Genomic DNA, 64135 nt, shown 5'->3' with positions numbered 1-64135 from the left:
GGCACGTGAAATCCTGTACATCACACAGTCCTTCCTCACTGCATGATGTACCAGCAGCCAGCTTGGACATCCTCGCTCCAAGCCAGGGAGGGTATGATGAGCGGCGGGCAGGAGGGGGTACGCTGGAGAGCCCTTCCTCTGCTGCCATCCCTGCACTACCCTCTCACTCGCACTGGCCTCTCTGCATCGTCCCATGCCGGCTCTGTCCGTGCCAGGCTCGGCACCCTCCCAGGCGGTGCGGCAAGAACATGGTGTTCCTGGTGTTCTCGGCTTGCTGTGTCCCACAGCGTGACAGTTGCCTGGAAACCGCCTCCAGCTGACACCATCAGCCGCCCCGGATTCAGCCAGCCCTGCGCTCTCTTCCCAGTGCCTTGCTCTAACAAGATGGCCGATGGGAGCCCGGATGAATGGGGAGGAGGAGGAAGAGAGCTTTCCAGCCCTGCTGGCGAGCTTGAAGTCCTGCGGAAGGAGCTGGGCAGAGGGGAGCAGACGGAAGGGAGCAGATGGCTCCCCCGGGGAAGGGAACACAGCGTCTTGCTCTGGGAGGTTTGCTGAATCCAGTCCCGACATACGGTTTGGAAAGAAGACGCATAGGAGGGGCTGTAGCTGGAACACAGGATCGTTAGGTCATTGCTTAGCAAAAAAACCCCACCAACAAAAAACGTGCTAACTGCTCGCATCAAAGGAGCTGGGCTCAGCTCCCGGAGCAGGGTCAGATTTCCTTATTCCAGAGCCAGCCCTGGGAGACCGAGGGAAGAGGGAGAGAGACCCCCCTCCTTCCAGTACCCCAAACTGGGCCGGGGGGATAAAAACCTCCCTCCCAAGTCCTAGAGCCAGACAGGGACATTATGGGCTGAAGCCACCCTACAGACCGGGAGTCCCATCCCCAGGCTAGGGGAACTTGCAATCCTACCCCCTGCCCCGATTTAGCATCCCATTGGAAAGTGGAGGCAGGGGATTAGGTGGGGCACTCGCCACCCTTAACACTTCAATGCCAGCATTAAATATTAACCAAAAGATTTTTCAGCGAGTCAGACATGAGCCTGCAGTAACAGGGAAGAGCTGGGGAACTTCAAAGCCTGCCCCAATTGCCTGACAGCATGTCGACATACCTTGTTGCCATGACATCATCACAGAGAAGTGATTGAGTTTGCATCTTTCTTCCCATCTCCCCCCTGCAGCTTTTCCTCCATCTTCCCAGTGCCTTCCCCCTTCACAGCAGGTTCGAGTCACCCTTGGGACGGAGGAGGAGCAGTACATCCGAGGACATTTCCACTGCTGGCACAGAGTCAGGACTCCCCAGCAGCTGATAATGATGTTGCCCATCTCCCCTCAGCAGGGAGGGATGAAGTCATGAAGCACAGCCCTCTGAGCTGCTATCGCAGCTTTCCAGGACGGGCGGATAGGAAGGGTAATTTCAGCTGGCACCGACGCATCACCCTGCATTTTTCATCTCCTTTTCTACATCTGACTCAGCCTGATGCTTTGATGGGTAATGGCAGCAATATGCAGGGGGCAAGAAATGAGAGGGAGAAGAGAACACAATAGCAAGCCACCCGTTACCAACTTCCCCATCTTTCTGCTGAAAATCCATAAGGTAAAATCCTTCAGCAAGTGACTGCAGTTTTATAGTCAAAACCAGATAGCCCCTAGAGACTCCAAAGCATCAGCCGCAGAGGGGTCTCTTGTGGGAAAACACAGGTCAAGGGACTGTCTCCAATCCATGAACCATACTCCCCTGAAAATTACAGGCATGTTCAAAAGCATGCCAGTCGCATAGCAAAAGGAGGGTGGAAGTCTGTCTTCTAACACACACAGGCCAGCCCAGCATGGATCGACTTGCAAGAGGCAGGAAAATTGATCTGTCTTATTGAACACTTGCCTCAGAGCAGGGGCCTTGACATGCACAGCTGGATTTTGGGAAGCTGAGGTTTGTGCTTTCATGTACAGCACCAATGATGGGCATGCAAACCAGCTAAGATGGGTTGGCTTCTTCGTGGTAACTTCTTGTGGGAAAGTTGTTACCCTTGGAAACAAAAATAGCCTGCCGCTCTCCTGTGAGCCACCTTGCACTTACCTTGGGGGAGCTACAGTGTGGGAGCTGACTTGCTGCAAATTCACACCTAGCTCACCTCAATCTGTTTGCACACTCATGCTTTGAGAAGGCTGGGGAGCGGTCAGCGTTTGCCTATTGCCAATGCAGGTCATGGAGACATTAGCTTTGGTCAGCTGGCGGCCAAAGAGATAACAAACTGGCAGCAAGGCCAAAAGATTGTGTGCTGAGGTAAACAGCTCCCTGTGATCATCTGCAGGTCAGCACGACCCTGCAGAGATGCCCATGACCAGCGTGTCCGTGCATATGCACACAGCAGTTAATTATTCATTAGTGTGAAAGAGGCATGATTAAAGTGACTGTGGTATGGCTGAAGGTATCCTCACGTTCCAGCACGGGGCATTTCAAAGACACGGGCTTTACCTTTTCTTCTCAACCTACAGGAGATAGAAAGTTGTGGAAAAGAAAATAATCCTTTCCACCTGCCAGCTACAGAAAGTGCCAGTCAACAGTGCTATCTTCATGTAAAGGCAGCCAGCTGGAGTGAGACAGAGTAACCACACCAAGAGACAGCTCACAAGATTTGGACCTTTCTGCACTGCACAGCAATCCTGCCACCGTGGTCCACCGCACAGGGCAGGTATCATGGTACCAACTACCTTATGGTACCAGTTATGTGTCCCCCCTTACCTTGGAATTCCCTTCCACCTGATCAGTAAGGAATTATGTGAGAGGACATGGGGCCCAGCCAGCACAGATGGTCCAAATTTGAAATAATTTCTAGTTGTCTTCATATTACCCTAATTCCTGGCTTAAAGAAGAGCTCCTGACATGATGAAAAGGAGAAAGGACACCTCTAGCATCACATAGGTTCAGAGAAGTAACAAAACAAATTGCAAGACCATCCACCAGTTTGATCCACCGCATGGGCTAATGCGGTAAGGTTCTTTGGAATTGAACTATGGACTAGAATGTGACCTCTTATAAAACAGTGTGCCAGTGGTACTGCTGCCAGTGTTCTGGAAGTCTGAAAATCAAGGAAGCCCCAAATACGAGACCCTGGAGGTCAGAGCAGAGGCACACTGGCTGGGTAGAGGACAGAGGTACACTCCCTTGCTGCTACTGCTTAGACAGCTGTGTGGACTGAAGACTTTGGCCAGCAGCACTGTGGGCCTAGCAACTTTCCTCAGCATTGTAGCTTGCACTGGTGAAAGGAATTGAACAGGGAAGATGAGAGCGCATCTCTGGTACCTATGTGTCACCCAGGAAACATGCGGGATGGAGACTTGTCACTGTCCTCTGCCTGAGCTACACCATTGCTTACTTCCATGTTTCCTGAACTACTTTTCCTTCTCATCCTCCATTTTGTGATTTTCTTTTTAGAACACACAGAGAAAAGGACATTTTACTAAATTTATTGTAAAAACAGTTCCCCAGATTTATATAAATAAGCCGTATATGTAACATAAAATTACGTTCATTCCATCCTCCAACATTGACAGCTTTAAAAAAATGAAACAGGATAAAAGAACGCAAGTCCAAAAAGACGTTAGGTTTCTGATGACCAAGTAGTATCTCACACGGAGCTTCCTTCCTCTACCAGCCTCCAAACAAGATGCTGAAAGTACACAGCACTTGCAACACCCCCAAGAACTGACAGGGAAGCATTCGAGCCTTATGAATAGCTCTCACCCACTCCCCAGGCATCGTCAGCCACCCGTGTTTTCATGCTATCTCAGTGTGCGGTGGGTGAGAAAGGAGGGGGCAGTTTGCATAGCAACCTCCTACACCCAGGCAGCTCAGCTGTTGTACCCTCCCAAAAGAAGTGGGGAAGGGCAAGCCAACTCTGCTTACCTATGGCTAACACCTCCACGGGCAGCCCGAAGGGGGACCCTTGGCACTACCAGTTCTGTATGGGCATCTTAGAAAGGAGGAAGAAGGTATTCTTTGGCATCCAGAGAAGAGAGACAGGTGCTGGTCAGAGCCATATCACACAGTAGCAGGGAAGGCAGAGAAGAGAGGACACGACGTGAAACAAGTGGGAGAAAAAAAACCATAGGGCTAGATAGCACCTCTTCTCTTTTGCTTGCCCCTCGTAGCGCTGCTGTACGGCTCTGCAGCATGTCGTGAGATTACCTATTCCCCACCTCCTTCCTGCTTTGGCTCAAACAGCAAGGAAAGAGCCACAGACAGATGAGAAATCCCATGATCAAGGACAGGACAGCTTAGCAAGTTTATACACACACACGCACCAACTATATGTATCCCACGAAACTGTTACGTCAGTAGCAAAAAAAAAAAATCTTGATGTTTAACCATTAAAAATAAATCCCCACCTCCAGATTGTAAAAAACCTGTCAAGAGAAGGAAGAATTCTCTTGTAGGCAGCGAGTGTGGGACCTGGGCAGATGTCAGGAGCACTTCCAGACACACACAGCCAGGCTGCCACCAAAGAACATGTACAGCAGATTCTTCACCTCATGAGTGATCTCAAAGCCAAAGCCTTCCCCAATCACCACATGCCAGGAGGACCCAAATTTCTTGTCCATCATCTCTTTGATCATCTTGGCAGCACTCTAGAGAATGTTAAGGAGGAGAGTGTAGGGTGAGACAGAGCAAGCAGTGAGTTTTTATGCAAACATCCCCCTAGTTGTCTTCTCCCTTTAATAGACTACTCAAGCCATCGGCAACAGGTATAGCAGCTGCACTGCAGTAACTGGGAGCTCCCCAGAGCTACGCCTAAGGGTAAAACAGGTCTCTTTTCAGCAGCCTCCGACACAGCAGCTAAGAGAAATTAAAGAACTGCATCTAGCAGTTCCTCCTCTCATTCACACAGTCTGAAGCAACAGTTCTGGTTTAGATGCTGATGGAGTTATGCTGGGTGCAGTGAGCATGAGAGGAGATTCAGGTCACTAAGCTGTGGTTATTTTTACAGGAGTCCATTTTTTTTTCTCCAGCTAATTACCAAAACACTGAAACTAGGCTGACTTTTAAAAGGCTCGCTTCTCCCAGATCACACCCTGCTTGATCTAAAAAAGGAGAGAAGAAGATTTTGCAGTGACATGCGGTGTCTCAGGCAGGATGGGACAGAAGGAATCTCTGGCTTCGTAGCTTTGCCTTGCTCCAACACAAAACTGCTCCAGCAACAAGCAGTCTGTGTTCTGTCCATGAAGCAAAGTGTGTTCTCCTCTTTGGCTCTCAAAGTTAAGGGCAACCTTTCCAAAACCCATAACTTCTGCATCACCCCCCATTTATACGGTCTCAGTAATTTCATTCAAGAGACTGAAAGCTGAGAGACTTAACAGACTGTACCTAAAGGTTCAGACTTTCATGTGCTCATGCCCAAAACAAGAGTCTCTTCCCCACTCTGGTGGGGACAGCGTTGCTCAACACTGAAGAGCAGACGGGAAGGGCCAGTATCCACACAGTTCTGAACCAAGCCCTCTGAACCAACCCAGGGCATTTTATGAACAGAGTGGAAGCATGTCACAGGCAAGGCAGGATCAGGAAGGAGGTAAGGTTTGGGAGGCAGCATCACTACTAATGTCTGCTTCCTGCAGGAAAGCAAACGGCTATTATGGATCTTGCTGACAAAGGGAACTGAATCTGAGATCTAGCCAAGCTCTTTGCTGCCTTCTGCCCTCGCACAGTGCAGAAAGACAGTAATAGGATGTCAGGATCTGACTCCACTCTGCCCTACACCATTAGCCCTGCTCCTGCAGGTTCCCCAAGCTGCAGCAACTGAAGGCTGGCCATTTTGGGATTTGGCTAGTACCTCGTTGTTGGTGGCGTATTTCTCACATGCCGTGACACACAGCTCCATGGCCTCTACACGCATCTCCTCCGGCATGTCTGTGTGCTGGAAAAAGAAAAAAAACAAGAGGAACTAAGCAGAAAAATAAAAGCTAGACACAAGACAACAGTAAGTAGCCCTTACTTCACCCAGGCTGTAGCAGGGGCCTAGACTGCTGGGCATGGGCAGAAGGCAGCTAGTCCCTGTGGCTGTTTATGCTTGCTTCAAGGTGGGGAGCATCACCAGCATCATGGGCTTGTCAGTACACTGAGCATTTCCACTGTTTCAGAGAATGGTAAGTATGAAAATGGCTTATTGCATTACAACTGACCCCTTTGTTCCTTTGTCCCAGCCAATGCAGAATTCTTCTCTACCTAGCATTAAGAATAGCAATAAGTAAGCACAGCTTAAAGGAGGAGATAAATACATTTGTCAGTTTTTCTGTTATAAGATGAAGGGAAAGCATGTCAATACTGCTCCAACCACAGTCCTTAATTATTGCTATAAGAATAACAAAGAAGTCTAAATTTCACAGTCTCTTCTTCCTCTTCTGCTACCTGGCTCGCTAGCAAGATCTTTTACTCCAGCTCCTCTAGGGAAAAAAGCAAGCTGCATCCAGAACAAAGGAGAGGGCTCCAAAGGCAGCAGGTTCAAGCTAATAAGTTTCCCTGACAGAAGTCAAGGACAGTAGTGACAACTGGGATCCCTCCGCAGGACCATCAGTACACACATTCTCACAGCAGCTTGTCAGGGGGATAAATTCTAGTTTGGAAGGTTGGTAAGAATGAAGGTAGAATTTAACATCTATAACACCAGTAAACACGTAACACATCCCTCTTCTTACCCTAATCAGTGGAAAGCTGTGAAGTCTTTTATAATCAGCTTCCTCCTTTTTCCCCTCCCCGGTGTCTGCCATGGTTCTTCCACAGTGACCCCGGCAAGGGGCGGAGGGGCTGTCTGGAGCTCAGCAAGGTGCTGTGGCGCAGACAGCTGAGAGGAACACGGCTCTGAGGACACGGGCAGAGCAGCTTCAGCAGGAGGGAAAAATTGTCAGCCCAGAGGACACTGCTTGAACAAAAACAAACACAGGAAAGAGAAAGAAAACTTTAATTTAAAATGGAAGGCTGTTAAAACTATTATGAGAATATTGTCCCTACCGTCTCAGTTACTTACTGTTTCTCAGTACTGTCTTCACACGCCGCGCACTTGGAGAGTTATCTTACAGACCATTAATGCAAACTAATTTTAAAAATGTATCATTTTCTATAAACGAGGCTTCAAGAGCACAGCACTTCCCTCAAGCTCAATTGGTGCTTCTGGGAAAGAGCCGAGGCAGGGTACAGCTTTCGACAAGGGAGGGGAGAACAATACATCAGTCGTTACGTCTATTGATTAATTCCAAAAGGATTTTCCCAGGATGCTATTATCTGCAAGCGTTTCAAACTGTGCATGACAAGCGAAGGGTAATAGTATTTTAGGAACAGGATCGGCATACACGCCTGGACGGAAATGTTTAACAGGAACATCCTGGTCTGGTTGTGCACTTGCTCCTCACATCCCCGAACATTTGTCAGCTGGGAAGGACCATACGGGAAAATGCTGGACTATGCCTCTGGGCCTAATTACCAACCAGCAGCTACTTGGGTAACACAGAGGCACAGCACTGTCTGACTGGCAGATTCAGAACATTTCACCATGGTCTTCCCCCTGGTTCTTTCATCCAGAAAAAAGCACCTTCGTCTCCTACCAAGAGGAAGCAAGGGTGATGCCTTATTAAAGGGAAAACAAAACAAACATGGTGTCAGGCAGCACCACACAGATCAAGCATTTATGCCAGGCATGTAGAGTTGGTGGCAATAGTGCCAACTCTGATAGACTACAGACTCTCACACGAGGCGCCACGGGACCTGTAGACATCCCCAGCATAACCTGCACAGGACAGAACTGACACCTGGCTGGTACCAGCCTCCCACAGCGGGGCAAACCCCGGGAGCCACTTCAATAACCAGCTTCTCCGCGAGAGATGCCCGGGGCCACAGACCAAGACAGGCCGCCGAGGGCTGCCCTACGGGCCGGCGGCCGTTTCCCTGGGGATAAGCCACCGACAGGCAGTTGCGCCGGTTAAAAGACAAGGCAGGGAGGCAGTCTGGGGGCAGCCCGCCAGCCGTGAGTCCGGACAGGCACACCACAGCCCCAGCAGCGGGAGGTGGAGCAGCCGGGATTGGAGCCACCGGGCATCAGGGCGGAAGGGGGCACGGCATGGTGACGCCCGCTCCGCGGCACCACCAAGGGGTGCGGGGCGGGGGGAGCGGGGCGGCGGAACACGGTCCGGGCAGGCCGCACACCCGAAGCAGCGCCCTCACCCCGGCCCACCGCCCTCAGCCCCACGGGAGGGGAGGGAGCGAGGGAGGGGGAAGAAGGCTCGGCGAGAGGGCCCAGACGCAACAGAGGAAAGGGATGGGGGGGGCTCCGGGCGCGGCCTCACCTGCACCGCCACGGCCCGCACCACCGCCCCAGCATCGGTTGTTAAGGAAGAGGCGTGCTTGTCGTAGCAACAGCCGCAGGAAGTCCCGCCTACCTCGCCCTCCATTGGCTGTGAGCGTGCGGCTCGGCGCGTCTGATTGGCAGCGTGCCTTGCCAGCTACCGCGCGGGGGCTTCGCGCGGGGGCGGTGGGCTGTCCGCGGGGCGCCTGTCCTGCGCCGCCCTCAAGTGCAGCCCGTTGCCCTCGCTGCGGGTGGCAGCGCCCGCGGCCCGATGCCCTTGACAGGAGGGGGGAGCGTCTGGCGCTAGGGAGGGTCCGCCAGCACCGAGGGAGGCCTCGCTAAACACCCCCGTCGTGGCTCGGGGAAAGGCCCGCGGCCCCGGCCCTGCGTGGCCGCAGGAGCCACAGCTGTGCCCCGCGAGTGCCGTGCCCGGCCCGGCCCTGTGCGCGTCCCTTCCGTGGGACGTCTCCGGGGCTGGGTCAGGAGCTGCTGGGAGGCAAGGCCGTCTGCCGGCAGCGAGGAGGAGCCGTGTTTCCCCTGGCCTGGGGTTGGAAAAGGGGCTTCCCGGAGACTGCGGCCTTCCCGCCCTTTCCATCTGGAGTGGGTTTAGGCTGGGCAGGCTGCAGCAATGGGCTCTGAGCCACGCCTACAGCCGAACCTGGAGACTTAGTATTTTTCTGACTTAAAACCCTTTTGGGACCTAGTTCAACCTTTTTATTTAAACAGCAAGGATAAATATTGGAGTGGTTTGGGGCAATTCAGGGTTTTTTAATGTGTTTTCATTGTATGAGAGAGGCAACCACTCATGTTTGCGTATTGATGCAGCTGGAAAGAAGGAGAAAATGACCCCCGGAGGGTGAGCATGGGTGATGAGTTTGCAAGCAGCTCCTACAACACTAACCCCCATCCCCACTGAGCGCATTGCCCCCCTCCTGCCCTCCATGGCCTTTATATTTGTACTGTCTGTTTGTTTTGAGGTTTTCCTTGACTCTCAGCTCTCTAGGAAACCTGTGTTGTCTCTGCATCTCACTAGCCAAAAACTGATTGCTTCTAAAACAGGGCTTAAACAGTTTCCTGGGGGTCTAGGATTGTATTTGCCTGAAATTAATACGGATGGAGAAGCTGCAAACTCAAGGATAATACTGAGGGGAAAGACTTCTCCTGTGCAAAGCCCCGGCTGATAGGTGTGATGCCTGGGTTTCCATCAGGGTCCGTCCTTGTCTTAGAGGGTGGCTCGTGGGCCAGATCTTCCATGCAGTCTGGCTGATGTATATTTGAAACGTCATCATTCCTGGCTCTCTGCTGAAAGATGAATTGCTTTCTAGCTGTCTGAGAAGTAAAAGAGTGGGGGAGGAGCAAGCTGGGCACTCTCCTGCCCCTGCCAGCTTGTGAAGAAGTCCTCTTCCCTTACCATAATCTCCTATAGCTGTAGGGAGGACATCTTGTTGCCTCTTTCGCTGGTGTAACAGCGAATCAGACCTCCTCGTTGTCATTTGCCTGACAAAGCAGTGGTGAAGGCAGCAAAGCCGTCTTTGGGCTTGGAAAGACAACGCTGCAGTGATCGTTCGTCTTTCCCTTTGCCTTCACTGCAGCTGGTGACAGAAATGAAGCGCTGTCTCCTGTCCCCCTCGTTCTCCTACTGCTCCTACCTCCTGCACCGATTGCTTCTCCTTTCGGCAAGCGTCAGCCTCTTGCAACGAGGCAGGCGCAGAGCTAAAATTGTCAAGAGACAGATAAAAGCTGGGAGATAATTTTTTTTTTTTTGCAAGGGAGATAATTAGGAATAGAACCTCTGCAAGGAAGAAGATCTTTGAATCATCATTACTTTATCTCCAGGCAGCTACTCTAATCTCTCCAGGGACACAGCGCTTTCAAGCATCATATTCTTGCTGTGGTTTTTTTAATGCTTTAATCCCTATGTAGTTCACCCACTTTTGCTACTAAGCAGCAAGTCGGTGCGAGCTGGTGTGTTTGTGTGCATATGCCTCTGTTCGGGGGGCGGGGGGGAGCGCGCATGCGTATGTGATTCTGGGTTCAATTAAATGTGGCTTGGTTTTGATCAATGTGTCCCCAGGGAGTGTTTCCCTTGGGAAATGCTGGGACTGGTTGTAAGGATTATTCATCAGCAGCTCCTAGGTGAAAAGCCAAGGAAAAATGGCCAAACCCAAAACTGCAGAGGTCCCAAAGTTAGGAATGCCATGTTTTTTGTGATTGTGGTGGGTGATACAGTGGGGCTGCAAGGTAGAGGTGCCTCCTGAGGAAGGAGAGCATCCCGCTGGCCTGTCTCCATCTGCTATGGCTTAGCAAAATTTCTGGACCCTTAAGCTCAGGATTTCCATGGGCTGCCTCTCTACAACACCGCAAGCCAGTCAAAGCCTTGTTGGGCCACGCCAGGTAACGCGTAGTGGTTCCTTAGCTGCTAGCACAAAACGCAGGTGTAGAGCTGGCTTCACGTCACCTGGTCTTTAGTTTCCATATTGAGTGACTAGGTGCCCGTCTGTAGGTGAAGGTAAGCCCAGAGCAAGGGTCTGATTTATACCTCTGAATCTGTAAGAAAATGCAATAGTTGCTCTGCTCTGGCTAGTCCTTTCTTATTCACCACTGATCACAGGTGGAAACTCTTTCAGCCCTTTGTTTTTGGCAGCCATGGTAAAATGCATTAAAACAAAGAAGTGCCGTTTGCCACAGGACATTAGATTGTGTTGTACTCCTTAGCTGAGAAACAAATGTAACCACCAACTGCAAAATATATGTATATATAGTATATATACTGCCCCATGCTTTCTTTTAGCCATCTCCATCATTGACGGTAGACCGGACAGCAGGCTGACTCTTCATCAGGTGGAGGGCACCCACAGACTCTCTCTTTTCTTGGCTGCTTCTGGCCAGGTTTTGGGACATCCCCATCGTCCCTGTGGGCACAGGCGCTGCCGTGCCCTGTCTCTTCTCTGCAATAAAGCAGGGGGCTAGAGATTGTTGTCCTACCTGTCAGCCGCAGCTCAGGGACTGGGTGCTGCTCCACACCACCTTGGGCAGTACCGAAGGACCTGGGCTGGGGACTCGGGGCACGCCAAGGTCCGCCCTGTGGCTGCCCCGGGGTGGGTAAGATGGTCGCAGCTCTCCAGAGGCAGGAGGAGGCCTACAGGGGATGCTGAAGCCAAATTTCGCTGGGATCAGACCTGCTGCATTGCATTGAGCTCAGGAGAGGTGACGCTGGTGTGCAGGAATGGGTGGCAGCTGAAAGCAGCCCAGCCCTCTGCTCTGGAGGAAAGAGCAACCTGCTTTGGGACAGCCATATCCCTTGGTCTGCTGGGCAAGGCAGTGCCCCACGCGTACCCTTAGCTGCTGCCTCTAGTAACGGCTGCTGCCTCTAGTAACGTCTGCTGCTGCAGCACTAGCAGCCGTTCCTGTGCCAGATGCTCTGGAAGCACAGTGCGTTCCCTGTGCGAGCGCCGCATGAGTCTTAATGAGCCTTCCTGGCTCTGGGAGGGAGTGGAGGAGGCTCCCAGCAGGTCAGAGAGGCACAGAGAGGCAATTAAGGCAGCCCCCCCATTGCTAGGGCATGTGGGTAGTGGAGGCTTCAGAAGTGTTGCCTCCTGGGGTTGGAGTCTGGGCTGGCTTGACCTGGTTTGAGAGGACCAGGAGGCTGACACGCTGCAGGGATCCACGACCTGCAAGGCCAAAGCTGATGCTGCAGGTGTCAGGGAGCACAGGAGCTCCCCAAAGCCCACCCCGAGGTGGGGGTCCCAGGGCTGTCTCTGTCCCCAGGGAGGCAGAGCCTGCACCGCTGGCAGTGCCCTCCGGAAAGCCGGGCAGGGGCTGGAGGGGTTCAGGAATTGCAGCGTTTTCTTCTCAAACATGCTAATTAATAGTCATCAGGCCTGAAAGTTTCCTGTTGCCATGTTTGACCTAGTCTTCTTGTTCACAGAATCACAGAATCACAGAATCACAGAATCACTAAGGTTGGAAAAGACCTGTAAGATCATCAAGTCCAACCTTAAAAAAAAAAAAAAAAAAAACCAAAAAAACCCAACCAACAACAAACCACCACATACCAAAAACCAACCCACCCAACACCGCACAGCACCATGCCCATCAAGCTACATCCCACAATGCCACATCCACACGCTCCTTGAATACCTCCAGGGAGGGTGACTCTACCACCTCCCTGGGCAGCCTATTCCAATGTTTCACTACCCTCTCAGTAAAGAACTTTTTCCTAATATTTAGCCTGAACCTCCCCTGGCGCAACTTGAGGCCATTTCCTCTTGTCCTGTTCACTGCAGGACAAAGTCCTTTATGGCAGGGGGTGTTCGAGTCCGGCTAAGCCCTCGGCCCGTGGGAAGCCTTTTGGCAGCGAGTCCTGCAGATTAGGAAGGGAAATGGCAGTCCCTTTCCTCCTCTGGAAGCGTGTTAACAGCCCCTTGGTGGGGGGATCAAGGAGAGTGCGCAGTTGGTATCCATCACACGTCTCCCTCACCATCTCCTCTTCCACCAGCCCCTGCTGAACCACCATAGCCCAACGGTGCCTCTGCCTCTGCTATGCCCACATCTTGGGTTGCCTTCAGCTCTTTCCCTCTTTCCCCACACCTATCTTAGTTATCCAGACACAACACAGCATCCCAGCTGAGCGCACCTACCCCAACTGCAAAACCTTCTCCATGCTGTTGTTAAAAATTTCCTTCTTTAAGCTCCCCCTAAGGGTGACTTTGTTGTTCCTTGCCTCCTTTGCGCGTGACGTGTTGTTTTCCAACCGGCTGCCCTTAGAGAGATGCGGGTCTTCTGAGTGCTCTTAGTTAATTTAGAAGCAAGCAATATGTGTAAGTCATTGTAATTGCTCCTTCCAGCCAGCAACGCCATTGATTTGTTGTCTCCTCCACCTTTTAAACCCTGTCACAGGTTTGCAGCTCTTGCAAGGCTCAGCTTACCAAAAATAAATGGTCCCTTCTTGCTCTCCTCCTCCCCAGATGGGTGAGAAGCAGCTGCCATTTCCCGCAGAGAGTCAGGACAGGATGGAAATCAAATATTTATTACTATTCTTGATTTTCCATTTCCCAACCAGTTTCTAATCTCTCCGTAATGCCTTAGGTTCCTGAAGAGCTTCATATGGAGGCATTTGCTGTAAGCTTTTAAAATGTCTGGATGAATTGTATCAAGTCTTCCCGTGTCCCGCTGGTCTGCCCAACTGGCTGTGACCCTCTGGGGGGAGAGGAGGTTGCCCTGCAGAAGCTGTGCTGCTGGGCTCCCCTCTTTCTCCCATCCCAGAAGTGACAGATCCACACATCCTGGGGACATGGCTGGGGTTGGGATTGCACCAGCATCATCTGGTGGGGAGGCGGAGGGCAATCCCTCCCTAAGCATCTCCTGGTGTCCCTTTGTTTCTGCTTTTCTGAGGTGGAGGGTCACACAGATTTCAGCGTGGGCTGGGTTTCCGAGCTCCGGAGGAACAAGTTTTATGCCAATACCCTACACCAGCAGCCAGGCTGTTTCCATCCTTGTTCATCCTCCTGCAGGTCTTCTGCATTGGCCGGCAACCCCAAAAGCCCCCCTCACAGGGCTCCTGTAGTTTTAATAGGAAGGTCTTTTGGACAAGTCCCCCCCTTATTTCACCTCCTTCTAAATTTATGACCCCATCAATGGTTTTGGACATTTCCTCCTCCAAAGGTGCTGTCCTTCCTAATTATGCTGCTGTTATTTGGGCACACAAGCAGAGGTCACCTGTTGAACCCCCTCCTGTTAGCGATGCGGGGATGAGCCTCCACCGCAGCAAAGCCCTTGAGCATATCACAGAATCACAGAATCACTAAGGTTGGAAAAGACCTGTAAGATCATCAAGTCCAACCATCAACCCAACACCACCATGCCCATTAAACCATGTCCCACAATGGCTCATCCACACATTCCTTGAACACCTCCAGGGATGGTGACTCCACCACTTCCCTGGGCAGCTTATTCCAGTGTCTCACCACTCTCTCAGTAAAGAAATTTTTCCTCATATCCAGCCTAAACCTTCCCTGCTGCAACTTGAGGCCATTTCCTCTTGTCCTGTCACTTGTCACTTGGGAGAAGAGACCAACACACACCTCTCTGCAACGCCCTTTTAGGTAGTTGTAGAGAGCAATAAGGTCTCCCCTCAGCCTCCTCTTCTCCAGGCTAAACAACCCCAGCTCCCTCAGCCGCTCCTCATAAGACTTGTGCTCCAGACTCCTCACCAGCTTTGTCGCCCTTCTCTGGACACGCTCCAGCACCTCAATGTCCTTCTTGTAGTGAGGGGCCAAAAACTGAACACAGTACTCGAGGTGCGGCCTCACCAGAGCCGAGTACAGGGGCACGATCACCTCCCTACTCCTGCTGGCCACACTATTTCTGATACAGGCCAGGATGCCATTGGCCTTCTTGGCCACCTGGGCACACTGCTGGCTCATATTCAGCCGGCTGTCAATCAACACCCCCAGGTCCTTTTCCACCAGGCAGCTTTCCAGCCACTCGTCCCCAAGCCTGTAGCGTTGCATGGGGTTGTTGTGACCAAAGTGCAGGACCCGGCACTTGGCCTTGTTGAACCCCATACAATTGGCCTTGGCCCATCGATCCAGCCTGTCCAGATCCCTCTGCAGAGCCTTCCTACCCTCGAGCAGATCAACACTCCCGCCCAACTTGGTGTCATCTGCAAAAGTGCTGAGGGAGCACACTATCCCCTCATCCAGATCATCGATAAATATATTAAACAAGACCGGTCCCAAAACTGAGCCCTGGGGGACTCCGCCAACTGGATTTGACTCCATTCACCCCAACTCTCTGGGCTCAGCCATCCAGCCAGTTTTTTACCCAGTGAAGAGTGCACCTGTCTAAGCCACAATTCACCAGCTTCTCCAGGAGAATACTGGAGAACATGTTCCAGCTGAAGTACGTACTCAGAATTGGTTTTTTTCTTCAAAAACCCCCTCAACTTTAAGGAGATGTTCTGAAGGCGAGAGCCCCAGAGATTGTTTTATGGCACTAAATACCCTCTGGAAGGAGCAGCAGGGGCTGCGAGGATGGTTCTGGCTCAGTGAGGAGGCGCCACCAACACGCCAGCGATAGCAGGGCCCTGGGGAAAACTGGGTCCTCTGGCTTCATGCTCTGGTTTCCCCAGATCTGGGTGAGGTTGTGCTTTTCCTAGGAGGGACAAGACCCACTGAGGGGCAACAGCATCATGCAGACCTGGCCATGGCTCTAGAATAAGTGGCTCCAAGAGCCGTGCCAAAGGTGAACCAGCTCGTGCCTAGCTAGGTCAGGAACTCATGAGTAGTACTTAATTAGATTTATACCCCACGTGAGCTCCTTGCCATCATGGTCTGACCTGGAGGCCAGGTTGATTTCCCCACTGGTTTCTGCTTCCCTGTGGTGGGGATGGGGGTTCCTCCTCCACAGAGCGGTGCTTCCCCCCAGCCACCAACAGCAGCCCGTGCCCCATGCTGCTCCACGATGGGATAGATGAGAGGTGCCCAGACTGTGACACACACACACCCTCGACTCCCCCGGCAATGATAACCAGACCCTCACGATGATATTTCTGTAATGCCAGCTACGCAGATGTGGGCTGGCCATCTTCCTCCAGGGATGCCACCATGAGCATCTTGAGGAAGGACACCTTGGCTTGGGCCAGCCGGTCCCCTCTGTCCCCACAGCGACCTCGCGCCCCGCAGGAGGCTCAAACAGAAAAACATCACGTTTATTGTTCACAATCAGCTTACAAAAGAAACGTCCCAACACGGGCACACGTCAGGGGCCCCTTTCACAAACGAGCGTTAGAGAAAGCACGCGAGTGAGCAAGGAAGAGAGGTCAGCTTGGCGGGGTGCACGAAGGTCACAGTGTTTCCCACTTGGCACAAGGGATGCACCCTGTCCCCGCTGTGTCCCCCACCAGTGGGCTGAGCCACGCCACCACTGGCGGGGACCCTGCGGGGGGCAGGGGGGGCAATGCTGGGTGGCGGGGCTGTCCCCTCTGCCCGCTTCACCTCCCCCAGGCTGGGGGGCAGCCATCGCCAAAAGCGCCAAGTGGGACTTGGGCGGAGGGAGAGAGCACTGGAAGCTGAACACCGCATTAAGCAACCGTGAGAGCCCCGAAATAACCCTCCCAAAACCCCCTCCCCCCGACACACACACACACTCACATACTGAGACATCGGTGACCACATAGTGTGGAAACAGCGTATTCTCAGGCACTCCACGGGGAAAATACCTGCCCGCCCCATCACCCCCCCAGTTCCAAGGTGGTGGCCCTGGCCCCAGCCAGGAGCAGCTCAAAGCAGGGGTCCCAGGCAGAGGCGAGGGCAGCAACCGAATCCAGTGCCCAAAAGGCCAGGGGATGGGCAGCAGGGCTCCTCCGGCCACCACCATCCTTGGACTCCTTGGTTTTGCTCCCTTCGATGGCAGTGTTGTGCTCCCTCCCCCTTGGCCAGGTCCGGGGGAGATGCTTTGCCCCTTTCCCCTGTTCCCTCAGTGGCCAACCAATGCCCCAGCTGGGGGGGTCCCACTCTGCTTCCCTCTGCCTCGAAAGCCTGACTCCCCTCGGGCAGCCCTCCCAAGCAGGCAGAAGAGGCAGGGGAAGGGGTGCAGGAGGGGAGCGCCGCCCTGCCAACCCTCCACCATCCTCCCTCTGCCTCCCCAGGGCTGCGCTTGAAAAAACAGGGCAGCAGGAGAAGAGGGGATGGGGCTGGTGGGGAAGATGCTTATGGCCATTTGGAGTATGGGCTCACAAAACTGGATAGTGGGGCACTAGAAATAACTAAGGAAAGGGGATGTGCTTGGGGGATGCCTGCACACTGGCATCCCACCAAGGCTGGACTGCACTCGGGGCAGATGGAGGTCTCCTTCCCACTCCCTGTCGGGCCCAACAAGGTGGGGACCCTTGCCATACCGGAGATGCCTGCGGGTACGGCAAGGTCCTCCCAAAACAGAAGCAGGGCAAGGCGAGACCCAGGGGCAGGTGTGCTGGGAGGGGGGACAAGCCACGCCACCAGCACGGGGCCAACAGCGAGGCTGGTGGGACACCCCCCCCCCCTCCTGGGACACCGGTGCGGCAGGCTTGAGCATTGCCCTGGTGTGGCAGTGAGGCTCGGCGGTCAGGGAAGGGAGAATGGGGCTCCCCGCTGTCTCCTTCAGGGCTGCCGCCACGCTTCTTGGCGCTGGGGAGGGGGCGAGGGACCACTCACGCCTTTCTCCCTTCCTCACAAGCAGCAAAGCCTCCCTTGCTGGCGCCCCCGAAGACTTCCACCGCCTGGTCGTCCCACTGGATCACATTGCCTTGGAGGTGAGAGGTGCAGTTGGCCAAGCCCAGGATTTCCGCTGGTGCCAGCATGTGGTCCCACACGCCGAACTGCGCCAGCTCCCCCACAAAGGCCTGTGTGGCGTCAAAGCGGCCGCCCAGTGTGTCCTGGGAAAGAGCGGGAGAAGTGATGGGACAGGGATGGGGACAGGAGAAGGAACATGCATCCAGTGGGCAAACAGGTCAAGGGAGAGAGGGAGAAGTTTGGGGAGAAGCAGAGCGAGATGCCCGATGGCGAGGAGGGGAGGGGATGGACGCATGGGGGAGATGCAAAGAAGACAAGCAAATGGGGAGCAAATGGGGGACAGAGGGATGGAGAGAGGAAAGAGCAGAAGACGATGAGTTCACGTGGCCTGCCCAGAGGACAGATGAGCAGGCAGGAGAGCCCCTCGCCCAAGCTGCCAACGTGCCATGCTGAGCGCTCCTGCCCGCGCCACCCCCTGCCCTCACCCCATTTTGGGGCTGCCTCCCCAGCTGGCTTCTTGCTGGAGTGATGCAAACTGGCAGCCCCCGGCATCGGGCCGGCACGTACCTGCTCCTGGCCCAGGATGATGACACCCTGGGGCTTGATGGCATGCCAGGAGGCCAGGTTCTCGCCGGCGCCCCGCTGCTCACCGTCCTGGTACGCTGACCACTTGCCGTCCCGGGTGGTCCACGCCACGCAGACGTGGTGCCAGGCCTTGTCCTTCAGGCTCAGGGGCAGCTGGGCAACCTTCGCAAGAAGAGCAAGAGCCCGGTGCTCAGTGGGACTGCCAGAGGACCCTGGTATCCCCCCAGCCCCTTGCAGAGCAAGTGGTGCACCCCCACGGCGGCAGCAGCCCAAATTCTACAGACATCTGGATGCGCTGCTTCTCCCTCTCAGGCCCGCCCTGGTGAGGCATCCTCCCCATCCTCCTGCCTCTGCCCCCACCCCAGAACCCCCAGGAGCATCATTTCCCAGGAGGGCTGAAGCAAAGGAGATGAGAGCAGGGGCTTCCCTGCCATTCCCCCTCTGGCTGGACTGACCTTGTCATTGATGAGCAGTTCCAGAGGGTTGGTCCCCCACTCCAGCAGCACGATTTCGTTGGCTTGGTTTGGAACAGAGTAGGAGAAAGGGGTGCCGAGCCCTGCCAGGGCCTTGGACTTCAGCCACATGCAGATGGTGAAGGCGTAGAGCTCCGGCAGGCTCTTCTTCATGCGGGCATACATGTAGTTGTTCTGCACCGGGATGGTCACCTTGAAGGCATCAGGAGGGCTGTAGCCCGGCGGTCCTACATGTCAAGAATGGGGAGGGGAGAGGAGGGTCAGCACCCATTGTTGGGATGAGGGTGGCCTGTCCTGGGACTCTCCTGGAGATAAACCTTCGGGTAGGGACTCCCCTGCACCACCTCCATCCGTGTCGGGCAGGACTCACCATGCTCCAGCTCTGTCACCCGGTTCTGGAGGGAGTTCAGCTCCTTCTCGATGTCGTGCTGCTGCTGGCTGCGGTCGGTGCTGGCGGCGTGGCGCTCCTTCTGCAGGGTCAGGATCTTGGAGAGGAGCTGCTCCTCCAGCTGCTCCATCTTGGTGTGGAGGGCGTCACGGGCGAGCGCTGGGGCAGTGGGCGCCGAGCCGTTGGTGCGGGCTGGCAGCTCCTGCTGCACTCGGCGGCAGCCACGATGGCAGGGAAAGGAGGGAGAAAAGAGAAAAATCAGCACAGCGTCACCGTGAGAGGTTAAATAAGGACATGCCCAGCCCACACCACTGTAGAGAGTGCTGGGACCACAACCCCACATCTGCAGCGGGGTCTTCTCCAAGAGCCTCCAGCTGACTTTGTAGCTCCCCTCTCAGAGCCCCCATTGAGTTCATTACTGCAAAACAAAGCTTGGCTGCTCTTAATGACCTTCTGACACTTCAGGGACAGTGCAAGGACGGGATGCACGGGTGCTCGGGTCATCCCTTGGCTCTGCTCCCGTGGGCAGCCTCCCACAAGGAGGGCACAACACGGTAAGGAGCTTGGAGCTCCCCTTCCCCACCATGCATGAGGCTGCTTTGCCACAGCCAGCATGTTAACATCACATAATGGGGCTGTAATCCTCTTAGCCCAGCCAGCCGGCACGCGGGGGTGCATGCACGTGTGCCAGGTCAGGCAGGTAGCTCTCCGTAAGCATAAGCCAGCCTCTCCCGGGCTATCTGGATGCCACAGAAAAGTGAGGCCAGTGGTAGGTCCCCTGGTCCTCAAGATATGACCCATCACTTGAGGATATTCAGCACATCTTGTCCCATCAGGGTTAAAACCCAAACGAAAACTCTTCCCTTGGCTGATCCAAAACCCGGAGCGTGGCGAAGATGCTCCCAGCCGCTACTGCACCGTGCAAAGACTCCAGATCCCACCTCGCTGTGAGACCCCATCCCAGCTAGAAGAAAACCAGGCTGGAAGGGAGAAGGTGGCCCTTTGCCATGCTCCTGGTGTTTCTGCATAAACAGCAGCCCTCTCCCTTACCCATGTCCTTGGGGTATTAAGCCCTCTGCCATGGGCTTAGAAATATGGTGAGCATCTTCTCTGCGCTGCCAGACCTTCCTGAAGGTGCCGGAGCAGCCACAGTCTGGCAGAGGCCAAAGCAGGGGCCACCATGGCCGCTCCAGCACCAAGAGGGGTCTGCATGGCTGCTTCAGCCCTGGACATTTGCACAGCTTGTACTGGTGGGACACGGGGTGATGCCATCCCTGCTGATCTGGACAGGCCCCCCCCCCCCGCCTTGGAGCTGGCATGGAGGAGGTCACCACGCTCATCTGTGGTTGTGGCTTCTGCCAGCCCTGACCAAATGCCAGCTCTCGCTGCTGGCTTGCTCCAGTGGTACGGGGAGGTTGTCGTAGAAAGCAAAACCTCTCTGGGAAGGGAAAAGTGCCTGACAAAGGGCATCCTACCTTTAGTCTCCATAAAACAGGGAGGGATTAGCCGACAGGGAGGGGGCTTTAGCCCTTTTTTTGTGGGGGGTCTTGGGGACCAGCCGGTGCAGCCAGCTGAGAAGCAGGGGAGGGATGGCAGGAGGGAAGGAAAAGCGAGTGGAAAGGTTAATTCCCATCCTCCTGGCAGGGATAATTCCCACCTGAGGCTGCCCACGCTCATATCCAAGTGGATATGTTGGCAGGGTGCAGCACAGGTGGGATGGGGGTTGCCTTCGCCTCTTTGTCCACATCCCACGGGCTCCAAAAGCTTTTCTCATCCCTTCAGGGCGCCTGGCTGCGGCGGAGGTTGGCGTGCTCCTGTCTGCCACACGCTTTGATTGCTCGAGCTGCGGGTTTGGAGCCTACGTCCCTGCTTTCATGCACGGCTCCATCTGTTAATGACGAAAAAAGAAAAGGCTGGGAGCTTTTGTCGCTCTCACTAGCCCCCAATAGCCTGCCCTACATTATTCAGTAGTGACTGTGTGCTTTTTTTTCCTCCCCCTTCCTCCTGCTTTTCTCCCTGCTGCTATTTTCTTCCCTCTGTAACTTTTCTCCCTACGGCTTTTTCATTTCTCTGGCTTCGGAGCATCTCCTCCTGATGCTCCCCTCCACGCACACACACACTGTCTCTCCCCTTTTGCTCAATTCCTTCCCCTTTCCTGAGTTTTTCCCCCTCCATCCCTCTCTCCAGCTCTTCCTGACCCCTCCAGCCGAGTAGCTGGGCCCCATAACCGACCAAACCACTGCCAGCCCCATGTTCCTCGTGGCAAGGGATGCAGCCGGTACCCTCATCTGGCAGAGTTTGGGGGCCAACCCATCATCCCAGGAGCATCCCAGCAGACACCATCCCCATCCCTGCAGCCAGACTGTGGCCGTACAGGAGTCCGGACCTCCCCATCCACCACTCCGCAGCCAGGACGTGCCGGATGAGCCCCCTGGTGCTGAGCTAGGCTGCATCCCCTAACCATCCTCCGCATCTCCGAGCTGTCGCTCGAGCATCTTTCTCCCAAATCAAATTATTTGCAAAATTATTAATGCTAGCTGTGCAGCTGTTATCTACCAGTGACCTTTGGGGAGGGGAGATGAGGGGAAGCGCCTTCTCACCGTCTGTTCTGCAGGCGCCCGGCTTCCCATCTGCCGCCGCACAGGCAGCAGGGGAGTGGGCAGCGGGTGCGGGGGAGGCTCGCTTGACGATTTTTGGCCACCAGAGCCAGCAAAAAAAGATTGAAAGATGCCAGGTAATATTCATCACATTAAATGTCAGTGGCTGGCAGGGGGGTGGGGAGGGGGAGGCGGGGGGCCGGGGCAGCCACATCGGCATGAGCTCGCTCGGGCTATAGCTCTCAGTCAGCAAATTCACTTTGATTTATGTAAGGAGATCAGAGTCTCATTTACTAATGCACCGGCAAATCTGGGCCCCGCCACTCCGCCTTGGCACGCAAGTGCCCACCTTAGCTGCTGGGATGGTGTGGGCAGGACCACAGGACAATGCCCGCGGGATGATGCCCGTAGCACATTCCAGGGATCATGATGCTCAGCTGGGTGTGCGCACACAGCAGCCCCATTCCCTTCCCCAGACCCACAAATGCTCCCAGCCTGCCCGCAGCTCCTCTGTGGCCACCGCCACGGGATGCTCACTACTGCATGATGGCACACCTGCCACACCAGGGTTTTTCGGACTCTGCCACCTTTTCAGACCCTTTTGGACTGAGGCAGGAGCTTGGGGGGTCATTAAACTCCAAGAGGGACTGCCCGGGGTGAGGAGTGAGCTGGGATGCATTGGCCTTTCCATCCTTCTCTTCCTTGCAAGAGGAGAGCTTGCTGCAGATTCCCAGCCCCCTCAAACCTCACTCGGGGCCTGGGGCTGTCTCAATTTGGGGGTCTCCATCCCCGCTCTGCTGGAGACAGAGGCAGGAGGAAGGCAGCTGGCTCGCTCCCATTCCCACGCCCATACCCGAGGGTTTCCTGCCAGCAGACAGGTCACCAGCCACAATGGCACAGATGGGCCAGCATGGCTGCGCACTGACCGGCTGATGAGCAAACAGGCTGTTACAGCTCTGCCGAGGCCAGGTCCCCCATAAGGCCCCTTGGGCTGTCCCCCCTCCCGCTCAGCTTCCCTTTGAGGGACGATGGGGACGAAGAAGGCATCTGCACCCTGGCAGAGCCCAGGGGGCCAAGGTGATTCCCTCCCCTCTCCAAAACTGCTCTGTTGCCATTTGCAGCAGTAATTAAAAGCATGGAAAAGGAGCATCTGGACCCCCCAGCTCTGCGTGACAAGATGCGCCCAAGTGTACGGACATGAGTATGTGCAGAGAGGAGGGAACCCCTCAAAACCGGGGGAAAAAGCCCAGCCAGGCTGCTGCACACGAGGAAAGGATGAGCGGTGCCATGTGGGGGGTTAGGAGGAGGTAAGGGAAGATGTCCGTGTGTGAATGCCACACCAGCACTAGCCTGTCCCCCGGCAAAATGGCAGAGGGCAAAAAGCGAGCCCTTGGGGGCCCTTCCTGCATCTTCCCCCCAGGAAACCCTGCTGCCATGCTGCCAAATGTAAGAATCAAATTACTTAATAGGTTTTTTGGCGCATCAATAAATCTTGTTATGCCTTACAGCCGGGGCTGAGAGCACACGGATTAGATCAGCGATCTTCCGCCAGCTCCCCTCTCTGCAATCCCGGCTCTGGATCCTCTGGCAGCAATGCCTGCCAGCAAACCCACTGCCCATAGGGAAATGCCCTGGGATGCAGCCTTCCTGGGGGGACCCATGGCATTTTGCGTTATCCCTTTCCAGAGACTAAGCCACCCTGGGCTTCACCAGGGTTGCCTCTCCTTCTTTCCCTCCCGACGGGTTTTGCAGAGCCTCCGGCATGCTGCCAGTCACCCTGGGACCATCCCCATACAGATCACCCTCTGGTGTGATCGCCGCCTCCCTTTAGGAGAGCTGCTGGGGCTGGGGGTGCCCCCCATACCATGGGGTACCCCAGGAAGGTTCCCAGGGCTGACTGATGGAGTTGCAGAGGATGGAGAGATGCAAGCAACCTGTCATCAAGTTTTGTGGTGCCTGCTTGTATATGGTGGGGACAAAGGCAAGCTGGGGACAGGAGCATGGGCAGCCCTTGCCTCGCAGCCAAGGTGCAGCCCCAGGGCTCGGCTGGCCAGGATGCGGCTGTCACCGGGCCGGCCCAGGCAGCGCCTTACAGCAGGCTGGAGCCAGGGCAGCTGAAGTCCAGCCCACCTGTGACATGGTGCCCTATTTCTTGAGCCTGCAGGGCACTGCCTCTCCCTTGCAGAGTACCCTTGGGACCCTCGGGTCCCCATCAGCGCAAAAGGGAACGTTTTCGGCGACATGATGCTTGTCTTCCTCATCAGTGTGTGTGTGCTAACCTCAACCCAGCATCACTTCAGGCTCCCCAGGTGCATGTGAGATCCTGCTCCAGCCCTTGTGAGCTTCACCTTCCTCCACACCAAACCTCCTGCGAACGCCAGAAACCCCAGAAGAAGGGCCAGGGCAGCTCATGGGTGACACAGCCCCTCAGGGAAGGGGGAGAATGTGACCGGAGAGCAGCTAAAGGCCCGATGCTCCCCGAGGTTCAAACTGATGTGCCGGGCACTGTCCCACCATGCATCACCTGGTCCTCATGCACACACAGGTGTGTGTGTGCAGGGGCTTATTTTCCCCCCCCTTTATTTCTGGGTGGGCACATCTGCTGTCTGCACATGCATTTCTTAGCCCAGCTGTGTGACCCTGCTTGTGGTAATCTGTTTGTTTGGGGCTGAAGGGGGTTTTCAGGGTGGCTCTGTCCCTCCCTTTGGCTGCATCAGGCTCTGGACATCGTGCTCAGCTGGGCTGCGCATCCTTCTCTTCCCACACATGCCTGGCGTGCCTCTGTTTGTTTCATGCATGCGTATGCATTACCCTGGCAGCTCACAGGTGCTTCCTCCAGCTCTTTCCCTTCACATGTGCATGTGTTTACTTGCCTTTCCTTGTCTTTCTATCCCTGTTTGTAGCTCCATCCATTACAATAACCCTTTCTCTCAGTCTCATTTCTCAGCCTGTGACCTTAGTGGCTCTGAATTTTCTGCTCATGGCCTGCCACTACTGCACCCACATGGCTGCAGTGAGGGAGGCAGAAGGGCAAAGCTGGGGAGAGAGACCTCATGGGGTGCTGCCTGATCCCCCTCCCAGCTCCGCACTCCAGGAAGGAGTGGAGAGGGCAACAGGGAACCAAACGGGAAGATGAGGAGGTTGAGGCCTCACAGGGGGCTCCTTGCAGGTGGCTCTGGCCCCCAGCAGACCTCAGGGGACAGCACAGTCCCCAGAAAAGATGGGGCATCTGGAGCGAACCCCCCAGGGAAACCAGACAACTCCTCTCCAGCAGCTCTCATATGCCCAAACTATTGCCCTGGCCGTATCCTGCAAAGTCTGCCAAGGTCCATGCAACTGCTGAGCCCACATGGGCCCAAATAAATCAACACACACGTGCACCCCATCCCAGGCACATGGACCCCATCCCAGGTACCACCAAAGAGCCTTTGGTGCCGCTGCCTTGCGGCCGTGCCGGGGCTCAGCCTGCCAGACACACTCTGCACGGATGCTACAGAGTGGGGACAGAGGGTCCACGCCTCAAGTGCCAACAGCCTGATGCCACAGTGATGGGCACAGCAAGTGGCTCTGGCTGTCCCCTTCTCTATAGTTCCTACGAACCGCACGGGGAAGGGGTGCTGTGCTCACAGCAGGTGGCACCGCACTTTACTTTGTGAGATGTCCCGTTCATAACTGCAACGGGATCAGATGGGGTTTACCTTTCCGCTAAAGGGCAGGAGCTGGCCCTGAGCTGACAACCTGCTGCCCTCACTCCAGCAGAGGCCTTGGTGGGCGCTATGGGGTGAGCGAGGTGCCCTACCTGGGCGCAGGCTGGGGAGAAAGCAGGGCAGCGCTGGCCCCTTGGGACCACCCTGCTGGAGAGGGAAGAGAGGGGGGCTGAGGGTGAGCCTTTTGCCCCTGGGCAGAGACCTCGGGAAAGAGCAGGGAAAGGACAACCTTCCTGAAGCCTCACGAGGGGTTCGAGCTGGGTTGGGGTGCGGGTGGCAGCAGCCCTAAGGAGCCATGTACGTGGAGCATCCCCCCCGACCCCTGGGAGCATCTTCCCCCGGGAGCCTTGCCCCGACCCCCGGGAACACCCCTCGCACCTCTATCCGGTCGATGCGGTCCTGGAGGGCACGGACGGCCTCCTCCAGCTCCCGCACGGCGGGCGGCTCGGCGGGGGGGTGGCCCATGGTGCCGGGGCGCGGGGCGGCCCGGAGCCCGGCGGCGGCGGCGGCGGCGGGCGGGGCGGCAGGAGGGGTTCCCAGGCCGCCCTCGCAGCGGCTCAGCTTGCCGGTGAGCTCCCGGATGGTCTCCTGGTCCATGCGGATCCGCTCCTTCTGCTCCAGCGCCGTGCGGCGCAGCTGGGCCGCCGCGCTCCGCAGGGCCAGCAGCTCCTCGGGGCCGGGGCCGGCGGCGGGGCCGGGGCCGGTGGCCGGGCACTCGGCGCTCAACGGCGTGCAGACAAAGCGGCTGAAGAGCGGCGGCGGCGGCCCCCCCGTCAGGCGCGGCCCGGCGCTGGCCAGAGCCTCGGCGGGGCCGTGCAGCGCTCCCAGCCCCTTGTCGGCGGCGGGCAGGAGGGCGGCGGCGGCCGAGTCATTGTCGGCGGCGGCGGCGGGAGCGGCGGTGCCGGCCGGGTGGACGCTGGCGATGATGCAGATGATGGCCCCCAGGAAAGCCAGCATACCCGCCGCCAGCAGCACCGCCAGAAACTTCAGGATGGCAGCGGCGTGGGGGGCCCGAGCCCGCGGACGGCGAGAAAACAAAGCGGGCGGGGGGACAGACAGCCCGGAGGGAGCCGGCGGGGAAGGACGTTACCGGCAACAGCACCGGCGCCGGGGCCCCGGCGCGCCGCGCTTATATCTGCCGGGCGGCGCCGCACGCACCGCACCGCACCGCACCGCCCCCGACCCCGCCCCGGCTCGGCCCTGCCCCTCTTAGGGACCCCCCCCGAGCATCCCTCCGCGGGCTGCAAGTGCGAAGGGCCTGGGCGGTGGGAGATGAGCGGGCAAGGGGCGCTGGAGACGGGGAGGAGCGGGCGGGGCGGGGGGGGAACCCCGGGGGCACCCCGGGTCGGGGGCAGCCTGGGCTTCGGCTCGCTGAAAGCAGCCCGGCGGGAGCCTCCAGCGAGGGGATGCTCCTCTGGGACAGCCGGAGGATTTCCCCCTGCAAGATGCTTAGGCTGGAAGTAAGGGGCCTCTCGTTACCCTGAGGGTCAGCACCTCACAATCAGGTGTCCCCCATGAGGGTCTTTGGGGCTGCTGGCGGACCTTTCCCTCCTTGCCTTTCTCCTAAAAATTAAACCAGCAACCTTCCAGCTCCTGGAAAATGCCTCCCCGAGGAGGGCGGTGGGGCAGTTGTCCTGCTCTCCCGCCCCAGACGCAACTGCTGCAGAGGACAGCCTGTTGCAGAGGGCAACCCCCTGCCCTGCACACCCACGCCATACGTTTGGAAAATAAATACCTACATTTAATATTCCACTACCATCACTTTATCCTAAACAGCTCATAAAGGAGATACTTCAGACACCTGCTTTCTCCTTGCTCTGGCAGCACACTCGCCCCTCGGCCACAAGCCGCGCCGTGCCCTCTCCCCTCCCCAGGCACGCCAGGGCCTCAGCTAGACAGCAAAGCCGAGCCAAGAGGGGCAGTGGAGGGAAAGCAAACAAAATCGATTTTAAGCTCTGCTCAGTAATGGCAGGAAATCCTTCCTAGCTGGCAGGGAAGCGGCAGCATGTGTGTTTGAAACAGCTCCAGCGCTGGAAATGAAAGATTACACCTTCTCCACCCCAGGCACATTTGAGTGGATAGCAAGGGAGCCAGAGCTACAAAGGCTCCTCAAACTCAGCTTCGTGCAAGCAGGGAAGAGGATGCCATGGGTGGGGCATGGCCATCTTCTCTCCCTGCAGAGCATATTGCACTCCAGTCCCCCAAAATCCTCACCCTGGAGCCAGCAAGAGGCCTGCCCGGCTCGCGGTGCTGAGAGGCTGCGGAGAGGAGGGGAGGAAGTTAGTTGCGGCGGTTTAAGGAAGAGGGAGAGATGAAGGGAACCATGAGGAGGAAATCGGAGGTGGGCATGGAGGGGAGCAAGACAGTGGATGTAGAGGAAGCCATGCGATGGGCACCTGGCCCCGGCAGTGAGGCTGGCGAGTGGTCTGGGCAGACAAGAGCTCAGAGTGCTGGGATGAGTGGGCTCTGGTGAAGGATGCAAAGAAAACGGAAGCCTGTGCCGCGCGGCATGGAGGGAGGCCACCGGCCTCCAACCTGCCCCTTCCTAGCGGTGGCAGGGGATTGCACCCGCCTGCATCACCCCCTGCCTGCAGCCTGCCCACCCGTGTCAGTGGCCAGGCAGGAGAGGATTTGGAATGAGCCCATGTGGGTGCTGGACTAGCCCACCCCACAGCATGCAGATCAGGGTGGGAAAGGTGTTTTTTACTGCAACCCTGCAAAAAAATGTCATATGCCTCTACGAGGTTTTTTGAGTCCCAGGCTGTGGGATGTGATGCCATGCTGGGGACTTTGCACTGGCCTGGCTGAGCATCCCTCATGTGCTGTCCAGATTTTATTGCCAAAGGCTGCAGAGTTGTGGTGGCAAGATTTATCCCTCTGGCTGACGCTGCTGTAGCAGTAAGTGGAATGGGTGAGCCCCTCCACACCAGCCCCGACCCACTTGCCCATGCTGGGGCCGTGAGAGGTGGAGGAGTTGGGTGCTGCAGCAGGCACGGCTCACCGCTCCTGGGGTCCCAACCTCTCCCTCTCCCTCAGCAGGGACCACAACTTCTTCCTGGAGACAAAGAGGTGGCAAAAATAGATTTTTGCAGGGGGTGATGACTCAGACTGGTGAGTAGCCAGAGCAGCCTCCCTGTCCCATGAATAACGAATCAAAGATGCTCAGTGGGCAGCCGGCTCTGCAAGGACATGAGGATGCCGAAACCCTGCCCTCCTGTGGGTGACAGGGTGGGGGGAGGCGATGGGGGGGGCTTTGGGGAGCCCGCTTTTGAGCAGGATTGGCGACAGAAGCTGGTTTTAACAGCTCATGGATTCAGCCCAGAGGGATGGGGAGTGAGCGATTAAAGGATTTTCTTCCATCTAATTAACACCCAAACGGTGTCTTGGGCTGGCAGCTGTCCCCAAGGGGCGGCCACGAGCAGGGCAAGGCAGGCTAAGGGGCTCTTACAGGGTCTGCTGGCACCAGCACACTCGCACAGGACCTCATGGGATGTGTCCAGTCAAGGCTGGCGTCTGCCTCTCCAGCCTTCCTCCAGCTCCGGAAAGCATGGGTCAGAGGTGGCTTCATTTGCTGTACACAGGTCCAGTCAAAAGCCTGCTCACCTCTCAGCAAAACCAGGGCGCGGGGGCAAGGGAGAGAGTGCTGGCATCGCAGGTGTTTTGGCATGCAGTGGAGGCAAGGTGAGCCGGATGGCATGATGTGAATAGCACACCACCTTGGCCGTGCTTGGCTTCGGTGGGCAGTGTTCCCTGCTCCTGGCCAGCCAAGACACATCACTGCTGGAGAGGGTTCTCCTGTGACTTTCCGAGCCTTGGACACTGGAGAAGCATCTCAAAGCACCTGCAGCCTTGGCTAATGAAGCAGCGACTCTCCCCCTCAGGAAGCCCCAGCCTCAGCCTAACCTCTCCCCCTCTGGCTGAAACTCAGATCACCATGTAAGCCCTGAGGGTGTTTTGGTCGGCTTGATGGTGACACCACACAGCTGTGCCCAGACACTACCCTTTCCCAGCACTCAGAAGTACTGACTTCCCACACCTCTCCCCTGCCTGCCTAAAGAGCACCGCTTCACCCCAAACCCATTTGCTTTCCCCATTGCATCTCATGCCAATAGCACTTCCCCACCTGAAATTTTTCTGTAACCTTTTTATCTTTCTATGGGCTAGAGACTAATGCAGTGAATTTGGGGCTTTGATTACACACATCGAGTATTTTTCACCATATTTCTTAGATTAGCATGTGTAAAGTGCACTTAGGCACATATTTTGGAAAAGCCTAAAGCATTTTGCAGCCACCAAGTGAGAGGTTGTGCTCAGCTCTAATTTCATTTTTAAAAGAAAAGGAGGCAGGAAACCCATGGGAGGTTCTCCAAAGCACTTTGGAGGAGCGTGTTCACATCACACTTGCTACAGTTTGGCCTTCCCAAAGTGCCTCCCCTTCCCTCAGCATTATAGAAGTCTCCCTTGTCCATTGTTGGAGCTTCTCTGTGTCCGAAAAGGATTGACCCATGGTACATGAGAAGGTACTAAGCATGTTTCCCTGCTACCAGCTCCACAGGTTGCTTACACTCAGAGCAGGTCACAGCCCACCCAGGGAAGAGAACACAAACAGGTTTTGGAATGTAACAATTTATTGGGGTTAATTATTTTAATTTTTAACTCCCCATTTCTGGCATTGATACAATATTCAAGAGCAGCAGAAAGAACAAAATGTACAAGAATACAAGAGTAATTAGCACAACCCCCACCCCCAAACCTGGAGCAAACCATTTTCTCGTGGGAAGCACCAGGGGAAGGGGTGATTCAATCGCCCCTCCGAGTGGCTACGCCTCCCACCCATCCACTCTAGACAGAGTTTAGCCAGCTGGGAACTGGATTAAAAAAACTGAAACAAACTGAACAAACACTATATTTAAAATGAAAATTGCAAGACGAAAAAAATATATAGATATACAATTCATCCGTGCACAATCCTTAAATGCATTTTTTTTCAAAATAAAAAAATTACAAGATACATATTTAGGTTTATTTTAAATTAAAAAAATTACCGCCTTCACTCTGTATGTCAAGTGAGGGGAAACAAAAAGACAGATGAGTTGCACCAGAACCACCAGCACTCTAGGAGTTAGGTCTGACCTTCTCTAAGAGAAAGGATGAGGCTCTGATGCTGCCAAAACTCAAGCACAGGCAGAATTCTGAAGCACCCAAGTACCACAGAGCTCAGTGGGGTAGCTTGCCTGCTTGAAGTTCAGTATTTGCAGGAATCTGCAGGATTTGAGCCTAAGCTTGGCACCGGGGAAGGTGAAAGGAAGGAACAGATGAAGCAGGCCCCTGTCCTCCATCACCACCAGACAACTTTCTATCCAAAAAGGAAACAAACGGGGAAAAATTACCCCAAAACAGAGAAAGAGTCCTCTATTAAAGAGCGTACAAGGATTAATGGCAGGGAAGAGAAGAAGAGCATACCAAGTTGATTAGCTTGGGGGGGACATGGGCCTGACAACTTTTTTCTAAAGAAAGTCATCATGATGATTTTTTTTTTTTTTTTTTTTGTTCCATTTGAGAACTTGATCTAAGACTACATCCCCCTTTGCAGCCAGGGGGCTGGAAGCAGCAGGCTCCCCCGAGGACAGCTGAAGAGCAACCTACCTGTGAAAGGGCACCTACCTGCTGCTCTGCCCAGAAGGAAACCCTTGGCACCCCTGGAGAGTGGGCGCAGCGGGGGGGCTGCTAGGCTAGTCCTAGAAGGCCCCGAAGCCCCACAAAGTGCTTTGATGCACCCAACTGCACTCCTGCGGTTTAGTACAAGCTCTAAGTGCTCAGCTGAACAAGGAACAAAGTCAAGAACCAGGGCCCTGCAATGGGAATTAACGCTTCAGCTACTTGTCCCGACCATACCCCTTCCCTCCTGCCAGATACGTTTTCTGAGCCACTGCTGAAGCTGGCATCACCCTGACTGCGTTTAGCTGCTCTTCTGTCGCCTTACTTCTTCCCTACACCACAGAACCATGCTTGCTGCCCACTTCCCTGCTCCGCTCGGCCCAGGAGCGCAGAGGGCATGCCCACTCCTCTACCCTGAGCACCACCTCTGCCGACACTCTCGGATGGGTGCCTGGAGGGAGAGGGCTCAAAGCACAGCACTCACCCGAGGTGGAGGGGCTCTCACCCCAAGACCCATGCTTTCAAATGGTCCTGGACACATTTAGTTTCCCACCACAGAGAAGCTGGAAGGGACAGAAGAACTGCCAGAGGCAGCCCACCACCACGGGAAGGGCAAGCTGACTACACCTCCCTTCATTCCTGGAAGTAGAAGTTTAAAGAAAGGGAGAAAAAAGAACTCGGGGCCCTGCGACATCCTTATAGGCGAGGCAGGTGGGACACAGGGCACCCGAGATGCACCATGCAGAACACATGCGAAGCTGCTGGTGCCAAGACTGTTGACCCTGCACAGACAAGGGTGCAAACCCCACTAGCCATGTCAGTCTGACACAGGGCAGCATCGAAAGGGGAGAGAAGTAGAGGACAGAAGGGCAAAGGTGAGGAGAGAGATAGATTCCAACATCTCCTCCCATCTACACCCCCAAAAAGAAACCATACACATTGCGCTCTGGGGAAGGACCTAAAAAACAGAAGTAAGAAAAGAAAATAAAGCCACTTATTTGCTCAACCCCAAAGCATCGATGAAATGAAGATACTTGCTGGAGTTACCTAGGGAAGGCAGCATGGACAGGGAGAGGGGGATTTCTGAAGCAATACTTGGCACTCCTTGGCTCTGTGCAAATGCCATGGGAGTCAGCCTGCCAGCACCCTCAGCAGGATGGTCCCCTCCACCCACCACCCCCTTCGCACGAGGGAGATGGAGGTACAGGGCAGTGACACAGCTGGCAGAAAGGCCACGGCAAACCAAGAAGGAACAGAACCCAGGAGGCACCAAATCCCCGGCCCCAAATCAACCCTCTACAGCACACCACCTTCAAAGCAGAGATCAGGAAGGCTGCGTGCAGGGCAGTGGGCAAGATGGGGGGGAACAAGGGGAGGGGAGAGGGTTTCTTTTATATATTTTTATATATAAAAAGTAAATAAGATCCCAGCTCTTGCACAATTATTGGGCAATTGAAAAATGCAGCAAAAGCAAGTGACATTGGAGTAAAAGGATGTGCCAGGCAAGGAGGAAAAGGTCTTGTCGGAAGGTGGGGAAGGAGGCGAGGGGAAAAATAAGCACTTAGCCAGACACGCACTCCAGGTTCGTTACACCTCCCTGGGAAGAGGGACCTGCTCCCAAGCAGCCCTACTAATGCCATGACCTGGGGTGGGCAGAAGTGTGGGGGACTTGGGACACCATCCTTCAGCGTGGCAACCTCTTTCTGCCAGGAGGTCCCCAGGAAGGTGATCATCTCCAAACGCTGGGAGCTGCCAAAACCTCCTCTACAAAGAGGGGCTGGGAAAGGGAGTGAAATCCCTAGGAAGACTCAGCTCAGAGGCAGCTCCTACCTGGTAAAAAGCAGGATTGTGGTTGGTTTTGGTTTTATTTCATAAAATCTCCCTGGGAACTTCGGTAAGGGGAGACACAGAAAAACGCTCCCTTTCTCTTTTGAAAAGGGAAATTAAGCAGTGGCTCACCACAGCTGGGCCTGCTTGCCACACTCTGTTTCTGTTTTCCATCCCAAAAGGAGCTTGCATCTCATTAGCTTCATGCCTCCCCAGTCCCGCTCTGCTCAGCGAGGAGAAAAGAGAGCATGAGACACGAGACTGCTGCTCCAGGCTGAAGGCTGTGGGAAGCACTGGCAGAGCTCGATGGGCAGAGAGAGGAGAAGTTCCCAAGAGCAGCCCAGGCTACGTTAGGCAGAGACATCCGTCAGCTGCCACTGCAAAGCCAAGGGCACCAGAGAAGTCCAGACAAGAAAAGCTGTCCTAGCATCCCCTGCATGCCACCTCCTGTTCAGACACCAACATCTGGTGGCTTCCTTCTTCCCTGCAGTCACTCCCACGCACTAGATGAACGCCCAGCAGAGACATCTTGGATGGGGAAGCCAGCATGCAAGAGCTGCCTCCTCGCTTTGAAGAAACACTTGGGCAAATCTTCCCTGCCACACCGCAAGAAGTCGGAGCAGAAGGCAGCAGCCCTATGCAAGCACACTGCTGTCAAGGTGTTCCTCTCCCCTCCCCACCCCAAAACCTCCAGCGTTTGCTGGCCTCAAGAAGAGGGTATGCCTCACTCGGCAACACCTCCAGAGCACACAAGGCAGCTCTCTCATCTGCCTCTGAAGATCTGACTACTGTCAGAGACGGACTACATACAGATGGGACTCGGTTCTCTGTCCTGATGTGGTGAATCCTATATGGAAAAATGCCACTCCCCACCTGATGCTGGAAGAAGTTAAGAGACCCTACAGAGGGGAGGTGTATCTGCTTCCTGGGAGATAAGCCCACCATGTTTAATCCTGCTTGGATATGGGGGAGGGAAAAAGAGACGAGACAGCGACTTGGCAGGAAAGGTACATGCCAACCCCAAATCTTAGCAGCTTGCTGTGCATGCAAAGTAAGTCAACTGTTTCCATGTTGGTGGCCCGATCCATGTTCTGGCAGAACATGACTGGCCATTTCTGAGGGCCGCTCGGCCGGAAAACCACTTGGAGACTCCACCTTAGCTCACAGGAGAGGTATGGGAGGGAAGGGAACTCACTCCAACACTTGGGAGGCAAGGATGGGAAGAGTTTGTAGACAGGGTTCCTCCAACACGCAACTTGCCTTTTCAGCTCAGAGACCGCTGCTTAGTCCCAGAATGCCTTTCCCTCCAGTTCAAGCAAGCCAAACACCATCCCAGACATACATGCTTCAATACTACAAAATACTCTTTTCTCTAAGGACCATCTAATACCACTACAGTTTGTGCAATCACTGCATTTATTATTCATTTTTAAACTCTCTCTCTCTCCCTGTAGAAATTTTTTTTAAACTTTTCTTTTTTTATGCAAAACTAATCATTTCACTTTTTCCACTCCATCATAAAATCTCCTCTAAAAACACGACGACAAGAGAACAAACATGGCACAGACACAGAGAATATTTCCCTGTTTTTTTTTCTAGGGGTTACGGGGAAAGGAAGGGGATACTTTCAAATAAACTCCTCCCTCAATCCCATGCCCTTTTTAAAGGGCATGGATGGATCTTCTTTCCCATCTCCATTAAGGAGCAAGGGCAAAAATTCAGAAGGAAGAGCGTAACCCACGTAAACACGAAGGTAGGTTAGTCAGCCTCAAGTGGCTCATCCACCTGAGGGAACTTGAGGCTGCTGCTGCATTTAAGTTAGCAAACCTCTAACTCAAAACAGCACAGGATCCTCATCTCAGATCCAGAGGTTCAGGGTTTGGTTCCCACCTGGTGACCCACCCAGGGAGAGATTTGTCACACAAGCAGTTAAGCTGTGTCTGCAAGCTGGATCATACTCCTTTCTTTCTCCACAAAGAGGATCTAATGCACAAATTGCTCTGCTGCAACAAGTCCCCTCGTCTCCTCATCACAGGAAGAAGATCCTCACGGAGTATCCCTACAACGACCCACTGTTTTGCTCTTCACAGACAGTCCCCTTGCTTGTCACTCTGGAAAAAGGCAAAAACCCTTTGATTAAACAATTCCTGCCCCCTGCCCCCAAAGAACACCATACAAGAGACACTGGGGAAAAGAATTCTGCCAAGCGAACATACATCTTGGCCAAAATACATCAAGAGTTTCCTATTAAAGTTCCCTTTTATCTCCCACTTAAACGCTTCAACTTATTTTTTTTTCAGAACCTCAATACCACGAAACAAAACACATCACCACATACACACCAAACAGTAACTTAACAACCTAAAGTGACTGGCCAGTTTGCATCCACCCCACAAATAAGCTCCTCTTACCTCGCAGCCGCAGAATATTTCTTGTTGAGAAGGGGGGGGGGGGGGGGGGGGGGGGAGAAGAATCTCCTCGCTATTTCCCTAAGAAAGAGCTTTTCCCTACACCTACAAACGGCTCATCTTTGAAGCTGCAGACAAATGGATAGGCTATGCTAAAATAAGGGATCCTCGGGTGTGCCAGGCACAGGAAAGAAGCAAAAAAATAAAGACACAAAAAATACAGGCAGGTATTAATACAGACACGCACACAAGTCCAACAAGTTATAGGAAGCCTTAGCTTGGTGAATGGATCAGGGAAGCCTCTTCTGCCCTGCCCCTAGCTTCAGCTGTGAATGCAACTGCATCCCCAAAGAGTCCACTAAGCTCTTTAAACAAGGAAAGAAAAAGAAAGAGGTGTGCAAAGGGTGGTGCTAACAGCACCTGGAATCCCCCTCGGACTGTCTGTGCACACACCACGTCACAACTGGTGTGAATTCACTGTGCCCCACGGCTTTGAATTCCAACCACTGCAAGGCAAGGCTTGTGGGGAGGGCAGCAAAGATTTTATTACACCCAACCAGGTGCTGGAGGCAGGGAAAAGACAAGCTCTGGACACAGAAGGCCTAATTAAGGTCAGAAGCTGGTCTATCCCTCCACCACACCGACGACACCCCTTGGGCAGACAAATATTGCCTCTCTCCCAGAAACTGCCTTCCTTCTACCTCAGAGCACTGCAACCACAAAATCACTACTCCTCATAAAAGCACTCCATAAAAGCCAGCAGCTCCAGGGCATCCTCACGTGGAAGCACCAGAGGGGTCAATTCCACTCATGTTCACCTGCCCAGGGCAAGTTTGTAAGTAGGTGAGCCCTGGCGCAGGGAATTTTTTCCACCCTTTTCACCTCTGCAGCACGTTATTGTAGGAAGTGACGCCCCTCCGCCCCATCCCAAATATGGGGGACAGGGCTGAGAGGGTGAGGCTCTCCCACTGATTGATCAGCACCTCTTTTCCTTGCCTTTACAGGCTGAGCCCTATGTGAGTAGGGGAGAAGGGAGAGCAAAGAAACAGCATCTCACTATGAAGCTTAGGACCCACACAGAAATGGAGCAAGCCAGAAATGGCAGGCAAAAGAGAGCACTTATTTTGGATGTGAACAAGGGTGATCAGGGAAAAGAGGGAGCTGTGGGTAAAGAATAGCAAACTGTGGTCTTGCTCGCTCCTACCTGCATGGGGCAAAGAGAAGGAATTTCTAGATCAGTGTACAGGAGCCTTTGGGGAAGAGATCCAGCGCACATGCATATGATGTGAAAGAGACAGTTATTTCTTATTAGCACCTTTGGTTGACAGTTGTAAGGGCCGTTTCAGATGCTGAAAAGACAGAGAGGAACCCTCTTCCAGACCATCCACCACAGGGAAGGGAGAGACGAAAGGAAGCAGGAAGAGCAAACAACCCGACTTAGCATCCATCCATCCCTCCCTCCCTCCTTCCAAGGGAGCAGGGGAAGCAAAAAGGGTCGGGGAAGCCTACACACAAGACAGGAGACCAGCCTCACCCAGCTGGGGCAGCATCACACTGTCGGCATATCCTCCCCTGAACTGAAGTATGGATGTATGGCCCACTCCATGGCCCACACCACGGAAAGGCCGGGGAAGGGCATTTCATGCCCTCTCCCCCAAGCAAGTGCAAGTGATGAACACCAGGAGGAAGATCTGGGCCGGAAGCAGAGTCCCCTTTTCTTCCCTTCGCCCTGCAAAGCTGAGCAAGTTGGAAGATGCAGGAGAAGAGGGACGAAGCCACCTGAAAGCGCCCATACAACTGCCAAGGTAGCACCAATAGTCAAAGGAAAGGGGAAGCCAATATGGGGCGTATGCTGCATGGGGCACTCCCCACCACCCCAGCTTTGTCTCAAGCACCTTCCAGGCCTGACACTTCACCTGCCCCTCTCCCCTTCAGTCTGGGGGCACCCGGATCAGCCACTGCCATGAGGACAGGACAGGAGATGGCAGCTCCAGGCCATGGGCCAATAAGGGGAAGGATGGCAGGATCAGAGTCATGGCAAGAGGGAAATACAGGAATGGAAGAGACTGCATGCACATTGTGGGAGAAGGCTTGGGGGCAGTGGGTGAGGGCCCCAACCCTCTTACATCCTCCCCTCAAGGGTGTGGAGCTCCTCTTCAGCTTTTGTCAAAGATGGAAGGGGAAGGAGGGGGAAGACCATCTTCCCCACGACCCCCACAGGCACACAGACACATGCTCACCCATCCCTCATCCCCTAAAGGCTCCACCGCCCGTTGGACAACACCACATTCAAGCACAAACAACCACTCCCCAGCCCCACCACGACCCTCCCTGCCTCCTCCCAGGGGCAGCAACACCCAGGTATAGTGGGTACCCCCACTGCCCCCCACTGACATCCTCCAGCCTCCAGGCAAGAGGGAGTGGGCAGGGGGAAAGGAGGAGGAAGGGTGGCAGTGAGGGCAGAGAGACAGCCAAGGGGAGAAGGAGAGAACTAAGGACAGCCATTCGCACCACAACTTCTCGCAGGTAGAGCACCCCCATGCCCCTGGAGCTGGGGGGACCTGGCTGCTCACTTGCTGCCTCCTCCACTGCTGCCCGCCGCCACCTTCTCAAAATCCTCTGCGTTGCAGAACTCCTTGATGGTGACGGTGAGGAGGTTGCTGGTGACATCCGTGACCACCACGTTAGAGCAAGGGGACATCTCAGGACGCCAGTCGCCAGCCTCCTGCTCCGGGTCAGAAGAGGAAAGGGACAAGGAAGGCGTCTGCCCCTCACCGCACCCTCCCGGGGGAGAACGCTTGCTGGTGGCAGCTGACTCGGGTGGGATCGAGAGGTCGAGGACCTCCGACTCGCGCCAGTCGGGGATGGCTGGGCTGAGGGTCTCAGGGAGCAGCTTTGGAGGGGAATCATCTGGGTCAGAGGAGGAGTGAGGGGCGGGTGATGGGCAGCCGGAGGAGCTGGAGCTGGGGGCATCATAGGGGGTGGAGCCCATAATGAGCCCACAGGAGGCTGCCTGGGAGCCTTCAGCCTCCCCTTTGCCCTCCAGAGAGGGGGCAGGCACAGCAGACGGCTTATTGTAGAGTGAAAAGGTGCCAAACTTCATGTGGCGAATCTGGGTGCGAAGGACACTCTCGCTGAACTTTTTGCTCTTGCCGATGACACGGTTTCGGGATGGGATCTTGGGCCGAGCCAGGCCCCCAGCCCCGCTGGCTGGCTTCCCACCTTTGTCAATGACTTTGAGGTTGAGGATGATGCGGCTGCGCTTGGGCTCACGGGGTTTCACCTTACGGTTGATGATGCGGACGGTCTCCGAGAAGGGCGAGACGGGAGGACGGATGCCAGCCCCACCACCCATGCTCCCGCCATTCTGGGGGTCTGGACGGGGCAGGGGGCGCCGGGACATGCGGTGGCATCGCCGGATGTCTTTCTTGAGCCGGTGCACTGCAGCGCTGGAGTGGAGCTTGGGAGAGGAGGTGCTGGAACCAGGCTTGACAGAAAAGTGTACATCCCCAATGTGGAGGGCCTCCGCTTGGGCCCGAGCCTGCAGTGGTGGGGAGAGAGGAAAAAAAACCAAGGTCAGAGAGGCAGCCTAGATACAGCCAAATCTCAAATTGCACATTGCTCACCTCAGGACAAGTATCCCATGTCACGTTTATATCCACATTAATGACAAGCACACATACACACCTATGGACTATTAAGAGCCACAGCACAGCCCCCATACAAGCATGGGGCTCTTCTACATCCTTTTTGGGCAGCTAATTACTCCCTAAGCAGTGCCCCTGTTGACATGTGCTTCCCCCAGGAGGAAACTGCCACCCTCCAGGCATGTTTCAGGGTTACAGTTAATGGTTTCCAAGGGCCCCCCTCAGTCATCATGAGCCAATGTGCACAACCCTCCACTGTCAGCCAAATAACCAAGCGTCCTTCTAGGCATTGGGGCTGTTAATATTGAGTTAGCATCCAAAATTACATACTAGTCCCAAGACGGGGGACTGTATCAGGTCGTCTATGAAATGAGCAAGAGACAAGGGGGAGAAGAAGAGTAATGCATCCCGTTTGCTCTTCCCCTCCCACAACCAGACTCATCTGCCCTGGAAAGCATGGTAGAAGGGGGTCTTGAGGAACACAGATGGATGCAGGTGAGAGTGGTCTGACAGAACAGTCTTAGCTAAACACAAGAAATGCAGAGATCTGAAGCTTAATTTTAACTAGAGACCACAAGCAAGTTGTATATCGTTACCTTGCTGTGGGAGCAAGGTCCAGTGTTTAAAGCCAGAGACCAAGCCAGCTGGAACTCAAGTTTAACTGCATCTCCAAAGAAGAGATTGTCTCATCCTTTTGAACACCACACTTGCTTGAAACCTACTAATGAAACAGAGCAGGAACAGCACTAGTTCAACTCCTCAGTGCCAGTCCTCCCTGAGAGCCAGGGCAGGGGAACAAGACTTTTAAGCTCTTCTGGTGCTTGGAGATAGTGCCAAAACCTGCCCTGGTTCATGCACCAGAGACAGGAACATTTTCTGAAAGCAGAAAAAACAGTTCCTTTGGTAGGTTGAGGCAGTATGACCTGAAGACCCTGTGGGCATGGAAACCCAGAGCATACATATTCTTACATCACCCCTTGTCAGAGCACAGTTGCTTGTAGAGCTCAGCCTCCCACCTACACCCTGCTCTTTGCCCAAACAAACCCCCTTTCTTGTTCCCTCTCAGCAATGGTCATAGGCAGAAGTCACCCAGGCCTGGAGGGGACAGGCAAGCCCCTACTCTGATTGCCCATCTAGTGAGCAGCTTCCCCCATCTCGTGGGCACAACAAGAACTGCAGTGCTACAAGAAAACAGCTGCTTTTCCTCCCCAACTTTTCCATGTCGTTGCCCCCTAGCACATGCCAAGATTGGGATGGCTTCTTGCCAGCTAAGAGCTTAAGCACTCCAACACCATCTCCTTTGTCACCCTGCAGGCTGTGCCTCCTACCAGAGAAATGCCTGGGGAAAAAAATGTGCACGTAAAGGCAGGGATCTAACAGATCTAAGTGAGGGGCGCAGGCCAGCTCTTGCACAACAAGCTCAAGGCCCTGGCCCTACATCCCCAGAACTCTGTTGTCATCCAGTGCCCCTCTTCTCCCACCAAGATCCCCATGGGAACCGCAGAAGATCCTGAATGAGCAGAGAACAGAGACGTGAAGACATTTTGTTCCTCCCTGGCTAATACTGGATCATGCTCTGCAGTACTACTTGTATCCTGGCTTTAAAAGGATTGCAAAGATGAGGCCTCCCTTCCCCAGCTGTATGTGAAGACACAGACTGAAGGCTCATCTGAACCAAGGACTCTAGACTTTGTATTAACCGACTGACAAAGAAACAGAGACAAGTAACACGACTGCCAAGGCAGGTACAGACACTCTCCATGTTAACACTGGGCTGTACAGGGCTTTTCACCTGGCTAGAGGGAAGCATCTCCAGGCCACACAAACCCAAACACATCCTGCTGTAGCAGGAAGCATCGCAGTGTCCAGCTAGTTTCTCTTTGCTCAGCCTCACACGTTACCCACACTGTTCAGAAAACTAAGTTAGACACAGTTCCTGTCCCAGGCATCTTACAGGCTGGAGCACAGCAGCAGTACCAGACAAATTCCCTGCACCACGCATCAACTCTCCCCCTCCCATCCCAATGATCCACAACTTAGAGACTCCGCAGATCCTGTCAGGATGTCACAGGCACAGACAGGTGCACATCTAGGGCTGTGCTTGCTCCCTCTCTTCACAGGTGCCTCTGAAGCAGATGGCAGACACCAGGACAAGCTACAGTTTGCTTTCTGACATTATATACCAGCACAGCCTGGATTAATAATTTTATTCTTCCTTCCCCCACCTTCCCCATCACAGCCAGCCCTTCCAGCACTGCTGCTCTTGTGCTTCGGGCTTCTCACCAATTTACTACTGCCCAGTGGAGAGCAAAGTGCAACACAATGTCCCATTCCAAAACACAGAACAGGGAAGCCAGGCAGACGGTACAGACAGATGTGCCAGTAAAAATCCTTGATCTACAGCTTTAGCAGATACACAAAGACATCCTTCAGGGCCTCTCCTGCTGCCAACACCGCATGTCTTCTAGATTAATTCCCTACCCTGTAATCACACCTTGGAGTGAGGAGTTCTGCCCCCTCTGTGCCCCTCTGCTTGGAGTTGAGCCCAATTGCCGCCTGCCCACAGCGCTGCCTTTCCATCATCCACGTGATAAAGCAGCAGGCTTCCCCCACATCTTCCCCAAGTATGGGGGAAGCAGTCACAAACACCCACAGCTGCCTTATACACCCCAGAATTCCTCAGCAAAGCTTCCCCTCAACCATGTTAAATGACAAGCAGTAATGCTGGGATGGTCACTGCCTGGCCACTTCCATAGTCCTGCTGAATTTACTTTCTCAGCCTGTGCACATTAATCAGCTCCTGTCCTGTTTTGACAGAGACCTGTCTTGGTTTTGTGCTTACACAGTGGCTAGCACAGAGCCCTGGTCCATGGCTAGGACTCTTCCAACGTGCCAGAACCACTAGGTCTCCTTTACTTGCTATGTGTCTGCGTTTCCAGTTACTTCTGGGGCACTTCCTCAAGGCTGAAGCTGTTTCTAACTCATGTTTCAGCTCCCTGCATTTATGAAATTCCAGTTTCACTAATCTCCAGGCAGACTACATGCACCATCAACTTCTTTGGCCAGATTATTAAGAGAGGGGACCCAAGTTGGGACCCAACAGTCCCCCCCAGGTGCTACACTGCTGTCCCCAGTGACCAGCTTGAACTAGAGTTCTAAAGAGCAATATGCAAATATTCAGCTTACCTTGAGCTTGTTTTTCCAGGTAAGGTTTCAAGAAAAATAGTATCAGATGTTTTATCTAACACCAGCCCCCAGAGCCCTCTCACTTGCGAAGCTCAGTATTCCTACAACAGGATCAGGTTTATTCAGGCATCAGCTATACTAACTCAAGTCTCTTCCCTGCAGAGGACAGCAGATTTTCTGGGCTCTCCTTCTCCTGCTTCCAAATTTACATTAAGCAACTTGCTACCTCTGGTTTGGAGAAGACTCAGCATTCAGTTTCATCTGTTGGAAACGCACTTCTCCCTGCTATAGATCCATTACTCGATCACACTCATGAGCCATCTGAGCATGAGGTCTTTGAAAAACAAACCCATTTAATCCTTTCAGCTGTGTCACCACAGTTTGCTACTTAACTCAGAAGTTTTCCAAATGGAAACTACCTCTCTGGGTTTTGCTGTTTTCACCTGCAGGATTTGATCACTGCTGAGGAGGTACTCAGCATGTATACAAAGTAATTCACTCTTTGCTTACAGCTCAGCCTACATCAGGATGCAGCTTCTGGAGGCTTGCTGCAGTGCTCTGTCATGAGAGCAAGGCAACTGCTAGGATTGCTTCCCTTCCCCCCCTTCCCTTTTGGGATATGTATCACCTTTATTTAGCTTGTACAGCTTTCCCTCATTGCCCCTGGGAACCAGTATATCTCCCCTGTTCCCTACTATTTCTGTATAAATGTCCCTTGAGGCCCAGCAAGCATATTTGTTCATTCATTCCCTTAACGCACTGAGGCACACAAGCACGTACATGGACACGTGCTTAGAAAAGCCTCTCTTACCTGACTTGTATCAAAACCTCTGCAATTGGAAGAAAAAAAAAACAGAAGAAAAAAAAAAGACCTTGTAAGGCAACGGATTTCTAGTTAATTATTTCAAAATCAAGTAATTTCCAATAGCGCTGCTGCACCATATTAGCACTACTCTGTCATAAATTACAGGTTCTGCTTTGTCTTTTATTCTCCACCTGCATTCCCACAGTCCTTGCTCCAAACAGCATTCGCAAGAGCTCTTCTTTCCCCTTTTTGGCTGCCATTCTGCCTTTTTATTGCCCTCTTTCTTCTACAGTCTTCCAAGTGACAAGGCAACAGCAAGCCGGTTCACAGCACAGTTCTCCCAAGCAACACTGCCATAAACTAAAGTTTCCCTACTGGATGGGGAACAAAATGCTACAAAAGGGGAACGGTCTGTTTTCAAACCGCTCCAGGATAATTTATGAACAGGGAGGAGATCAAAAGAAACCCAACTCCAACTTTAGAGTTCAAGGAAGGGCAAAGCGACAGAACACCACACTGCTCAGCCTCTTCTTCCCCACCCCCCCCCCCCACTAACGTTCTCCCTTACTTCTTCCTCCCCATTAACCTTCTCTAGTCTTTTCACCTTAGTATTTACAGCCACCCTGACTAGGGGTCTTTGCTAGCCACCCACTGAGCTTGCAGATCGGGCTCTGCCTCTTAATAGTACTTGCTAGAATTTATTAGATTAGTTGGCGAGTTTTGCATTCCTCTCAGCAGAGTGGCGAGGGAAAAGCAAAATAAAAACAGCACACCGAGCAGGGGAATAGAGGAAGATCACTATAGTGTGTGCTCTGTCTCTTTCTAACCTCACACCAGCTTCCATTCTGACCTGCAGCTGAAGGGCCTCTCCTCAAGGACAACTTCTGCCAGACACCTAAGTAGTAAGGTAAGAGCCTCACGTACCATGCGGCCCATTTCAGACCAAGGACTCCGCTTCCCATACACTCAGCACAAAGCTTGCAACATACCAGCAGCCTCCCAAGAATTACAACAGCCCGCCAAGCTTGATCTCAGTTGTGGGAAAGTTTGCCCCTAGCATCCAGAGGATAAAGACCTATTTCCTGCCCAAAACTTTGCAGTTGAAGTTTGCAGGGGTCACTTTCAACACCAGCCATCTTGATAGCGATATTACAAAGCCTGGACTGTTATTTCCCTTTGCAGTCTGATCGAAAGGGCAAGTGTTACGACAGCTCTCAGCAACAGGAGCCTGGTTTACAAAGGCAGCAGGTGGCTGAAGATGCAGCTTTTCAAAGCTTTTCCAAAGGCGTGGGCCACTAACCTGCTGGAATGCTTTCTGCAAATCCCCCTGGGTGCCTATCTGCAGCTTTTGAGAACTAATCCCAGGATAAACCTAGCCCCAACTGCAAACTAAAACACCCACACAAGCCAGTGGACTGAGCAGCATATCGGGGCACTTATTTCAATGCCCTACTGGAGACTCAGCAGTCTAAGTTTAAGCACTGATACACATGAAAAATCGTAGCAAGCTAGTGAGTCGAGGGCAGACTAGTCTACCAAAGCAGTCCTAGCCCAGACTCCTGCTTCAACATCATTGCATCCAGGCCTAATCTATCCAGTTAACAGATCAAACCAAATACTGTTCTAACTGCCAACTACAAAGACTCCCTCTGGGATGCAAGAATCAAATTTCTTCCCCTGCTTCTGAAAAATTCTCACTAGCAAGAGATTCTGCAGCTGAAAGAACCGAAAACGTCATTAGCGATGCATGAGGCAGAACTGAATCCCGCTCCTCCTGCGGCGGCACCAGTGCTGCAGGGCTAGCAGAGGTCAATCCCGCATCTTCGGCAAGTTAGAAGAATTGACCGAGAGATGCATAGGACGCAAACTGTCATGCTGGTCTCGGTCATGTTTCTAGCCACAGTTGTGTTGCTAGTGGTTTGCCTCAACAGAGCTCAAGTAAGTTCAGGTAGGGCTAGCTGAGATAGGGTTACTTCTTGCTGCCTGGCCTGGGGTGTTATTTTTAGGGTAGGATCCAAAGTCACAGAAAAACAGCAAGTCAGAGCGCTAACAGTTTCATCAACTCCGTTTCTCAGCACTGCAAACCAAGCAGCAGTGGCAGCGCTCTGCCCTGCCAGCCTCTCCCACAACGTGGCACCAGCCTCCAGGAGAGCTCATCTCGCTCCCTATCACGATCCATCTTCTACAAAGTACCAAGCCAGCTCTGCAAACCTACGGGTTTTCAATAGCGTTCGAGAAGCTGGCAGAAGGAAGATGTGCCACAGAAACGTGTCAGGAACGTGATTCAAAGGATGCTCTTGAATAATTCAGGTTCCAAGTTTAGGGGGGTTTTAAAGGGCAAGGGGAGAAGAGGAGGAACGAGTGGGTTTTATTTTTGAGTTTGGGCGTTGGTTTCTTTTTTTTTTTTTTTTAAATGAGTGAAAAATTGGCAGTGGATTTTGCTGTATCACATTCAGAATCAAAAGAAACTGATTACACACAGTAACGTTAAAAGCACAGCATAAACACTTCTCTACCACTCTGAACAATGTCAGGTGATACAAATACCAGTATTTTTTAATTCAAGCAGAGAACTATTTTAGGCTGGTGGTTTCCCTTTAAGCATTCCTCTACATTGTTGGAAACCTAAACACAAGGGTTTAATTTAATGCATGACTGCCAGAAAGAGAAAAACCAACTAGTCTAGTTTCCCTGAATAAGAGTAAGAGGTGGTACGTATCAGTTATGTTTGTAGTTCTCAGTCTGCAGGTAGAGAAAACCGTTAGTAGAAAAACGGGCAACAAGGGAAGAGGAGAACAGTTCCATCAGCAGCACTTTCAGAGGATTACCATACTCCCCTGGGTTTTATTCGGATCATCAGAATACGCCTGTTCCCGCATTTCTTCCATGTGCTTCATTATGTCCTCTTAAAGCAGAGGAGAGGTGACACCCTACCCCTCACCGCTCTTTCTGGTGCTCATACAGTTAAAGTGCTGCGCTGACTTGAGTAAAGCTCCTACTGCTGTCAGGCAAAAGAAAGTATTAACCTGTTTCACAGATGGGGAAACATGCACAAAGGCTAAATGACTTGCCCAAAGCCATAGGATGACTTAGTGATAGTGATGCCATACCACAGGGTCCACCCTGGCTGTTCCAGGGCTTTATACCAGATCAAAACCAGGGAAGCTGTGAACTCGCTCGTCTGTCTTAATCGTACAAAGGTGCGTTGTGTTTCTACTTTCATTTGAGGTCTGAGATTGAGATAGTTGGAGAGGAAGGGGGGTAAAAGGGGAGCAAAGCAAGGAGTTTTGCCTGTAGACTAAGAAATCCACAGAGCTCAAAAGCAGTCACGCAACTACCAGATTTCTTAATTAAAAAAAAGTAAAAAGATCGGGGGGAGGCAGCTGCACTAGGGACTACCTTCCTCATTCATCACTGCAAGCAAGCAGAGATGCTATGACAGTACCTTCTTGCAGAGATGCTGGTTCTATCACAGAGGAACTGGAAACTTCAGCTGCTATCCTATGCAGAGGTGAAACACTCCTCCTCCCTGCCACCCCCCCAAAAAAAAAAAAAAGCAAAACAAGCCTGCAGTTTACAGATCAAAACGTGAACCCTTCATGAAACACTCATGGAGCACCCACATCCTGCAACACAACTGGAGGAGCACAAATGGCAGCGGGACTCCCGCCACAGCTGCCCGATAGCTCAGCATGCTGCTAAATTGCAGGGCATGGGCTGGATGGAACAGGCTACTGAAGAAAGAGGGAGCGGGGCAGGCTAGCTCTCCACTGCGGCAGCAGAAGGCAGTAAAGAGGGAGAGGATATTGGAAAAAGAGATTGCAGCCTCACTGTGCACATCCGCACGGGACACCCATCTTGCTGGGGCACCCATCGCACGTGCACACGCTCTCCCCTCACACACTTCTGCGTCCCTGCCCCCCACCCACTTTCCCTTCGGGTTGTCCCCACACTCCCAGAGCCAGGCAGCAGGCACAAGTCACTTGAAAGTTCAGTCCTTCCAAGGGCACGAACTGGTGGGGTTTGAGAGACGTTTGTCTAGGCCTAAGTTATTTAAATAAAAGTTACCTTCAGGAGAAAAGTTTTAGGCTTAGGTCCTCTCTTCTTGGGCCCGTACAGCTCACGCTCTCGTTCCCTTTAGAGAGTCAAATTTGTCAAGAAGTTAAAACTTTTCCCAAAGGGAGAAACAGAAGCATACAACTTTAAGGGGGGGGGGAAGAAAGAAAAAAGAAAAACAAGAAGGGAGCCTGGAAGCCCTTTCCCGCTCACCCACCCAAAGCCAAACCTGCTGCAGCCCCCCCCAGCCCGGGGCGAGGGATGAGCACTCACTTCTGCTCGAAGGCGGCGATGAGGCGGGAGTCCAGGATGTTCTCCTCGGGTTCCCAGGTGCTGTACCTGCCGGGGGCGCGGGCAGCGGGGGGGGGGGACAAGCGAAGGCGTTAGCGCCCAAACCCCCCCCAATCGTACACAGAGACCCCCCCATCCCATCCCATCCCATCCCGTCCCGTCCCCGCCCCGCCACCCCCGCAGCCCCGCGGACGACCCCCGCAGGGCGGCGCGGGCGGCGGCCCCCCCCGGCGGGATGCACTCACTTGATGGCCCAGCCTTTCCATTTCACCAGGTACTCGATGCGCCCCTGCAACACACGGGGGAGGGGGGTGAGGCGGGGGCCCGGCGGGCCGGCGAGCGGCGCGGCTGGGGCCCGGCGGCGGGGAGCGGGGGGGTCCCGCGGCCACCCCCCCACAGCCGCGCCGGTCGGCCCCTCACCTTTCGGATGCGCCGCTTGATGATGGACTCGGCGGCGAAGACGCGCTCCCCCACTGCAGACAGCTCCATCTTGCTCCTCGGCGGCGGTGGCGGCGCCCACAGCCCATAATAATCCCGCCCGCCCGCGGCGCCCCGCCCCCTCCCCTCCGCCCCGCCCTCCTCGTGCCGCCGCCGGCTCGCGCACGCCCGCGCGCCCCCTCCCGCCGCGGCCGCGCGTGACCCTCCCCCCCCCCCCCCCCCCCGATGGCGGGGGGGGGCGGTTGCTAAGGGAAGGGGGGCGCGCGCAGGCGCCGGCCGTTAAAGGGGCCGCGCGGCGGGTGGTGTGAGGGCGCGGGCTCTGCCGTCACCCTCCGCGAGGGGGGTCCCGCGGCCCCTGCCCCAGGGGACGGCGTTCGAGGCCCGGGGCCAGTGGCGAGCCGTTCCTGGGCGAGCGGGAGGGGAAGCGCGCCCGGGGCGGACCCTCGGCATGGCAGCAGTGCTGCTGCGGCTCCGCCACCTCAGCCCCCTTCCTGCCCGAACAGTTGGGGGTTTTTTTACTTAAAACAATGGCGGCAGCGGGGGCCGCACAACCTCCTCTCCTCCTGCACACGCAGATGCACCGTCACCCACCTCTAGCCAGGGGGGTGGCACCCGAGGCAGTCTTAAAGTACCTACCAAGGCAAAAAACTAACAATAAAGGCGCTTAAATCCTTTGTTTCTTTTTTCCTTTCAGCTGGTGCTTTTATGTGCCCTCATTTTTTGAGCCAGTATAAGGTACAGCAAGGTAAATGGGCCAAGCATGCTACATAAACCTTTAAAATAATTAGAAAAATGTTAAGTCACTTAGAGGAATTCCCTGCTCTGAGTGTTACTGCAAAATCCTATTTAATTTGCAGCATGCTTTACACTTTTTTGCAGGTGCTAAAAACACAGAAAAAACCTCAGTCACAAATTATTCTCTGATTCAAAATGGAAGCTCACAGCCCTGCAGATGTCTTCATGTGGAGCTCACGGTCCTCCATTACTTGGAGGTACCACCTGGCACAGGGCAGAACAGCACAGTCTTCTGCTTTAGCTCTGTTTTTAGGGTGAGGAGGGTGTGCATTGCAGAATTATATCCTCTGGAAGAAGGGGGAGCTGTGATAAGGGCCATAAGCAACAGCCAACTCGCTTTTCCTGCTTTCTCAACCCACCATGACCTCACCAGCTACCCGCTTTTCAGCCAGCCTGGCAGGGAGTACGCGCAGCCCCTGTGGCCCCTTCTCCATTTGCACTCACCTCCCCTTTCCACCTCTGGCTCAGAAGTTCCACCCACAAGGAGGATATTCTGGAAATGGCTATATTTATCAGTGCCAGCAGGGATGGATTTCCCCAAAATCAAGGTGGTCAGGTAGGAGAACTAGCCATTTCATCACTGCTTGTGATTCAGGCAAGGTCTGTCATAGTGTTTTGTTCTTTTTCACCCTAGCAGCTGAAATGTTGCAGCCACCACAAGCTCTCTGACCAGAGGAAAAGCAATTCAAGAGAGGACGCGTTCCCCCACCACCTTGTCCTCAATTCAAAGGTGGATGGACAGAGGGGTTGCTGAATATGACAGAGGAGAGATGGCAAACGGACAGTCACACGGACTCTGTTTCAGGAGATGTGAACAATTCAGAGAACAAGGTGTTTCTGTGGTCAGGGACTGAACCGCAGTGTACTTCACTACTGATAGTTCTGCATTTAGGTCATATCACCCACTTGGAGAATAGGCTGTGAGAGGCCCTTTCTCAGGCATTTACCATCACAGGCCAACCGAGAACAAAACCACAGACAGATCACTCAAGACTCTCACCTAGAATGGAACAAGTCCTTCTCGACTGCCCCATTCCTCTAGACACAACTTTTTAAAATCTCAATTCGTTATATCCTTAAAGGTGACTTCAAAAGAACAAGTTGATCACACCCCTTGCATTTTGCTTTTCACTTTTTTAACTGCTTTTAACCTTGCACATTAAGTGTTCATTAACACCATTCACATTTAAATTGGTGTACTTGTTACCATTCACTTTGTTTTAACAACTGCTTTTACACTTGTGGCTGAGCATCAAATAATTGAACTTCCAACCATCAATATCATCCACCCTAAAAAGCAGGCACTCCTAAATCAAATGGGGGAAAAGTCCTTACACAGCTACACAAACACACACGCAGCAGCTGTGACTGATGGCCTTGTCCCCAAACACAGGTACGGTCTCGAGCATCACACTTCACTTCGGGGCAGGAGCACAAGGCACCCCTGATCCATGGACCAGAAGGGGCAGCAGCATTTCAGTAAGCTCCATGTGCTCTTTCCAGTTATTTTCTCTTTCCACCCACCAGCAGGACCTTCTTTCCAGCCACAGCAACTGCTCAAATCACTGCGAGCAGCCATTGTACAGGTATTGCCCAACCCCAGGCTCTTTCATCTAACTCTTACTCTCACCAAGCAAAATAGAAGCAGAGTATCCAGCTGTTCAGAGCATTGTTGGGTATTTCCTTTGTTTCATTAACATTTCCATTAAAACACTTTAAAAAAAGAACAAAAAAAAACCAACTGGGAAGATGGGTCTCCCGGAACAGCTATTGTTCACTATGGGCACTGAAATAAAGTATTTTTTTGGCGCCTCGCTGCCCACAAGACCCTGGTGCCGTAGGCTACACCGTAGCACTTCTTGCTAGTACCGAAAAGCCAGCACAGGGAAGCAATAAGCTTTGGGGGAGCAACAAGACCTTTCTCACCAGAATCACTGGCAAGTTGTATATAAGCGTGGGGCAAGAGCAACAGGTGCAAGAACACTTTTATTTATTTTTTAAATGGCAGTCGATAATGGGAAACTCACCTGCTCAAAGCTGGTAGCTGCCTCCAGGCTCACTTTTTGCAGACCTGTGACCTGGCAGGAGCAGCAGCGCTTATCTCCATTAGAACAACTCCAAGAGTTGATCAGCTGAGTCTGTTGCTGTTTGCTCCAGGGAGGTTGCTGTCAGGAGCGGCAGATTTCTGTGAAGAAACAGTCATTCCCTCTCCTACACGGGGAGCTGGTGCAACTGCACACACCCCAGCCCCTCAAGCAAACACTGCATCGGTTTTTAAGCAAACCCTTGGTGCTACGGTCCCCCATGTCAAAATGTGGTGAGATTTCCCAGCTGTAACTCTGAAACACACAAGAGCAAAGACAGACCCCTCAGAGCTGACCACATACCTCCTTGTGCAGCAGTTATGGGTGGCTCAGTATGGCCTACGCAGTGGCCAGAACAACCATCCCTCCAGCCCGCTAACTTTTTGATGTAGCAGAGAGAGGAGAAGGCCTGTGGGGGTTCATGCAGTGCCTACACCACTGGGGTACTACGATATCCCTGGAGCCTGCCTATGAGTTCCCAAAGCAAGCCCAGTCACCCAGGCTTCTAGCATTCTCGCTTCAAAAGCAGTTGCTTGGTGAGCACAACTCTGGGAAGAGAAAGACCAAGAGCAGGGAAGGCGAATGGCACTGAACAGAGAGGAGGTGACTGCCAGTTTTCTGGCAGCACTTGCCACACGCTGCATTTCACTCCATGCTTCTCAACAGAGAGCGCTGAGCTGCTCAAACCGTGCGGTTTCCCCTTTCGGGTGCTGCCTACCATAGCAGGGGCCCAGGGGCACGTCCTGAGGCGCAGCTGCGTGCCCTTGTTCTCAGGCATCCTATCGGGAGCACTGCGCAAGGCTAGCCAACTGCACTGCACAGATCAGTGGGGCAGCATAGCAAGAGATTATTAAAAAAAAAAGTAGTACTATCCAGATTAACTTTTAATCCAACCAACACATGCATGCGAAAGGACAAGCCGTTATGAGGTTCTAGTGCCAGCCAGCCTCTGCAGCATTGGCAGAGGTAGGAAGAAACAATCTCCAGAGCAGGCTTTCCCGTAACTCTCCACTGCAGTTTCTTACAACTTTACCTGACTCACTCGCTGCTGCCAGAACATAAGTGGCTGGCTGGAGTCCTGCTCCGATGCCACCACTCAAATCCAGCCTCCCTGGCTCATGGCAAGCATGCTGACTGCGCTTTAGTAACACAGGCAAGACCTAACCACGCTGCCTTCAGCCATGACTGACTCAGGAAACACGCCCCACCCCCCTCCACTTTTCTGATTGACGTCATAGCTGCGTTCAGATGGCTCACCCCCACGTTACATCTACTAAAGGCATCTCAGCTCCATTCGCTTGCTGAGCTACCTCGATTAACAGCTAGCCTCCCCCTCCACAGAGGATGGAGAGGCACACACCTCGAGGAAGTAAGTCAGAAACCAAAGTGGACTAAATGACACTTTGGGATTCTCTCCACAGAGTATCAGCAGTCCCAGGATTTGGGCTCCTCGGCTAAGCCCTGCATTACCTATGGTGAATCAGAGGCCAAACTCTATCCAGGAGCTGCTGCGCTCCCGGGGAGCTCCTTGAAAGCCCTGCAGGCCAACCCACCAGAGGCTTTGGTTTGGAGGAGAGCAGGCTTCCCCACTGGCAACCAGCGCAGAGCGTGTTTGGCAGCCCAGGCCTCGCCTCAGATTTTCTCCGTTCCCACAAGAGATGCAGGATATGGGGCACACCAGCACTCTCCTCCAGCTGGTACCGGCAGACCTGTCCTGGCACCGCAGCATTGTGCAAGGACGTTAAGAACTCCCTAAACCCAGAGCAGCAGTCACCCTACCATCGGCGTTTTCCTCCTCAAATTCTAATCCATTGAAGACCAGCCGTCCCAGGTCACCTCTGTACAGCTCTAACTTAGCCAGTGTGTTAAAAATTAATAAAAGCCTAACCCCCTCGAATCAAAGTAATGAGTAATGTCAGAAACAGCTTTCTGCAGGCTTCATTCTTCATCGATCCTTCTTTACTGGTCTTTCTCACGCGCACACACGCACATTTTCCATTATTTTTCCAGTCACACTGCATGTTTATACCAACAGAAGTGACTAGGGGAAAATAATTCAGCTGTAGAATTAAAGCAAGGGGAGGTAAATGACCACACAAACAGACCATTAGGTAAATGTCAGTTCTTGTATTTAATATTTTAATAATTTTGTTTGGAACATTTACCACATAAATCATCTAAATAAATAGATGCTGTACAGTCTCTTATCCATATCAGTACAAAAATAAAACCACACTTTGTGTCAAATTATACTTGAGCCCGCCCTCCCTTTGCTATTACAATCTCCTTTTACAGCACATACTCGCTCAGAAAAGGCATTATACTCCGATTGGTTTGTTTGGAATTGGTTTACTCCCTATTCCCCCCCCCCCCCAATACATTCAATTAGTCTGTACAAAAGCTAGAAGCTCATTCTGTGCAAAAGGAAGCTTTCTGTGTGCAAAGACTCAGATGCTCTAGCATGCTGACAGGAACAACAGCAACAACCGAAGAGACAAGAACAAAAATAATTGGGGACCCTCCCCTCTGACTGACACCATCCCCCATCTTCCCCCCCAACAGAAAGGAAGCATTCCAAATTAGATGAGTCAGTGGGCAAAAGAGTCCAAACGACATTCGACATTCGTGTGTAAGCTGAGGGAAAAGGTTGGTGCTGAAAACCCAGTGAGAGAACTGGGGTTCCCCCAGCTGTAGAGCTTGCTAGGTGAGGAAAAAAGATTCTTTTATCTTAGCCTGCTCAAAAGGTTCTTGAGATATGCAGAACAAAAGCTTCATCTAAATGATTTCAGTTCTTTTGTTGCTGTTCTGTTGAAGATGAGGTGAGGAAACGGCCTCTGGAAAAATCCAGCAGCTACTGAAGACAGCTCTCAGTTCACCCTCCCTTCCTCTCCCCACTCCCTGCATAAGGGCAGATATCTCCCTGTTCCTCAACTAAACTAATAAGGTGCAATTTTTCAGACAGGAGACTCTATATAGATGTCTCCAGAGCTGGAAGAAGTGGTCATAGTTCCAGACTAGGACCACTCAAACTGTAAGTCAACTTCACTTTTCCCTTTCCTCAGGCAAAGGAGGTGGGGAGGGAAGAAGCCAGCCTTCACCCTGAAGGCAAGCGAGGGACTCCGCAGGTCTCCTCCCTTAGGGAAACCTCCTCTACTTGGCCCGGTGGAGCACACTCCCCCTGCAGCCATGGGAGGGAGGCAAAGGGCTGGGTGGCAGCTCTGCAAAAATTAGGAGGAGCAGCCAACGGCCTGAAACAGATATATCTTTTCCTTTTCAAATTCTACTTTTAGACAGACGATAAGGAGTGCTTAGCACTCCTAGTGCTTTGCATTTCCAAAGTGCTTCAAAACATACTTCAGATTTAAAAGCAAAAAAAAAAGCTGCTTAACATTTTGACAGATTTGCAAAAAGCTTCTTTGTGCTGATACTACATTTTCTGGTTAAAAAATAATAAAAAAGGCTTTCCACCTCCTCCTCCTTCAAAATCCCCCTCCCAGTCAAAACTCTGCTACTCCAGTAATGAAATAAGCTGTGACAGAGGTTCTGAACAGCCTTATGAGCTACCCCTTTCAACATCCATTTGGCACTCTCAGACATCGTCCACAATGTGTTTCAGACAAGAACCCCTAGCATCTTTGTTTCCATCTGCTGTGGGATGCTCTGCAATCTCAGCAGCAAAGCTTCTACCCCATCCCAACTTGGTAGCAGTCCATCTCCCCCCTATCAGCCATTATGTGCTCCCACTGAGCTCTGCCCCTCTCTACAACTCCCAGTTAACTAGGGATCATCTCCCACCTGCTCCCTGGTAAACCACTGTACTTTAAGAAACTAAGGGTGCAAGGGAAAGAGAGCTGGAAGAGAAAAAGGGGTCATCGGTCCAGGAAGTGCATGTTACGGGAAAGTATTTGAAGGGTCTGAATTAAATTTTAAGTGATTGCTTCTCTTTCCTTCCAATTGTCCTGGGGCTGTTTTGTACGCCTTCCCATCTTGACCAGCTGCTTGGATGGAATCCAGGTGGTTCAACACCCAGAAGGTTCACGCTTTCTCTGCGAGGACAGTAATTTCAGTAGGCAGAGGACAACACAGTCTCTTGATAATAAGCTATTGTCTCAAAACAAGTTTACCGTGCCTTTGGGGACAACTGTCTTGAAGACAAGCACAGCGAAAGACACCTTCCCTTTACCTGTATGTGCCAATGCTATACATTCCCATGTAGAAGTTACCTTATGCAAGCTGCTAATGGACACATCTCCCTTGCTTTCCCAAACGGTAAAAGACATACATAAATGCAGCACTGACCATCTCCTCTCCACAGGGCCCACCCAGAACTCCGAGGGGCATCCACCCGCTGATCCAAGGGATCAGTTTCACTACAAGTTCTTTGCACTTCTAATATGCCTTCTCTCTCAACTGCCAGCTCACCCAAAGGCCTGTCCTCAACTGCATAGCAAGAGAACTCTGAGGCAACTCCTTCCCTCCTCTCCCTGACAAGCAGCTGCCCGTACTATTTTCCTAGAAAGGCCCACTGCCCTCTTCTTCCTAGGCTGCAGGTAAGCAAGGGAGGAACAGAAGATGGGTAGATACCAATTAGCTTTAGAAAAGGAGGTTTTTGCACTTTCCCTACTTCAGAAAGCACAAACTTAAAGCTTGAGAGGAGAGGAAGGGGTGGAGAGGTGGTGGTAGATTTAGCTTTGCTCAAATACATGGATGTGGCTGACAGCCCTCACTGCTGTCTTCCGCACCCCGGCCTCTGTTGTGGCTACCACCAAGGGTCTTGCTTGAGCTACCCTGCCTATTTTCTGACCTCTGTGAGGCCTCCCTTCTCTATTCCAGTGAAACTATCAAACAGCACTAGCTGGCATACAGCAGGAAACAGTACTGGGGCCAAGGGCCCCCTGTGAGATGAACAAACAATTTTATACATTCAGTCACAAAACACCAGAAGAGTAATTCTGGACAGTTTCACAACACTAACAACAACAACAACAAGCCACTCATTTCTCAAGAAGCTTCTTTCTGTCTGAGGCTCCAACATAAGCAAGGGTCAATTCACTAAAAAATTTGGGCTTATTTTGGCAAATAGAACTGCTTTTGGGTGTTTCATAATAATATCCTAGCCTTCCTTGAAAAAGAAAAAAAAATAAAGAAAAAACAACAAACTACCTTGGTCTGACTTCACAAGCAGAAGGGCCCCCAAGCAAATGCAGGACAATAAGAAGCATGCAGGAGCTATGAGGCTACTTAATGCCACTATTTATGTGTTAAAACTTGCTGTTCCAAGGCATTGCTTAGATATCAGAGCAATAACATCTAGTTTATAACCATCCAGGAACAAAGGCAGTCCTTTCCATATTTTTTTTTTTTTAAAACACAGTGTTAACAATAAAGGTTTTCCAATCTCATGAAGCCCCTCAGTTCTGTCATATATACAGCAAGTTCACTGTAAGAAGATCTACAAAATAAAAACTTCTGTCGCCCAAATGTGGCTGGTAAATTCTCACATGGAAACAGTTCCAAGAATGTCTATTAGAACAGTTCTTCAAGAAGTTTGTTTCTTGCATACAGCTCAGTAATTTCCACTGGCTGAAGTTTGTTTTTCTTTTTTACAGCCATGGAGCCAAATGAGGTATGGGAGAGTTAGCCCATATCTATTCTCGGCTTGTGCTTCAAATAGAATTATTAAACTCAGCTTCAGCTGGATGCTATTCTGGCTCTTTTAATCAAACGGAATGTTTAACGAAGCTCTGAGCACAGCATCTGATTTTCATGATATGTTAGCCCAAGAGGTCCCAATTCAACTTTCAGTTTTTGGGTTAAACTGGCAGATGGATGGTATTGGGGAGAAGAGACAAGTAAACCCAGACAACCTCTCTTGCCATCACAAGTAAAACCACCATACTTCTCTACACCTGCAGAAGTGGAATAAAGCTGATTTTAAAACCCTTGAAAGCCAGCTCTACCAAGGAAGTTTATAAAAATATGTCACCAGACCATATGGAACAGAGCCATGTTTTAAAAGGATCAAGAGAAAAATCTTCTCCAAATTATCTTTAAGATAAGCAAGAATTCATGAATGTAAAAAAAAAGTCCACCCCAGCACAGCAACTACTTAGTTTCCTACCACAAACTCCTCCTCACACACACACACAAACCAAACCCACGCACATGCAACTTGTTGCGTCTTAACCCGATAAGGGTTAACTCCTCATTGACCTGTACACAAAGCAGCATGGTAGCCAGGTACTTTGTTCAACACTTTGTGTAGCGAGATGATTAGTCACCAGAAGAACACAAGCTAGCCTGATCCAAAAAATGGTTAAGATACGAAGCTGTGGGTGGATCCTCTTTGAAAGACCACCACAGGTCTTTGAAAACTCCACTGCAAGAGGAAGAAAAGATGTTTAAAGAGAAATGCCAAAACAAAACATTGAGAAGTCTCAGCTGGTGAGTGGAAAGAAAAGCAGAGGATGGAAATCCAGTTTATTAGGACAAGCTCTTTTCTGCCGCAGGACTGGTATTGCTTCCGATGTCAGCCAAAGCCAGGAACCTTAGTAAATAGGAAACTTTTTTGGTGTATTTGTACACTGAGATGAAGACAGGACAAAGGCAGTAGTGGCTGCCTTAGAATAAAGAAACCAGCTCCTATAAATGCCATGAAGATTTAGCAGGATGAGCTGGAGTTCAAGACTTTTTAAAAAATAATCTAAAATATTTTGCTTCTGCAATCATAACTACCTGACCTGCTACAACCCTCAAGAGTGGACTCAGCCATGTGGTGTCCACTGGTCACAACAAGAGAGACACACAGGTATTCAGCATATTTGGCAGATGTCGGGAAGACAGGGTGTGTGGGGGGGTGATGATGACAATACTGTCTGACTCCACATCCTGCAAAAGAGGGTGCAACTCCAGATACAGAAGCCTCGCTTTGGACACCCACGTTCAAACAACATCCTGAGCCTGTATGCTTACCTCATCAATTTGCCCTTGCTAGCTATTGCAAGCTTCTTTCCCACTCACTTTTCCTCCCACCACATAATTCCACCCCCAGCTTCCATTTCCTCACATTCTCAGATTTCTTCATAATAAAACTCCTATGTCACTTCTTTGGAAGACAAAAGGTTAGTCCAGAAATTCAAGGTCTTCCCAGTGGTCCTGAAACTGCTGTGACACAGTGGAAGCCAGGCCTGCTCAAACAGCTCTGAGATGGAAGGGGAAATCCTAAGTCTACACTGAGCTGCCATATCCTATCTGAGGTGAAACCTGCTTTTAATAAAAAACATAGGGGCAGTTCAAGCACTTTGCAAAAAGTAGATGTTTGGAGGACCAGAAGTCCCAGAGCTCCCAAATTCTGCAGGCTAGCAGCCAAGCCCTTCAAAGGAACACATTGAGGATTTCCACAGGTGTCTTTACCTCAGAGCTCGGAAGGCTCGTAACTTCATTTAGAATCAATACAGCAGATAAGAGATGTTTCAGGTGGGATGGGGAGAGAAAACAAAGGATTTAAGGACAGTAATCTTGACAGTAGCCAGTGTTACCCTGCAGCACTCTGTTCTACAGTTCCCACCTTGGACTCCAGCTTACTTTTCTTGCTTTCCATAGGAAAAGGTCTATATTTAAAAATTTAAGTTATTTAAATAAAATTTGCTTTTAAAAAAATGGTAGAGAACAGGCATATGCAAGAACAGATGCTATGCTAAACTACCAACTCAAAATACAGCAATTCTTCAAAAACCTCAAAGTGTCACAGGCAGTCCAGCACAAGGCATTTTAAGTGCAAGATCAGGCAGGGTCTATTGAAATGCAGACCGCTTTCCTTGGCAAAGATTTTTAAGCCTTCCAGGGGGAAGCTCCCATCAGTAAAGTAGTATAGGGTCACAGATACTGTGAGTAGACTGGAGTCACAGAAGAATATCACTCAGGCAGTACAATGCACGAATTCTCATTGCTAAGAATTTTTTTCCCCCTCCTCAAATCTAACACATGGCTTCCCCACATGTTGTTTACCTTGGATCTCTCAATGGGATCTAAGAACAGAATTTGCGGCTAATCAAGGTCCATTTCTAGCTCAGTTCTGTCCAATTCCTGTGCCCCGGGCTTGTGCCAGTATCTTGGATATCTTTGCAGTGCCAGGCAATGCTTCGGTTGTTCTATTAGCCCCTCCTCTCAGGGGAGGGGAGTCAGTTTTCAACGAACTTATTACCACAGATTCAGGGCAGCATTTGTTATTAATACTGCATTTAGCAAAGGGTAAGAACACCCCACTTTCCATAACACATTCCTCACACAGCAGAGCCAAACCTGGAAATCCTGTTTAGCATATACAGAATGGTATGTCTCGACTGCACTGGGTTTCTGAGCTTTTAATGAGGGCAAATTGAATTTACGTCGCCAATCTAGATTTCAGAGATGCATTTCAGTCTTTCCGCATGATCAACAATCAAAGGGAGAAACCTCTGCTGTCTATGTAGACCCGTGCTGCAAAGACTGACTTACCACAGACAGGCAAATACGGTTCTGAAGTCCCGACAGCAGGCCACAGGGAAAACAGCACTGGAGAGAAAGTCTTAACAGGCTGGAGTTATCTACACAGGTAGGATCCATCGCCTCTCACTGCTGCAGGAAGAGAGGGAGGAGGAAGGTGGGAAGAGCAATGCACAGAGAAGTATCTTTATCCAAGGGATATCAATTGCAGAACAAGGCGGCAGGCTAGAGATCCAGCTCTCTTTCCACCTCCACATGCCCTCTCCCCACAAATGCAGCTGCTGCCACTTAACAAGATAAAAGGCAAATTGTTCAGCTTGCTGCTTTCACATCTAGGAGGGGAGTCTTCGCCAGGGAAAGGGCTGTCAGTTTTTCAGATGGACAAAGCAATGACAAACACACACCCCCTACACTGCCCTTTTTTGCGTATCTGAAAGGGGAAAAAGGAAAAGAGGAAAAAAAGAAGAAGGTAAGAAGGTCTCTGTAAACATTTTAAGAGGAGACATTTTGGATTTTTTTTTCTTAAGGGAAAAAATAACTCTTCCCTAGACCCACCCTAAAAGCACTGGTTTTGGGGAGCACTGAAAACAGAGATTCAGAACTGCGCGCTCCGGTCTCGGAAGAAGCCCTCAGCCACTTGCGCTTCTCTGAAAGTGACGGTAATGGAGTTCGCCGTGATGTCTGTCACCGTCACTTCGCTGGGGGGCACAGTGGGAATCCAAGGGAGACTGCCATCCACATCTGCTGCAGAAGGAGAGGCAGATAAGAGCATGTTAGTGAGAGAGACAGAAGGTGAGGGAGAAGGAAGGAGGAAAAAGAGAGGGAAGGCTGGAAAAGGGGCCTCCTTTCTGACAAACAGTGGGTGAAATCAGCCTGAGTCTGCACATACAAGGCAAGAAAGAGCATGGGCAAGCCCTCCCCTCAGAGGCTAAGGGAAAATGGAGGATCACTGCAGGATATAATGGGAAAAGCGAAGAGTAGCAAAGGTGTCCAGACACAGACCAGCACTGGAGCAGCCTACACAGAGGTCCAAAGACCCTGTAACATCACCCAGCTCATCTAACCATCCACAATTCCCTGATACTTCTCACCCCATCTCAGCCCCTAATTTGGCTCTGTGTCAGCAAAGCACACTCACCCAGCTGTGAGCTCACCTGCTTGTAAATGCCCTACCCTGCTAAAAAGTCAAAAATCACAAATTCTTACACATGCTCTTCAGATACTCCTGTGGGAGTCAAAGGGATCCAAAATGGAGGGTCTTCCTTGTACTGTACCTGCAACACAGCCTAGGTGCTATTCTCTCAAAAAATCCATCAATACTGCTTCATGGAGAGGCTGCTCTCCCTTTTTCAGATCCTTCCTTTGCTCCTTCATAGCTCCATACAAGAAACCCAAGCATCCATGCTCTTTCTCACTGTAAGAATAATTATCAGTCCCTCTGCCACCCAAAGCCTCACTTTCCCCCCAACCCCTAGAGACAGCCGCAAAAATACACAGAGCGAGGAAGGAAAACATACCTTCTCCCTGTCACTATATCTGCACTATATACCTTGTTGTCCCAACGTGGGCAAGGAACAAGGGCCCCTTAAGAGTGTATTTGCTGGCCTCTGTCTCAAATACCTGGGATGCCTACTTTCACCTCAGAAAGAGTCCAATCCCCCCTAACAATAACTGCAATTCCATGCAGACTCTGTGTCAAGGGGAGAACAAAAACAGTTTCACATTTCTGTAGTGCTGTTCACTCTTCCGATCCCCAAGTGCTTTAAAGGCCAGTACTTCTATGGGGGAACAGGCCCCACATTTGCCCGTTGCCAGGATGCAACACTGGGTTCCCCTGTGCTAGCCCCATTGCTGCCTCCCTGGATTTTGGGCATTGTTCAAGTCCTGTCAGAAAGCAGGGGATAGTATTGACTCTCAGAACACAGCCCTCTCCCTAAAATCTTGCCTAATCCAGCCTGGCTAACAGCTACTTCTAGCAAGGAGTAACAGAATTCCCTTAGCTACTACAAGCAGCACCAGTCCCGGTTTTCCACTCCTCAGGAAAGCTACGCCTTCAGAAGCTCTAATAATGCAGAGATAGAGTTTCCTTGGTAACTCAGAGCAACACGCACATCCCACAGCCCTCTTGCACAAGATGCTGGTATTCCTCCCCAAAATGCCAAATGTGCTTGGACGTCTCCTGTGCCTACACTCATGCTGCGTACTCAGTGGGATCAGGCAGGAGTTACCACGCTCACTTCATCTCTCTCATCCCCCTCTCACATAGCTCTATAGCAAGAGACTTTAGACAGAACGTAGGGTATGGGGAGGAAAGGGAAGAAGGGGGCAGAGGAATGCACTGTGGGTTCCTAGCAGCATTACTGTATGCTCCTCAGAGCAGCGCTATGAGAGTGTCCAAGCTTGTCCACTGCCAGCCAAGCTCCTTTTAGCAGAGCAGCAGGCTGAACACATGCGGGTATGTGGACAGAGGCAGAGTTCATCACTGTCACACCTGCATGTCACCTCTGCCATGAGGAAACTAGAAGAGGGGAGTAACTTGCAGTATTTTCCGCAAGTTTTCTAACACCAGGAGGGGCATCACTGATATGAGACTACAGAGAGGCAACAGCATCAAAAAAGCAGATTAAGATGTGCTATTCATCCAAACAAGAAAGGAACTTGCAGACAAAAGGGCCACAACATGAGCCAGCAAGAGCTGCTCTGACAACCTGACCTAAACCACAATCCCAGCATGAGGCAAGCAAGGAGGAAGCATGCAGAGCATCCTTCGCATGCCCCAGAACTTCAGAGCCAAGGAGTGTCTGGCCTTACCTTCTTTGCTGGTGTGCTCTATGCCATCCCAGTCCTCGGGGCCCTGCCTGGCCTCCAGGCCCACTGCATCATTCAGGAAGAACTCACGCCTGCAGTTTCGGCTCTCCAGGCTCGCCATGCGGGGGAACTTCTTCCTTGACAGTCGCAGGTACTTCTGGTTTTTGCGTTGCTTCCGGAGAGAGAATGGCAGGACCGCTCCCCCAGACTTCTCTGAGAACTCTGTCTGCCCTGACTTGGCCCCTGGCAGGCTACTGTCTCCTCCTCCAAACCGCCGTGCAAGAGAGAAACAGAGCTTCTCCTTTCCCTTGTGGGCACTCCTCAAGTCCATGCCATACAGCCGCTGCCAAGACATCAATGTAGCAAGGGTCAGAGCAGAAATCTGATAATACAGTCAGGGCTCCCACGTGGGAGCCAGGAAACTATTCTTTGTTCAGTCCCTGAACATCTAGATGAGCTAGGATAAATTGTGCTGCTTCTACAACTCTGTTTCTCTCACCTCTTCAACTGCCTAATATGTGCTTCCTAGGATTGGCTGCTTTGCTTGGCAACAGTCAAAGCGTGCTAGAATTCTGCTTCCAACCAGCAGCTACCTTTAACATGCTGGAAAGTTCAAGCCCAGCATGAAATTAAAAGAGCATGCAAACCAGGTAATCTGCAACCACCCACACCCAAAGTTTATAAAACCCCAATCCAGAGAGCAAGAGCTGTTGCTGGGGTTTTTTTGTTGTTGGTGTTTTTTGTTTTGTTTTTTAAAACACAAGTTAGCTGGCTGTTCAGCTAACAGCTTAAAACAATCTGCCTACCCCCTGATTTCATGTTGTTGTGTTAGCTTGTTACCTCCAATTCTGTCCATGCAACAGCAAATGGACAGTTTCCACCTCCCCATAAGCAGAGGAGCAGCACAGCAACTAACAAGTTAGAAACACAGAGAAGAGCAAGAGGCTACCTGCAGTAGGAGGCGCTTTGGTTTGGGGCCTCTTTTCCTGTACCCCGATGCACGGTCTCTCTCTTCCCTGTGAAAGAGGAACAACAATCAAACTGAGTACTAAATGCCACAGGATAAAGCCCAGTCAAGACTTCTACCTTTCGCAGCACAGCTCTCTCATTTCCTTCATTAAAACCCAATGGTGACCAGTGTGGGCTTGGAAAACATGCCAGAATTGCTTCTTGTAGGACTGAAAGCCTTGCAATAAGGGAATTTCTCTGACTCAGCTGATCAAGGATGGGTTAGGGACACTTACCACCTCACATCAGTCCAGTCCAGCCCTGGACCTGATTAAAACCTGAGACTGATTGCTCTTTGGCTCAGTGCTGCTTGTTCCTGGCCTCATTTCCCAATCATTGCCAAGCAAAGCTGCTTTAACCCTGTCTTGTCAACCTCAGTCAACACCAGGGTACAGAGATCAAGCAGGACTCATTGCTATACATCTCATCTTTGATTGAAGTAGGGACAACAGGGGCACTTTAGGCACACTACAAAATAAAGACACTATTTCCTTTTCCTGTGTCCAGGGAGAGAAAGAACATGCGCCCTTACTTTTCTTCATAAGCCACTACCAGGCGAGGGTCCAAGATATGATCCTCTGGCTCCCATGTGCTGTATCTGAAGAAAAACATAAGGAATATAAAGTAAACAATACTTTAATGAAACATTGTCTCTGCAGGCCTGCTACCAGTATGCTGAGGCCCTGGATACTGTCTTCACAAGGGTCAGTGGGGCCTGCCACAACATTGCAAGAGCTCTGAGGAATCCCAGCCACTCCCTCCCCAACTTCTCACAGACACCACCTCCCCTTCTCAAAACAGTCAGGGCCAAGCATCAAGCAGCTCTTTGCAGGGGAACAGGGAAAGCTCCGCCCGCCCCCCCCCCCCCGCCCCGCTGTTTGCAAAGCCTGTGTAGACACTCACAAACTGATTTTAAGTCAATGCCTAAACAGGTCTCATCTGCAGCACTCCCTCAAATCCACAAACCCCATGGAACAATGAGACGTGATCTGATACAGCTTTCTGAAAAATAGGTCTCTCTTAATTTAGAGTGCTCAAAGAGTAAGTATGCTTTCTCACCTGCATTATTAATTACCTCTAACCACTGGAGCTGAAAGCATTCATTTAAGAAGTTTAATTTTTCTCCACTGATGCCATTCAACTAAACATGTTTAGACTTCGGCCCTGAGGCAAGTTGATGGCAACTTTCCAGCTATTCCTCCTCTTGCTCTACTCCCCCTGCAGGTTTTTTCTGTCTAGCAGAGGTCATCAGTATTTCTGTACCAACGCAGGAGGAACCATCTGCATT

At 52.4% G+C, this 64135-nt stretch overlaps 4 protein-coding genes across 5 annotated transcripts in view; all 4 read right to left on the bottom strand.

Annotated features, from left to right (window-relative positions):
• Nucleotides 1–3491: 3491 nt before the first annotated feature.
• DNAL4 (dynein axonemal light chain 4) lies at nucleotides 3492–6909 on the bottom strand. The gene is made up of 3 exons (XM_009821854.2): nucleotides 6691–6909; nucleotides 5829–5912; nucleotides 3492–4629 (listed from the first exon to the last, which is right to left on the bottom strand). Exons 1-3 carry the CDS (start codon nucleotides 6760–6762, stop codon nucleotides 4465–4467), a joined length of 321 nt encoding a protein of 106 aa, XP_009820156.1. The 5' UTR covers nucleotides 6763–6909; the 3' UTR covers nucleotides 3492–4464.
• Nucleotides 6910–17520: 10611 nt separating this feature from the next.
• NPTXR (neuronal pentraxin receptor) lies at nucleotides 17521–26336 on the bottom strand. The gene is made up of 5 exons (XM_059816094.1): nucleotides 25731–26336; nucleotides 19031–19253; nucleotides 18643–18887; nucleotides 18170–18349; nucleotides 17521–17745 (listed from the first exon to the last, which is right to left on the bottom strand). Exons 1-5 carry the CDS (start codon nucleotides 26307–26309, stop codon nucleotides 17521–17523), a joined length of 1452 nt encoding a protein of 483 aa, XP_059672077.1. The 5' UTR covers nucleotides 26310–26336.
• A 4042-nt stretch (nucleotides 26337–30378) lies between these two features.
• CBX6 (chromobox 6) lies at nucleotides 30379–47719 on the bottom strand. Of its 2 annotated transcripts, XM_059816091.1 has the most exons (6): nucleotides 47651–47719; nucleotides 47476–47519; nucleotides 47213–47278; nucleotides 46952–47018; nucleotides 37819–38786; nucleotides 30379–34948 (listed from the first exon to the last, which is right to left on the bottom strand). In XM_059816091.1, exons 1-6 carry the CDS (start codon nucleotides 47717–47719, stop codon nucleotides 34897–34899), a joined length of 1266 nt encoding a protein of 421 aa, XP_059672074.1. In that variant the 3' UTR covers nucleotides 30379–34896. The 2 variants fall into 2 exon arrangements, with proteins under 2 accessions (XP_059672074.1, XP_059672075.1); XM_059816092.1 differs by lacking the exon at nucleotides 30379–34948 and having other exon boundaries at nucleotides 37626–38786.
• An 11643-nt stretch (nucleotides 47720–59362) lies between these two features.
• The window catches only part of CBX7 (chromobox 7), a 9649-nt gene continuing 4876 nt past the window's right edge, over nucleotides 59363–64135 (bottom strand). The window contains exons 3-7 of the mRNA XM_059816999.1: nucleotides 63380–63445; nucleotides 62789–62855; nucleotides 61843–62182; nucleotides 59587–59775; nucleotides 59363–59461 (exon numbers count right to left, since the gene is read on the bottom strand). Coding sequence (XP_059672982.1) covers nucleotides 59627–59775; nucleotides 61843–62182; nucleotides 62789–62855; nucleotides 63380–63445 — 622 coding nt within the window. The 3' untranslated portion in view covers nucleotides 59363–59461; nucleotides 59587–59626. The remainder of the gene's footprint in view (nucleotides 59462–59586; nucleotides 59776–61842; nucleotides 62183–62788; nucleotides 62856–63379; nucleotides 63446–64135) is intronic.

The sequence above is a fragment of the Gavia stellata genome, chromosome 4, assembly GCF_030936135.1.
Source record: "Gavia stellata isolate bGavSte3 chromosome 4, bGavSte3.hap2, whole genome shotgun sequence".
In the NCBI taxonomy this organism is placed as follows: Eukaryota; Metazoa; Chordata; class Aves; order Gaviiformes; family Gaviidae; genus Gavia; species Gavia stellata.
Note: the sequence above shows the minus strand (reverse complement) of the source record. Positions and strands in the feature narration are given on the sequence as shown.

Coding starts and splice junctions, on each gene's coding strand:
- NPTXR (XM_059816094.1), bottom strand. CDS start 26,309: ATGCTGGCTTTCCTGGGGGCCATCATCTGCATCATCGCCAGCGTCCAC. Junction 19,254..25,730: donor ACCGCATCGACCGGATAGAG/GTGCGAGGGGTG, acceptor CGCCGAGTGCAG/CAGGAGCTGCCAGCCCGCAC. Junction 18,888..19,030: donor GGTGACAGAGCTGGAGCATG/GTGAGTCCTGCC, acceptor CTTGACATGTAG/GACCGCCGGGCTACAGCCCT.
- CBX6 (XM_059816091.1), bottom strand. CDS start 47,719: ATGGAGCTGTCTGCAGTGGGGGAGCGCGTCTTCGCCGCCGAGTCCATC. Junction 47,520..47,650: donor TCAAGCGGCGCATCCGAAAG/GTGAGGGGCCGA, acceptor CGTGTGTTGCAG/GGGCGCATCGAGTACCTGGT. Junction 34,949..37,818: donor AGCAGTGGAGGAGGCAGCAA/GTGAGCAGCCAG, acceptor GCCTTTTTCCAG/AGTGACAAGCAAGGGGACTG.
- DNAL4 (XM_009821854.2), bottom strand. CDS start 6,762: ATGGCAGACACCGGGGAGGGGAAAAAGGAGGAAGCTGATTATAAAAGA. Junction 5,913..6,690: donor ACAGCTTTCCACTGATTAGG/GTAAGAAGAGGG, acceptor TTCTTTTTCCAG/CACACAGACATGCCGGAGGA. Junction 4,630..5,828: donor AATACGCCACCAACAACGAG/GTACTAGCCAAA, acceptor AACATTCTCTAG/AGTGCTGCCAAGATGATCAA.